The following is a 72,089-nucleotide window of genomic DNA, read 5'->3' on the forward strand; positions in this document are numbered from 1 at the left end:
TGAGTCTGGCAGATCTGGTCTTCTGGTTGGTCCATGCTGTTCGAGCGTCGTCCTCTGTGATTGGGTCTAGGAGATCTACGCTCTGTAGCTCAGGCCCTTTGTTCCGAATGTTCAGCAAAGTAGGAGATTTGGTGTGTGCGTTTAGTTATCTCTTATCTTGAGTAAGTCTGTGTGTGTGAGTGCATCTGTGGCAAGAGTCACGAGATGTTGTTGTCTATAATCAGCAATGACCCTAACACCCTGTTGGTCAGGCGTTACCTGTTTCATCAATGTCTATGCAAGGTTGGTGTCAGCATTCTGTCTCTGAGTGTGTGTGTGTGTTCAGCATCATGTGCCTCTTGTGCAATGCAGAACATGTTTTCTGCAATATATGTGCCTTCGAGTTCTTGACAAAACTTGTCTTGGAAAAAGGAATTAGTTATAGCAATATAATAGCAATATGCTATTTATAAAAATAGCATTTCTTACAAATCCCCCTCTACACGTCTCTAAAGACGTGTCATATAGGGAAAGGCGTGACATAAACTAAGTAAAAAACAAACAAAAGGGAAACTTTCTCAGAGAGAAAGTTTTGAGTCCCCCTCTTCACGTCTCCCAGACGTGATCCATTATTTATGGTACATGAAGCATAGTTGAATCAGTCTTAAAAGAAAAACAATAATGTAGAAAAGAAAAACAACACATGATAACGCATAATGCAATTTGTAAATTTTTTTAACCATTCCCCCTCTAGCATACTAATTATATGGGCAGTTAATTAAACAATGTTAGTCCCCCTCTAGTGAGTGAACACAACAATCAGAGTTGGTCTTCGAAATTGCTAACCTCCAATTGTCGTTGTTCAGGTTTGTAATCATGACAGGCCCATCCACCTTTAATATTATATAAGGGAGGATAGTCACTTTCAAAATCGTCCAGTTCCAAATCATTAGTTCCCAAAAGCGGATACAAGGCAACATCCACAAAGAACAAGTATACCCATAGAAGCCATAACTTCACCCAGAATTGTCACAACAATAGTTTTCCATTTACCAAATATGTTATCAAACCAACCGTTTATGGAGCTATCAATACCAGAGTTCTTAACCAGTTCGTTCGCCAGCGTGGTGATGGTCACTCAAGCGCTTTTGTCACGGGCCCGTCCGGTGCTATATTGTTGGAGATGAAAATACAGCACATATATCCAAACAGAACACAAACCCCGTCCTGCTCAGCCAAAAGCATATCTAAAGCTATTCTATTCTGCCATGCCATTAAGCTAGTTGCCGCTGTCTGCTCAGCTAATCCCTTTATTGCATCACGAGTGTGGGTTATAAATATTTTGCTGGTTATATTAAATATAATTTATCCAATCTAAATTTTTATTAATTGTTGACCACCAGAAAATACTTGATTCAAACCCAACTGCGATCTGATTCCTAGCTTTGAATTGTTCTGAAACCTCTCGAGGTACTCCTATCTCATCAAAGGATCCTTTCATCAAAAGATCCCGGGAGGAGGTCCTACTTTCTATGTGACAACTCACCAATCTCTGACACGTTTGATTGTTTGCTTATGTAGGTGAGTTCACAATCAGTTATCACCACATATCCATCAGATGTCAGCACGGGTCTGGTTTTTTTGGCTCCTAAAATCCTCTGGCTGCAACAAAGAGGAGAGATTAGTCATGGTCTCTTTAGGTGTGACATTCTCTGTGTGGGAGCAGGAGCTAAAAGGCCCTACCCTGTATCCTGTCTTACTAGTCCTAGAAAAACAATTAGAATCCTCTGTGACTTCAAACTGAGGCAACCCAGGTCGGGATGACTTTGTTATCGGGGGAAACAGATAGTGCAAGTTACCATAAGACTCTTTCACCTCATTCCCAGGGTGGCTTGCATGGAGGATAAACCTGACAGAGAGTCAAAGCCTGTCAAGGGGAACTGAGCAGTTGTTAACCTTGGTTTGGCTGTCCTACAGGCAAAACAGTCCTCTTTAGACATAGTTTTTTGCTGTATACTGAATCCATTCCAACCACAGGTTAAGATTTCTATACCCCGTTTCCACCTGTACTACTTCCTTCAGGTCTATAGTTTTGCACTATCTTTACCACAGCCCCGGTCTCACTACCTCCCTCAGAGAGGTTTACTCTAGAATTTCCCCTTTCCCTACGTCTAGTTGTCTCCTATGCCTTTTCAACTTGTGTTAGGTTAACTACCACTTCTGGCTGAAACAGGAGGGTCCGTGTGTGTTAGGAATATGGCCCCCACAATCAGACAGCTACCTACCGTCGGGAGACCTGTGAATCCCCACCCTTGCCCTGAGAACATGTCAGATGCCAGAGGCCAACCCATTGCTTTACCTTCTATCGAACTCACACAGGGATGATCAGACAGGGTAAGGGAATCTTCGTTATGGAGGCAACCCCCGAACCCTAGTGGTGATCGGATCTTTCTCCTAACTCTGTGTTTGTTCGTCAGGTGTAGCTGGTTTTGCCTTTTTACAGTGTGTGACATGCACCCAGATGGATCTCTCAGCTATTCTGCTGGCAAAGGCAGTACTTGGTAGGGCCCTTCCCGCCAGGCCTGGTTCAGTCTCCTGGTTAGATAGAGTGGGTCACCTTCTCCTTTAATTCACCTGTGGGGCACAAAACCTCTGACATACAGGTGTGGTTAATAAACTATCATACATGTTTTTCTGTTTTGTTTTTTAAAAGTATTTTGTCCTCTCCTTCGTATATATTTAATATTTAATCCATCCATCCCCCTTTTTGACACATGATTTGGCCATGTGTCAATATTACCACCTACCTAAACAATCACTTTGTAATATTGGTAATTCATTATCCAATTGCCATTCCTCCACTCTCTCTTCTGTTATTTTATGGTTCAAATCAAATATACTATTACCAAACTATAATCTTCTTCACAATTTGCACAGTATTACAAATTACCCTCAACTTAGTAAAATAAACTATCTTAAAGTCCCGTCTTATGCCTTTAGAATTTACTAGTGTGGATGATTAATTAACACCAGAATGTTAAAACAGAGTTCAGAGGCAATTGAAATCATTTAACGAACTGTTTAATCCCATAGTATACTAAACATTACCATTATTCTAAATATTTCATAAATGTTAGTTATCCCAAGTGTTCATTAAGTCCTCATGACATTCATTCTCATAAGAAATCATATATACCCCAAACTCAGCCAAAAGCTAAAAAACTCCATAAAATTCACTGTGTGCTCCTCTAAGACCTATCACCCTTGACCTGCTGAAAACCCTCCAAAATTGAAACAACAACCCTTTATAAACATCATACTAGGTGTGTTGTTTTTTATTTGAAAACCCCAATTAAAACCAACAACCAAACAGCCAGGTCATGATGACTCCTGATTTCTCTCTTCCCCTTCTGCCTACAGTTTCTTAACTGGTGCCCTTTCCTTGCAGTAACTACATGGTTCCTCACATTCTCTAGCAAAATGTCCCGTTTTGTCACAATTGTAACACTTCCACTCACTCCTGTCTCCACTATTACTATTTCCTTCTTGTCTGTCTTTGCTACCGTAACCTCTCTTCTCTCCTAGGTATTGACTAATAGTCTCACTGTCTCTAATTCAACATAAAACCCCATCATCCAATCAATTTTCATACCCATTACTGTCAATGCCAAATTAGGTTTCTCTGTTCCTGTTGAAGTGCTAAATCAATAGTAGCCAATTCAAACACCTCACAATTTGGATCAAAGGGTTCCTTAGTCTTCCCCCCACTAGAGTCTACTATTTCTCCCTCAAGGACTAGTCACGCCTTATCTTCCTCTTTCTCACACTCAAAGCTGGGGGATGGACTTCTCTCTCTCTCTCCTCTCTCCTGTCTGACTCAGAGAGATTCCCCCCCAATAGATTAGGTAAGGCTATCAGTGGGTACTGGCCCCCTCCTACTCTCTCTCTCTCACTGCTTATTTCTCCTTTACACACCTTATGTATCTGTTTTAAGCATGGATTCGAGTTTATCTGCGTCCAGACGTCCCTCAAAACCATACCTCTCCCTCCACCTGGTTATATAATGGAGATTTCTTCTATCCCTGGATTCCATTTTAATTACATCAAGCATTTCTCGTCCCCAGTAAATTCTGGGACCTCTTGTGAGGATTCCCCCCCCCCATGGTTGGTACTGTTAAAAATCCCTTAGCCACCTCTTCTATATTACAAGTCAATTTAACAAGTAATTCAAAATAGCTTCACACAACAACACCTCATAAGGAGTGCCCAGCAGGAGTCCAATTCCTATCAGAAAACATACATACAAACATTCAGACACTCCCAATCTCTCCCAGGGGGAAAAAGTTATCCTTCTCCCTGAGTGATTGTTGTTCCCATAAGGGTTTCTTCATTTTGTTGTCAGGATTGGTTCTCGCTGCTCAAATCAGCTCTTACTTCAGACAATGGTCTGGAAGGAGTGGGGGCTGGTGTGCAGTGTGTTAGATGGTGCCAGGGTGCTCCTGATTTACCTCTGACCTGGACTGAGTGTGAAGTAACCTCCTTCACTTCGTACGGTCCAGTCCACCTGGGTTCCAGCCACTTTCTTTTGTGGACTTTCACCCTCACCCAGTCTCCCACTTTTACCTTCAGTGGTGGCGTGTTTCTCGTCAGCTCCCCCTCTTGGGCCTTCTACACCTGAGAAGAGAGTGCTGCAGAAAATTCCGTCAATTTCATCACATAATCAGTCATTTCTATCTGTTGTACATCAAGGGAGGGCATATGACCTCCCTCCCTTGGTGGACCTTGCATTTCTCTCCCTTACATTATCTCATGAGGAGAGAGATGGGTCCCTGCCCCTGGTGATGCTCTCATAGCCATCAAAGCCAGTGGCAGGGCTTCAACCCATGTCAATTTTGTCCCTGCACAAACCTTATTCAGTTTCATAAGTTCACTATAACTTCCCATCCTCCATCACACGTTTATCCATTAAACAATTGACATTTACACATCCGACCCTATTGGTACATGGAGCGTTTGTCATTAAGTAATACACATTAATCAGTTGACATTTACACATCCGACCCTATTGGTACATGGAGCGTTTGTCATTAAGTAATACACATTTCTATCTCTCCTAGCCACACAGTTCCCCCCCGGTCTGACTCTCTGGATCCTTCTCTCGTGAACCCACTCTCCCAGCCGGCTTAAACTGTACACATAATATCACACACTTCCCGGTCTGACTCTCTTGGTCCTTCTCTAGTGAACCAACTCTCCCAGACGGCTTAATACATGTTATCACAAAGTCCCTCCCGGTCTAACTCTCTTGGTCCTTCTCTAGTGAACCAACTCTCTTAGCCGACTCTCGACTTATTAATTATTCCCACATATGTTTACTTCACTGTCTATTTTCAGTTGTCATACATGTATAAATTTAATCAATAATTCATACTCACACTCGGTAATACTGATCAGAATTTAGATAGACTATACGACAATATGCAAAGTTTGATTTAACAGGTTTTGCTTACCTTGTTTATAGTCGACTTTAGGATCAGTTTCCCGAGCTGAGTTGAATTGTTGTCCTCCCCCCGAATGATTACACCAGTCTTCCGTGAATCGTCCTTCCACCAACTCGCCCCCTCACATCCACATCAACCACTCTGGACCGTGTATCTAGACAACCATCCTCTGCTACCATTTTGTTGATAACGGGATATGGAGAAGGGAGAGTCGGTCAAGGATGGATTCAGACTAGGTGGTAAATTGTATGACAAGGCAGTTTATTCAGAGTAAAGATATCTGGTACAAGCGTGCACGGACTCGTTCTTTCAGCTCATATGGAACTTGCAGACGGAGCCCCGAAAACACAGTGCACACATGTTTTATACAGTTTAATAAAGTAGGTTGAGTCTGGCAGATCTGGTCTTCTGGTTGGTCCATGCTGTTCGAGCGTCGTCCTCTGTGATTGGGTCTAGGAGATCTACGCTCTGTAGCTCAGGCCCTTTGTTCCGAATGTTCAGCAAAGTAGGAGATTTGGTGTGTGCGTTTAGTTATCTCTTATCTTGAGTAAGTCTGTGTGTGTGAGTGCATCTGTGGCAAGAGTCACGAGATGTTGTTGTCTATAATCAGCAATGACCCTAACACCCTGTTGGTCAGGCGTTACCTGTTTCATCAATGTCTATGCAAGGTTGGTGTCAGCATTCTGTCTCTGAGTGTGTGTGTGTGTTCAGCATCATGTGCCTCTTGTGCAATGCAGAACATGTTTTCTGCAATATATGTGCCTTCGAGTTCTTGACAAAACTTGTCTTGGAAAAAGGAATTAGTTATAGCAATATAATAGCAATATGCTATTTATAAAAATAGCATTTCTTACAATAGGATAAAGTAATCCTTCTAACCCCCCCTTACCCCCCCCCCCCCCCCATTTGTAAGTCGCTCTGGATAAGAGCGTCTGCTAAATGACGTAAATGTAAATGTAATAAAATAAATGCATGTCTCTTGTCTGCCCCAGCAAGGCAGTCGGTATTCGCGTCATCACAATCCCTCATCTGATTGGTCGAGTAGGCGGGCCTTCTGACTTTGTGGCTGTGGTAACTAGTGACGACCTTTTTGCCACGGCTCCCTGGTTCATGTTTTGTTAGTTGCATCGTTGGACTTGCTCCCAAATGGATTTATCTGGTATGGATTTCATTGTTATCTGTTTTAAACATTTGGCTGAAGCAGTTGTATGTAGTTAGCTAATCAGCAACAACTACGTAACGTTAGCTGGAACGATGATGATGAAATAGTAAGCTAGCTACGTTAGTTAGCTAACCGGTGTATAATGAATCAATGTAGCTTGCAGCAAGCTAATACAATTTAAAAGCGAACTGCTGGATCTAGCTAGCCAGCAGGCCTAGTTAACTGTGTCGTTATATAGGCTAACTAGCTAGCTAACTCTTCTAATTGTATTGCACTGTGTAATGACAGCTTACCACCAATTGGTGTTTTGGTGATCTCTAGTGTTCAACTGCAAGGTTTTTAGCTTACTTGCGCGGTATTATGCATTGCACGCTTGTCAAGGTCTTGTTAGATGGCCAAGGCCTTGTAATCGTTCTCCTTATAAGTTAGCCGATCGAGGAAATTATTGAATCGCTTTTGCCAGATACTAGCTAGTGGTGGCTAAATCTTTTGTAGGAGTCGTCTTATTAGTTATTGCTGAAACATGTAGCTAGCTAACTATTTGGTGTTCACTAGCGTTACCCCATTGGTGTTTTGTTAATAACTCATCAACAGTTAACGAGGCAAGCTAACGCTAGCTAGCTACTTCTACCTGTCATGATGTTCATTATTATGATAACAAGCAACTTTGTATCGCACGCTGGACCTTGTAATTAGCTAAATGTAACAACATTATAAATACTGCTTTCACTGCTTGATACAAAGTAACAACGCCCGCAACATCAGCAGTATTGTACTTTGAGCTCCAATGTTGCTAGACTAAGCCTAGAGTAGTCTCATTGGTACCGACTCGCAACTTGTTTAGGATTTCTAGCTATACAGTTCCAACTTTACTGTACATATATATTTTTGCCTTTTTCATAGCAAAGTTATCATAGCAACTAGAATCAAAGTCGGTAATTTGTTATCCATTATTATGATCAACAAATCTTGACACTTCCTTGCTTGTGTATGCAAGGTCATGCTGTTTAAATCGATTCCCACGGGGGGTATGAAAAAAAAATATATATTTTAAAAATATATATAACATTTTTTTAAAAATAAAATAGAACGAAATAAAAAAATAAGATTAAAAAAATGATTTAAAAAAAAATAACAATAAAAAAATTAAGTAATGTATGCACTAATTGTAAGTCGCTCTGGATAATAGCGTCTGCTAAATGACGTAAATGTAATGTAAATGTTAAATTGATGTTACTTGTTGGATAGTTTTGCATTTGTATTTACTATGGATCCTCATTAGCTGCTGCCAATGCAGCAGCTACTCTTCCTGGGGTACAAATGCATTAAGGCACATCAAACAAAAGAATAAAACTATACATTACACCACTACATAGCTATAACACAAAATGTATAATACCACCATACAACAATATTAAAATGTGTGTGTGTGTCTCTCTTCACAGTTGTGTTGTTCCATAAGGTGTAGTTTTATCTGTTTTTTAAATCTGAATGTACTGCTTGCATGAGCTACTTGATGTGGAATAGAGTTACATGTAGTCATGGCTCTGTTTAGTATTGTGCATTTCCCGGAGTCTGGATTTGGACTGTGAAGAGACCCCTGGTTGCATGGGTGTCTGGGCTGTGTGCTAGTTGTTTGAACAGACTGCTCGGTGCTTTCAACATATCAATACCTCTCACAAAGACAAGTAGTGATAGGTCAATCTCTCCTCTACTTTGAGCTAGGAGAGATATACATGCATGTCATTAATGTTACCATTCTGTGTACGTTTAAGGGCCAGGCGTGCTGCTCTGTTCTGGGCCAACTGTAATTTGCCTATAGTACCAGTGAAAAGTTTGGACACACCTACTCATTCAAGGGTTTTAATTTATGTTTAACTATTTTCTACATTGTAGAATAATATTGAAGACATCAAAACTATGAAATAACACATATGGAATATGTAGTAACCAAAAAAGCGTTAAACAAATCAAAATATATTTTATATTTGAGATTCTTCAAATAGCCACCCTTTGCCTTGATGACAGCTTTGCACACTCTTGGCATTCTCTCAACCAGCTTCACCTGGAATGCTTTTCCAACAGTCTTGAAGGAGTTCCCACATATGCTGAGAACTTGTTGGCTGCTTTTCCTTCACTCTGCCGTCCGACTCATCCCAAACCATCTCAATTGGGTTGAGATCGGGCGATTGTGAAGGCCAGGTCATGTGGTGTAGCACTCCATCACAGCCTGGAGGTGTGATGGGTCATTGTCCTTTTGAAAAACAAATGTTAGTCTCACTAAGCCCAAACCAGATGGGATGACGTATCGCTGCAGAATGCTGTGGTAGCCATGCTGGTTAAGTGTGCCTTGAATTCTAAATTAATCACAGACAGTGTCACCAGCAAATGACCCCCAGACCATCACACCTCCTCCTCCATGCTTTACGGTGGGAACCACACATGCGGAGATCATCCGTTCACCCACACCGTGTCTCACAAAGCCACGGCGGTTGGAAACAAAAATCTCCAATTTGGACTCCAGACCAAATGACAAGTTTCCACCGGTCTAATGTCCATTGCTCGTGTTTCTTGGCAAAAGCATGTCTCTTCTTATTGGTGTCCTTTAGTAGTGGTTTCTTTGCAGCAATTCGACCATGAAGACCTGATTCACACTCTGAACAGTTGATGTTGAGATGTGTCGATGACTTGAACTCTGTGAACCATTTATTTGGGCTGCAATATCTGAAGCTGGTAACTCTAATGAACTTATCCTCTGCAGCAGAGGTAACTCTGGCTCTTCCATTCATGTGGTGGTCCTCATGAGAGCCAGTTTCATCATAGCGCATGATGGTTTTTGCGACTGCACTTGAATAAACTTAAAAGGTTCTTGAAATGTTCCATATTGACTGACCTTTATATCTTAAAGTAATGATGGACTGTTGTTTCTCTTTGCTTATTTGATCTGTTCTTGCCGTAATATGGACTTGGTCTTTTTACCAAATAGCCCCCCCCCCCCCACCCCACCAAAAGCATTAAGAAGGAAAGGAATTCCACAAATTAACTTTTTAAGAAGGCACACCTGTTAATTGAAATGCATTCCATGTGACTACCTCATGAAGCTGGTTGAGATAATGCCAAGAGTGTGCAAAGCTGTCATCAAGGCAAAGGGTGGCTATTTTGAAGAATCTCAAATATAAAATATATTTTGATTTGATTAACACTTTTTTTGGTTACTACATGATTTCATATGTGTTTTGATGTCTTCACTATTATTCTACAATGTAAAAATAAAGAAAAGCCCTCTCATTTTTATTTTATTTTGAATGAGTAGGTGTGTCCAAGCTTTTTACTGGTACTGTATGTCTGTCTTTGTGGCACTTGACCATATGAATGGGCGGTAGTCCAGGTGTGATAAAACTTAGGCCTGTATGACTTTTTTTGTTGATAGCAATGTGAAGAAAGCAGAGCAGTGCTTTATTACGAGACAGACCTCTCCCCGTCTTAGCTACTGTTGCATCAATATGTTTTCACCATGACAGTTTAAAAATCGAGGGGGTTACACCAAGCAGTTTAGTCCCCTCAACTTGCTCAATTTCCACATTATTCATTACAATATATAGTTGAGGTTTAGGGTTCAGTGAATGGTTTGTCCCAAATACAATGCTTTTAGTTTTTTAAATATTTAGTACTAGCTTATTACTTGCCACCCATTCTAAAACCAACTGCAACTCTCATTAGTAAAGATTGAAAAAAAGTAAGGGGCCTAGACAACTGCCCTGTGGAATGCCCGACTGTACCTTGATTATGTTGGAGAGGCTTCTATTAAAGAACACCCTCTGTGTTCTGTTAGACCGGTATCTCTTGATCCAAGATATAGTAGGGGATGTAAAGCCATACACATACGTTTTTCCAGCAGCAGATTATGATCAATAATGTCAAGCTGCACTGAAGTCTAACAAAACAGCTCCCACAAGCTTCTTATCAATTTCTTTCAGCCAATCATCAGACATTTGTGTCAGTTCTGTACATGTTGAGTGCCTCTCCCTTTAAGCATTTCTGAAAGTCAGTTGTTAATTTGTTTTACTGTGAAATGGCATTGTATTTGGTCAAACACCATTTTTACCAAAAGTTTACTAAGGGTCGGTAGCAGGCTGATTGGTCGACTGTTTGAGCCAGTAAAGGGTGCTTCGCTATTCTTGGGTAGTGGAATGACTTTTGCTTCCCTCCAGGCCTGAGAGCACACACTTTCCTGTAGGCTGAGATTGAATAGATGGTACATAGGAGAGACAATATAGTCCGCTATCATCCTCAGTAATTTTCCATCCAAGTTGTCAGACCCAGGTGGCTTGTCATTGTTTAACCCAAAAAATATTACCTCTTCCACACTCACTTTATGGAATTCAAAATTACAGTGCTTGTCTTTCATAATTTGGTCAGTTATGATTGGATATGAAGGTTCAGAGGTTTATGTTGGCATGTCATGCCTAACTTTGCTAATCTTGCCAATTAAAAAATCCTGAGGGGCCGCCCCCAGGTGGTAAGGGTAGGTAACAACGCATCTGCCACGCTGATCCTCAACACGGGGGCCCCTCAGGGGTGCGTGCTCAGTCCCCTCCTGTACTCCCTGTTCACTCATGAGAGCTTCAAGTTCCTTGGTGTCCACATCACCAACAAACTATCATGGTCCAAACACACCAAGACAGTCGTGAAGAGGGCACGACAAAGCCTATTCCCCCTCAGGAGACTGAAAAGATTTGGCATGGGTCCTCAGATCCTCAAAGTTCTACAGCTGCACCATCGAGAGCATCCTGACTGGTTGCATCACTGCCTGGTATGGCAACTGCTTGGCCTCCGACCGCAAGGCACTACAGAGGGTAGTGCGTACGGCCCAGTACATCACTTGGGCCAAGCTTCCTGCCATCCAGGACCTCTATACCAGGCGGTGTCAGAGGAAGGCCCTCAAAAATGTCAGACTCCAGCCACCCTAGTCATAGACTGTTCTCTCTGCTACCGCATGGCAACTCTACTTACATGTACAAATTACCTCGACTAACCTGTGCCCCCGCACATTGACTCTGTACCGGTACCCCCTGTATATAGCCTCTCTACTGTTATTTTACTGCTGCTCTTTAATTATTTGTTATATACAGTATCTCACAAAAGTGAGTACACCCCTCACATTTTTGTAAATATTTGAGTATATCTTTTCATGTGACAACACTGAAGAAATGACACTTTGCTACAATGTAAAGTAGTGAGTGTACAGCTTGTATAACAGTGTAAATTTGCGGTCCCCTCAAAATAACTCAACACACAGCCATTAATGTCTAAACCGCTGGCAACAAAAGTGAGTACACCCCTAAGTGAAAATGTCCAAATTGGGCCCAATTAGCCATTTTCCCTCCCCGGTGTCATGTGACTCGTTAGTGTTATAAGGTCTCAGGTGTGAATGGGGAGCAGGTGTGTTACATTTGGTGTCATCGCTCTCATACTGTTCACTGGAAGTTCAACATAGAACCTCATGACAAAGAACTCTCTGAGGATCTGAAAAAACGAATTGTTGCTCTACATAAAGATGGCCTGGGCTATAAGACGATTGCCAAGACCCTGAAACTGAGCTGCAGCATGGTGGCCAAGACCATACAGCGGTTTAACAGGACAGGTTCCACTCAGAACAGGCCTCGCCATGGTCGACCACAGAAGTTGAGTGCACGTGCTCAGCGTCATATCCAGAGGTTGTCTTTGGGAAATAGACGTATGAGTGCTGCCAGCATTGCTGCAGAGGTTGAAGGGGTGGGGGGTCAGCCTGTCAGTGCTCAGACCATACGCCGCACACTGCATCAAATTGGTCTGCATGGCTGTCGTCCCAAAAGGAAGCCTCTTCTAAAGATGATGCACAAGAAAGCCCGCAAACAGTTTGCTGAAGACAAGCAAACTAAGGACATGGATTACTGGAACCATGTCCTGTGGTCTGATGAGACCAAGATAAACTTATTTGGTTCAGATGGTGTCAAGCGTGTGTGGCGGCAACCAGGTGAGGAGTGCAAAGACAAGTGTGTCTTGCCTACAGTCAAGCATGGTGGTGGGAGTGTCATGGTCTGGGGCTGCATGAGTGCTACCGGCACTGGGAAGCTACAGTTCATTGAGGGAACCATGAATGCCAACATGTACTGTGACATACTGAAGCAGAGCATGATCCCCTCCCTTTGGAGACTGGGCGGCAGGGCAGTATTCCAACATGATAACGACCCCAAACACACCTCCAAGACGACCACTGCCTTGCTAATGAAGCTGAGGGTAAAGGTGATGGACTGGCCAAGCATGTCTCCAGAACTAAACCCTATTGAGCATCTGTGGGGCATCCTCAAATGGAAGATGGAGGAGTGCAAGGTCTCTAACATCCACCAGCTCTGTGATGTCGTCATGGAGGAGTGGAAGAGGACTCCAGTGGCAACCTGTGAAGTTCTGGTGAACTCCATGCCCAAGAGGGTTAAGGCAGTGCTGGAAAATGATGGTGGCCACACAAAATATTGACACTTTGGGCCCAATTTTGACATTTTCACTTAGGGGTGTACTCACTTTTGTTGCCAGCAGTTTAGACATTAATGGCTCTGTTGTGTTATTTTGAGGGGACAGCAAATTTACACTGTTATACAAGTTGTACACTCACAACTTTACATTGTAGCAAAGTGTAATTTCTTCAGTGTTGTCACATGAAAAGATATACTCAAATATTTACAAAAATGTGAGGGGTGTACTCACTTTTGTGAGATACTGTATAGATTTGTTTTACTTAACACTTATTTTTCTTAACTGCATTGTTGGTTAAGGGCTTGTAAGTAAGCATTTCACTGTAAAGTCTACACCTGTTGTATTCGGCGCATGTGACAAATACAATTTAATTTAATTTGAATCAGGACTAATAAAGCCAACACAATGGCCTGTTTTACAAATGTTGGGCCTACCACATGGATGGACATTCATAAAATTCCATTGTGGGCTGACATGGTAGGCTACAACCTAGTAAGCATGAGAAGATGTCTTTTGGACTTCTTTTTTGGTCCTGTCCGGTCATCGTTTTTTTGTGTTTTACAAACAGTAAAATGGGCATTCAGAAAATCTAATTTCAGGCAACACTGTATGCTACACTTCCAGTAAGGACTGACCAAAGTAATTTTTTTTGTGCAGTTCCGTCACCAATCATAGACATTTATGTATGTTTCACATTTTCTCCGTTCTGGACCAGCCTTGATTTGGTACAAACATAGACGTCTATAAATGACATACGGAAAATACCTTTTCACTTTTCATTCAGAACCCAAATTAAACCTAACTTCAACGTCTGGAAAATACATAATTTAGACGTCTTTTCAACTTCACTTACTGGGACTATTATTGTTTTTGGGGGAGTGGCATTTTTTGGTCTCCTATGGCTGCAAAAGGGTACAAACCGACCCAGGCTATAGGTCAGGCCCTATTGTGCCCTATTCGTACGGGATTAGTTCTACTGGGGGAGGTCGGGTAATGTAATTTATGTGCTTGAGCACAAAACACCACATCTGTATTTTTTTGTCCCGTCCGAATCTGCCATGTCAGTGATTTTTTTTTTACTCCAACCAGAATAACCTGCTTTTTTTTGGCAACGAAAACAATAACTGTTTCGATTAAATCTGAAGTAAGTGCTGCGCATAGGCTACATGTAGGCTATTCATATATAGCTTATCAACTGTCACAGTGAATACTTTTGTTTATATGTTTCGTGCGTGTGAATTGAATATTACCAAATGCATCAGTAAAACATATAGAGCCTATTTAATGCAACCCTTTGTTGTTAATAGATCGCAAAGCAGCAGCGTACAACTGACCTAAACATTTGGAAATGATAAGTTAACTTTCTCACCCTTAGCCTTAAAATGCACTGTTTAGCTGACATCTGAAGGCTGGGGGTCATTTAGGACGTACTGCGGATCGCTAAAATATCCTAATGATTAAGATCACACTTCCTCAATTGAAATATTACGGCGACACTATAGGAAAGATGGTTCATGTTGAAATACTGTATCTTCACGCCTGGAATAAAAACCTCCAGGCTTGCGTCATAACTGTCACTTTATTGGGAAAAAAGAAAGAATTACAGGGAAAAAACTCATCCCGTCCGAATCATCCTCTGGAATAACTGACATTCTGGAGTAATAATAATTACATAACTAACGTTTTATTGTAATACTAGTCCTGTGCAAATAGGTCTTTGGTCACGTGTATGCGATGCATACATGTGTCACGTAGAGAGCAAGGGTTGAGAGAATAGGAAATGTTTTCCTAAACAAATGAGGGATTTCGGTAACAGAACTTTTCAGTCAGAGGTGGCTGTAATTATGTTAACTTCACCAACACGGACAGCGCGATGAACACTTTGATGTTCTGTGGTGGTCGCTGCAGCAGGAAGGAGAGAGCGAGACAACGGGTGCTAGTCACAGTCACTCGCTGTGTTTTTTTTGTTTTTTTTTACACAGTCTGAGTCCGGCCCAGCACAATCAAATCTATTGCTGGTCGGACTTCCTCTAGTCATTTGTGTGTCTTAATTATTTAATCAAACCGTGTGCTTAAAGCATCAGAGAATGTAGCTCAGTGAATATAGTTGATTTTAATAAAACACATACGATGTGTCAATATCTGGAAAAAATACAGGTTTAAAAAAGGCGACCAATCGATTGGTCGACAGAACAGACAACTATTGGTCGACACATTTTTTTTTTTTGTCGGAGACAGCCCTAATTGACACTTACAGTGCATTCGGAAAGTATTTAGACACCTTGACTTTTTCCACATTTTGTTACGTTACAGCAATACTCGAAAATTAATTAACTTATTTTTTTCTGTCATCAATCTACACACAATACCCCATAATGACAAAGTTTATGAAATTGAGCTCAGGTGAATCCTGTTTTCATTGATCATCCTTGAGATGTTTCTACAACTTGATTGGAGTCCACCTGTGATAAATTCAATTGATTGGACATTATTTGGAATGGCACACACCTGTCTATATAAGGTTCCACAGTTGACTGTGCATGTCAGAGCAAAAACCAAGCCATGAGGTCAAAGGAATTGTCCATTGAGCTCCGAGACAGGATTGTGTCAAGGCACAGATCTAGAGAAGTCTACCAAAAAATGTCTGCAGAATTGAAGAACACAGTGGCCTCCATCATTCTTAAATGGAAGAAGTTTGGAACCACCAAGACTTCCTAGAGCTGGCTGCCCAGCCAAACTGAGCAATCGGGGGAGAAGGGCCTTGGTCAGGGAGATGACCAAGAACCCAATGGTCACTCTGACAGAGCTCCAGAGTTCCTCTGGGGAGATGGTTGTCCTTCTGGAAGGTTCTCCCATCTCTGCAGCACTCCACCAATCAGGCCTTTATGGTAGAGTGGCTAGACGGAAGCCACTCCTCAGTAAAAGGCACATGACAGCCCACTTGGAGTTTGCCAAAAGGCACCTAAAGGACTCTCAGACCATGTGAAACACAATTATCTGGTACGGCAAGTGGTACCGGAGAGCCAAGTCTAGGTCAAAGAGGCTTCTAAACAGCTTCTACCCCTAAGCCATAGACTCCCCACTTTTACGCTGCTGCTACTCTCTGTTTATTATCTATGCATAGTCACTTGAATAACTACCTACATGTACATATTACCTCAATTACCTCGACTAACCGGTGCCCCCGCACATTGACTCCGTACCCCCTGTATATAGCCTCGCTATTATTATTTTTACTGCTGCACTTTAATGTTTGTTACTTTTATTTCGTATTATTTTATATTGTATATATATTTTTTTTTTTTGGGGGGGGGTGTATTCTTTCTTAAAACTGCATTGTTTGTTAAGGGCTTGTAAGTAAGCATTTCACTGTAAGGTCTATACCTTTTGTATTCGGCGCATGTGACAAACACAATTTGATTTGATGAAACCGAGATTGAACTCTTTGGCCTGAATGCCAAGCGTCACGTCTGGAGGAAACCTGGCTCCATCCCTATGGTGAAGCATGGTGGTGGCAGCATCATGCTGTGGGGATGTTTTTCAGCGGCTGGGACTGGGAGACTAGTCAGGATTGAGGGAAAGATTAACAGAGCAAAGTACAGAGAGATCCTTGGTGAAAACCTGCTCCAGAGCGCTCAGGACCTCTGACTGGGGGCGAAGGTCCACCATCCAAAAGGACAATGACCCTAAGCACACAGCCAAAACAACGGAGTGGCGGCTTCGGGACAAGTCTCTGAATGTCCTTGAGTGGCCCAGCCAGAGCCCGGACTTGAACCCGTCCGAACATCTCTGGAGAGACCTGAAAGTAGCTGTGCAGCGACGCTCCCCATCCAACCTGACAGAGCTTGAGAGGATCTGCAGAGAAGAATGGAAGAAACTCCCTAAATACAGTTGTGCCAAGCTTGTAGCGTCAGACCCAAGAAGACTTGAGGCTGCAATCGCTGCCAAAGGTGCTTCAACAAAGTACTGAGTAAAGGGTCTGAATACTTATGTAAATGTGATTATTTAAGTTTTTTTTTTTTTTATACATTTGAAAAAACTTCTAAAAACCTGTTTTTGCTTTGTCATTATGGGGTATTGTGTATAGATTGAGGAGGATTATTATTATTTTTTAAATCCATTTTAGAATAAGCCTGTAAGGTAACAAAACGTGGACAAAGTCAACGGGTCTGAATACGTTCCGAATGCACTGTATGTTCTTTGCATTGAAAATAAAAAATTTTGCATGACATTTCATGGATTTACATGTAATTGAATCACATATAATATTTGTCTCAATTGGGCATATCTTTAGAGGTAACGTTCTCTTTTGGTTCTACAGCATAAACGGTTCCAGTCTTCCCCACGCCAGTCCTACTGAGAGGGGAGGATGGCACATCAACACCCCACAACAGAGCTTCCCCAGTGGACAGCAGTCCCAGATGGGGACCCTGACTCAGATTCCGACCGGGACTCTGGAGTCGGAGAGGATGCTGGCGTTCACCATGGCAATGACATTTCGCACCGGCAGGAGGGAGTTGGAGAGAGAGGCGGAGGGGAAGAGGGAGATTTCAACATCTTTGTTTCCTTTCGGGGAAACATGGATGATGAGGACTTCCAAGAGAAACTTGACCACATACTTAAAAGGATGCCTAGTATGCTTGAATTGGGTTAGTAATGGTTGGTGATGTGGTGCACCTTTCTAACAGTTTCCTACTTTTGAATGTATTATGAAAGTAGTTAGAAAATGTTGAAAGCCATCATTTCAGAGCTCTGTATTATTTCTATACTGATAATGAACAGTGATATTGAGATATTGTACTCCTTCCCCCCAACCCCCCGTCTCATCCTGTCTTTCTCCATGTCTTCCTATCCTTCTCCAGACTCAGACAGACTGCAGCCACAGCGTGTGGAGCCATGGAACAGTGTGCGCGTCACCTTTAACATTCCCCGGGACGCGGCAGAGCGCCTCAGGCTGCTGGCCCAGAACAACCAGCAGCAGCTCCGAGACCTGGGCATCCTTTCTGTACAGATAGAGGGTATGTACAGTACCCAGATAGCAGCAGCCATGGGTATGATCAAGCCCAAAATGTATGGATTATTTTATAGTAAGCATCCTGAAAAGTACTTACAGTGCATTCGGAAAGTATTCAGACCCCTTGACTTTTTCCACATTTTGTTACATTACAGCCTTATTCTAAAATTGATAAAATTATTGTTTTCTCTCATCAATCTATACACAATACCCAATAATGACAAAGTGAAAACAGGTTTTTAGAAATGTGTGCAAATGTATTAAAAATAAAAATACTGATACCTTATTTACATAAGTATTCAGACCCTTTGGTATGAGACTCAAAATTGAGCTCAGGTGCATCCTGTTTCCATTAATCATCCTTGAGATGTTTCTACAACTTCATTGGAGTCCACCTATGGTAAATTCAATTGATTTGACATGATTTGGGAAGGCACACACCTGTCTATATAAGGCCCCACAGTTGACAGTGCATGTCAGAGCAAAAACCAAGCCACGAGGTCGAAGGAATTGTCCGTAGAGCTCCGAGACAGGATTGTGTCGAGGCACCGATCTGGGGATGGGTACCAAAAAATATCTGCAGCATTGAAGGTCCACAACAACACACTGGCGTCCATCATTCTTAAATGGAAGAAGTTTGGAACCACCAAGACTCTTCCTAGAGCTGGCTGCCCAGCCAAACTGATCAATCAGGAGGAGAAGGGTCTTGGTCAGGGATGTTCTTCCTAGAGCTGGCTGCCCAGCCAAACTGAGCAATCAGGGGGAGAAGGGCCTTGGTCAGGGATGTTTTTCAGCTGGATGGAATGGGAGCAAAGTACAGAGAGATCCTTGGTGAAAACCTGCTCCAGAGTGCTCAGGACCTCAGACTGGGTCTAAGGTTCACCTTCCAACAGGACAACGACCCTAAGCACACAGCCAAGACAACGCAGGGGTGGCTTCGGGACAAGTCTCTGAATGTCCTTGAGTGGCCCAGCCAGAGCCCGGACTTGAACCCGATCAAACATCTCTGGAGAGACCTGAAAATAGCTGTGCAGCAACACTCCCCATCCAACCTGACAGAGCTTGAGAGGATCTGCAGAGAATAATGGGAGAAACTCCCCAAATACAGGTGTGCCAAGCTTGTAGCGTCATACCCAAGAAGACTTGAGGCTGTAATCGCTGCCAAAGGTGCTTCAACAAAGTACTGAGTAAAGGGTCTGAATACTTATGTAAATGTGATATTTCCGTTTTTTGCAAAAAAAAATCTAAACCTCTGTTCGCTTTGTCATTATGGGGTATTGTTTGTAGATTGATTTAAGAAAAGAAAAAAAATAATAATCCATTTTAGAATAAGGCTGTAACGTAACAAAATGTGGGAAAAGTCAAGAGGTCCGAATACTTTCCGAATGCAATGTAGATCCTGATTGTTGTTAATATTTGTTTTTGTTTGTTTCGTCCAGGTGAAGGAGCCATCAACGTGGCCATTGGGCAGAACAGAGGTCAGGAGGTCAGGGTGAACGGACCAATCGGTGCATCCGGTCAGATGAGGATGGATTTGGGATTCCCAGGACAACCAGGCACAGGTGACTTGGGGCAGGACAGTGACAAGATGAATTCTATCCATTCATTGTTCGTCTTTTAGTTGTTAAAATATAAACCAACTCCCATACCAATCTCTCGTAGGAGGCATGAGAATGAGCAACCCATCGATGGTCCCCCCTTGCCCCAGTATGTCTGGACAGGCAATGGTTCCCGGCAGCAGTGGACAGATGCACCCCAGACCCCCCTCACAGACTGGTGAGGACATACATGCTTAATAAGCAACCAGTTAACTCATTTACACGTCCAAAATATGTTTGACTTGTTTAGGGCTGTCCCGACCAAAAAAAAAGAAGAGTTGTCTGTTCTTTCGGCCAATCGATTGGTCGAAATGTTTAAACGTTTATTTTTCCATATATTGACACATCCTATGTGTTTGAATCAAATCAACTATATTCACTGAGCTTGTCTGTTTTAAGCACACGGTTTGATTAAATAATTAAGACACACAAATGACTAGAGAGAGTCCGACCCGCAATTGATTTGATTGTGCCGGGCTGTGCTCAGACTGTTTAAAAAATAAAAAAAACACAGCGAGTGACTGTGACTAGCACCCGTTGTCTCTCTCTCTCCTCCCTGCTGCAGCGACCAACACAGAACATAAACGTGTTTATCGCGCTGTCAGTGTTGCTGAAGCTACAACATACAGTGCATTCGGGAAGTATTCAGACCCCTTGACTTTTTACACATTTTGTTACGTTACGGCCTTATTCTAAAATGGATTACATTTGTTTTTTTGCTCATCAATCTACACACAATACCCCATAATGACAAAGCGAAAAGAGGTTTAGATTTTTTGCAACTTTATATAAAAAAACAACAACTGAAATATCACATTTACATAAGTATTCAGACCCTTTACTCAATACTTTGTTGAAGGACCTTTGGCAGCGATTACAGCCTCGAGTCTTCTTGGGTATTACGCTACAAACTTGGCACACCTGTATTTAGGGACTTTCTCCCATTCTTCTCTGCAGATCGTCACAAGCTCTGTCAAGTCGGATGGGGATTTCATCAAGGATCTCTCTGTACTTTGCTCCGTTCATCTTTCCCTCGATCCTGACTAGTCTTTCAGTCCCAGCGCTGAAAAACATCCCCACAATATGACGCTGCCACCACCATGCTTCACTGTAGGGATGGTGCTAGGTTTCCTCCAGATGTGACGCTTGGCATTCAGGCCAAAGAGTTCAATCTTGGTTTCATCAGACCAGACAATTTTGTTTCTCATGGTCTGAGAGTCCTTTAGGTGCCTTTTGGCAAACTCCAAGCGGGCTGTCATTTGCCTTTTACTGAGGAGTGGCTTCATTCTGGCCACTCTACCATAAAGTCCTGATTGGTGGACTGCTGCAGAGATGGTTGTCCTTGTGGAAGGTTCTCCCATCTCCACAGAGGAACTCTGGAGCACTGTCAGAGTGACCAATGGGTTCTTGGTCACCTCCCTGACCAAGGCCCTTCTCCCCAATTGCTCAGTTTGGCTGGGCGGCCAGCTCTAGGAAGAGTCTTGGTGGTTCAGAACTTCTTCCATTTAAGAATGATGGAGGCCGCTGTGTTCTTGGGGACCTTCAATGCTGCAGACATTTTTGGGTACCCTTCCCCAGTTCTGTTCCTCGACACAATCCTGTCTCAGAGCTCTACGGACAATTCCTTCGACCTCATGGCTTGGTTTTTGCTCTGACATGCACTGTCAACTGTGGGACCTTTTATATAGACAGGTGTGTGCCTTTCCAAATCATGTCAAATCAATTGAATTTACCACAGATCGACTCCAATCAAGTTGTAGAAACATCTCAAAGTTTATCGATGGAAACAGGATGCACCTGAGCTCAATTTCGAGTCTCATAGCAAAGGGTCTGAATACTTATGTAAATACGTTTTTTCTGTTTTTAATTTTAATATATTAGCAAAAATGTCTAAAGCTGTTTTTCGATTTGTCATTTAGACATTTTAGTCATTTAACAGACGCTCTTATCCAGAGCGACTTACAGTTAGTGAGTTTCATACTGGTCCCCCGTGGGAAACGAACCCACAACCCTGGCATTGCAAACGCCATGCTCTACCAACTGAGCTACACAGGACTACATTATGGGGTATTGTGTGTAGATTGAGGGGGATAAAAATAATTGTATCCATTTTAGAATAATGGAAAATGTCAAGGGGTCTGAATACTTTCCGAATGCACTGTAACTACAGCCATTACTGACTGAAAAGTTCTGTTACCGAAATCCCTAATTTGTTTAGGAAAAACATTCCCTATTCCCTCAACCCTTGCTCTCTTTACGTGACACATGTATGCAGCGCATGCACATGACCAAAGACCTATTCACACGGGACTAGTACTACTAGAGAACATTGGTTATGTAATTATTACTCCAGAATGTCAGTTGTTCCAATGGACGATTCAGACAGGAATCGTTTTTTCCAAACTGCCCCATGTAATTCTTTATTATTTTTATGAGTTGATAGTTATGACAGAAGCCTGGAGGTTTTTATTCTAGGCGTGAAGATACAGTATTTCAACATGTCTAGGTGATAGGGTCTCACTGATATCTCAAGCTTGGTTTCTAAACCACACCAAACCATCTTTCCTATAATGTCGCCATAATATTTGAATTGAGGAAGTGTGATCATAATCATTAGGATATTTTAGCGATCTGCAGTACTGTCCCCCAGCCTTCAGATGTGAGCTAAACAGTGCAATTGCACTTGAGATGTATTTTAAGGCTAAGGATGAGAACGTTAACTATCATTTTCAAACGTTTAGGTCAGTTGTATGCTGCTGCTTTGCGATCTATTAACAACAAGGGTTGCATTAAATAGGCTCAATATTTTTTACTGATGCATTTGGTAATATTCAATTCATACGCACAAAACATATAAACAAAATCATTCACTGAGTTGATAGGTTACATGTAGGCCATTCATATATAGCTTATACTTAGTTCAATTTATCTAATCAGTTATTGTTTTCTTGCGCAAACCGCAAGCAACACCAGTCAAACTCAGACATTTCTCTCAAAACACAGGGATGTTGATTCGCACGGGACTAGTATGATCAGAGGACCTTGGATTTCACCAAAAAACTGTAGGTTATTCTGGCTGGAATTGTTACTCTTTTGCCATGGAAAAATTACTGACATGGCAGATTCGGATGGGACTAAAATGACAGATGTGGTGTTTTGTGCTTTGTGTTCTTGCAAATAATTACATTACCCGACCTCCCCCAGTAAAACTAATCCCGTCAGAATAGGGCCTGGCCTATAGCATATCATAATCACATCAATAAATTGGTTATAACAAACTCAACACTGTAACATGTGACAGCAAAATAGATGCAGAGGACGTGACAAATAAACTCGAAACGGGGGAATATTTACAGGTTGCTCAGGAGGTAAAGGGAAAGTCAGATGTGTGGAATAAATGTGACTATTTATGGAAAATAAGGAGGAGGTCAAGAAAAAGGAGATTGTAAACACTAAATAAATTATAAATAATACCAGAGAGGCTGTTCTAATGAAAGAAAAAAAGTGTTATGCCTTTATTACAGCAAAGCAAAGATTAAAAACAGCCGAATTTGTGAAATTGTTTACTTGACATGTCATTGTGTGAGGCTTGGTGCTCACGGAATCAGTAGGCTAATAAACAAACACTCCAAACAGGCAACAGAAGCAGGGTCTGTCTTATTTCTGTAGATATATTGATGATTTATAAAGCCAGGCACATTTAACAGTTTGGCTATTGATTATAGACCTAATTAAGTTTGATTTTCCTCTCTCCTCACTTTTCTTAGACAATAAGGCAAGGGCTGTTTTCTCATCTCCTAATTCTGCTGCTGCCTCCGCAGCATTGTTCTCAACACTAATATGCTGGTTAACTTTGCTATAATGCACATAGCAACATGGTCTAGGAAAAGGCGCCAATTCAACAGCGCACTCATGTGTTTCAGAACTGTGGACACCGACCGCTATCCAACGGGGGAGAAAGCGCATTTGTTGTAAAATAATATTATTTGTATTAGTGTTGCACCATTTGTCTTATGTAATATAACCATATACAATTTCAGTAGCACATGTCTGAGACTGATGGACTGTGCCATCCCCACAGCCTCCACAATGGATCAGTCCACGCGAAAAAGACTGGTGTCTTGTACACCATGAGTATTATACTTTTTTTGCTACTGCTCGACTAAAGAAATCTTGGTCGACCAACAGCCTACCGACCGGTCGACTAAATGGGGTCAGCCCTAAACTTCTTCAAAGGTATTGACCGTATACGTCCCCCCCTCCTCCTTCAGATGCAATGGGCCCCATGATGTCCTTGCAGCAGCAGCTTCAGCGTCCCCAGGCTGGCCCCTACGGCCAAGGACCCATGCCCCCCCAGGCAGCTCACCACATGCAGGTATACAATCACTAATGGAGCTTAACAATAACAATGCATTATAATCACTATCAATACTACAAATGAATGCAAGGATTAAATGTATCAGGAGTGTACTGTATTTATAAAGGCTGTATTTTGAGCACAGACCATGCAGGTGGGTAGGCAGCTCAACCCAGCTGCCCTCCAGCAGCTGCAGCAACAGCAGCAGGCCCAGCAACAAGCCCAGCTCTCCCAGCTTGGTGGCCCCCGTCCCCCCTTCAACCCTTCTGGCCAGATGCCTGTACCCTCCGGCTGGAACCAGCTCCCCTCAGGGGTCCTCCAGCCCCCGCCAACCCAAGGAGGACCCATGGGCCCAGCCTGGAGGAAGGCCCCTCCCCAGGCCCAGATGACTCAACGTCCCCCCTCGCTGGCTACGGTCCAGACCCCCAGCCACCCTCCACCTCCGTACCCGTTTGGTAGCCAACAGGCTGGCCAGGTGTTTAATGCTATGGTGCAGGGGCAGCTCCAGCAACAGCAGCAGCCAGGAGCTGGTCATTTTGCGGCCCCCCAGCCTAAAGGTCCACAAGGTGGGCATGGAGGGGTGGCAGGACCCCCTAGACCTCCACCACCTCTGCCTCCTTCAGCAGGGCCTCAGGGAAACCTCACAGCCAAGTCTCCTGGGTCTTCACCTTCCCCCTTCCAGCAGGGTTCTCCAGGGACTCCTCCCATGATGGGTCAGGCCCAGCTGGGCCTGCGACCTACGACCCCACAGGGTTTCCCTCAAGGGGTGGGCTCACCGGGCAGGGCGGTACTGGGACAGCAGGGTAACATGCAGCAAGTGTTCATGGGAATGCCCCAACATGGGCAGGCTGGACCTCAGGTTCATCAAGGAGGAATGGGAGGTAAGAAATTGAACTACTGCAGATGATTACAAATTATGCATTCACTTTCACAGGTTTGTTCCATGGCCACAAAAGATCTCCTGAAGCATTGCCTTTATTAGTTAAAATTACTTATTAGTTAGTAACACAATTCATGCTTAAATCAAAGTAATATTCAGACATTTAAAGTGTAATACAGACTTACTACAATGACCATGTATGCTGGGCTGATGAAATTCCCCACGGTTGTGTTTGATCACAGGCATGCCCAATCGTCTGCCCATGGGGTTCCCTAACGTCCCAGGGAACCAGAACTTTGTCCAGGGTCAAGTGACTAGCGCCCCAGGAACCCCTGGGGGAGGAGCCAATCCCCAGCTCCAGAGCACCCAGGCAATGGCACACACAGGTACAAGACAATAGATCAGCACAGTTAAAACGATACCTTTCAGCTATATACGAGAGAAAAGGGTTAATAGCAGGGTCGTTCCATTTGATTTCAATCACTTTTTGACCGCACACCAGTAAAATGTTATTTGAATAGAAATGTTAACTTCCAATTACTACCACAAAGATGGCCACCGGTCCACCCACTGTCGAATGTCAACTTAAATGGTAATGTCTATTATCTATATTTCTATGGTTTCATATGGAAGATTGACAGTGTAAGTTAAAACAACTGATATTTTCATACAAGTCAACATTCTCTGATGTGTGGACCTCCAACCATCTTTGTGGTACCATTTGAAAGTTGAAATGTCAATGCTATTCCCATTTTAGTGCATTTATCAGCCAAAGTATGACACCCACCCTGTATTCAAGAGCATGCTCTGTCTAAACCGATGGCGGGCACAACACAGACACCTCAGATTATGTACAATGGGGTCTAAATTACAACGTATATGAAAATGGAAAACAATTGCAGTTTGCACGTTTTTAGATAGCTGATGTTAAAGTTTTTTTTAATATATATATATAAAACCTATTTTTTTCAAGAAATTATCAAATAGTTTGACAACCCTGTTTGTAAGCTTTTAAATTATATCAAACTCAACCATTGTATTTTTTTTTTTACCAGTGATGAAGACATGGATGTCTCATGGTATGGTGGGGTGTGCAAAATGAGTCAACTTTGGGCACCTCTATCTCCTGAATGTTTTGGCATTCAGGTCTAAAAAGTCACTTTCTGACCACTTCTACTATGGGCAAGTATGTATGGAAAGTTTTTAGTTAAAATCCAAAGGGGTGCGGTCAAAAAGTGATTCAAATCAAATGGACTGACCCAGCAGACAATACAGTGATTTGATTTAGGCTGTATCATGCCAACTTCAGTGTCATTCTCTTATGATCTGATTTCAGGGGCCCAGTCATCAGTCTCCAACCCCAACACCATCCAAGGTCCATCCCACTCCCAGCCCAACATCATTGGCCTCCACAGTGGCATGGACGGCCAGCCCCCAGGCACTACCTCAGGCCCCAGTATGGGCCAGCCCGGCATCCAGACCCAGATGATGGGCCTCCAGGGCCAGCCTGTGTCCTCGTCCCCCAGCCAGATGGTCCAGGGTGGGGGTCCGGGGCAAACGGTCCTCTCCAGACCCCTCAACCCCGGGCAGAGAGGAGGCATGACCCCACCCAAGCAGCTGATGCCCCAGCAGGGCCAAGGGGTGATGCACGGCCAGGTGGTTGGAGGGCAGGGGCACCAGGCGATGCTCTTACAACAGCAGCAGCAACAACAACAGCAAAACTCCATGATGGAACAGATGCAACAGATGCAAGGAAACAAACAGGCGTTTGGGGTGAAAGGTCAAGCCGGGGTCATGCCAGGTCAGATGATGCGGGGTCCGTCTCCTAACGTGCCCGGTAACATGTCTCAGTTCCAGCAAGCTCAGGTGGGCCAACAGCAGCAGCAGCAACAGATGACTCCACAGCAGCAGCATCAACAGCAGCAGCAAATGGCTCAACTCCAACAACAGCAGCAGCAGCAACACCAGCTACAACAGCAGCAACAACAACAGATGACCCAGCAGCAGCCCCAACAAGTATTTCAATACTTATTTTCCTTTTTTATTTGCACTGTGGCAATTGATGGTGGAAAACCCAATTTCCGTTCTGGGTAGCATTTAAAGGGTGTTATTTCACTTGCTCATGCCTTAATTTGTTCAGGTCCCCATGGGCGGCAACCCCAACCAGGCCATGGGTATGCACGGTCAACAGATGAGACTCCCCAGTGGTCATCCTCTGGTCCAGCAGCAGCTACAGCAGCAGCAGCTCCAACAACAACAGAAACAACAACAAGCCATGCTACAACAGCAGCAACAACAGGCCACGCAGCAACACCCACACGCTCTCGGAGAACCCAGTGGCTGCACAGGCGACATGGGCAGTGTCCAACAAATGCTCCAGGACATGCAGGGTCAGCAACAGCAGCAAGGCATGATGGGAATTGGAGGCCCCCAGCACATGCAGGTGGGCAACGGCCACTTCTCGGGTCATGGGATGAACTTCAACCCCCAGTTCGGGGGTCAAATGCCCATGAGTGGGCCGTGCGCTCAGGCAGGGGGGTTCCCAGTGAACAAGGACGTGACGCTGACCAGTCCTCTCCTGGTCAACCTGCTCCAGAGTGATATCTCGGCCAGTCAGTTTGGACCTGGGGGGAAGCAGGGGGCTGGAGGACCTGGCCAGGCCAAACCCAAGAAGAAGAAACCACCACGCAAGAAGAAGCCCAAAGTAGGGGAGGGACAGCAGCCGATGGAGGGGCTAGGGTAGATAGCTGAATTTTATTGAAATATAAAGCTATATCCTCATAAGGTAGTCGGTATTGGACATGGTTTGTCATTGAGGTATTCTTCTTCTCTTCTCCCCAGGTGTCTGGAAGTGGGTGCTGGCCTGGAGGACCCAGAGCTGCCAGGACCGAGTGGGGAACAGGGGGTGGGCATGGACCCTTCTGGACCCAAACTTTCAGACTTCACCAACAGGCCTGCAGGTATGCCATGTTCATGTTTCTTGGTTTGCTCACTCACAATGTTATATTTTAGTTAAGTGGCTTCTTATCACTCATTTTCTCTCATGTCAGGTTTCCCAGGTCAGCCTGGAGACCAAAGAGTCCTACAGCAGGTGCCCATGCAGTTCATGCAACAGCAGCAGCAGCAACAACAACAACAACAACAACAACAACAGCAACAACAAATGCAGCATATGCAACAGCTGCAACAGCAGCAGCAGCAGCAGCTGCAGCAACAGCAAATGCAGCAGCAGCAACAGCTGCAGATGCAACAGCAGATGCAGGGAATGCAGGTTCCTCCAGGACAGCAGCAGGGGGTGGCTGGAGCTCTGGGTCAGACTCAAGGCCAGCCACAGATGCACCCTCATCAGCTACAACAACAAAAGCAGCAACAACCACACCATCAGCAGCAGCAACAGCAGGTACCATCGACTGCCTGTGTGTGTGTGTCGTCAAAAGACACATTTTCCATGTTAACTATGGATTATATAGCTAATTTGTTCCCGTTGTGTTATAGCAGCAGATGCTGATGATGATGAAGATGCAGCAGGAGCAGGCTAAAAGCCGGATGCCCCTCCATCCAGGCGGGCAGCACCCCCCCAGAGGCATGGTGAACCCCGGGGAGGCCCAGAGGATGCCTGGCTCCCAGCAGGGCAACATGCCCGTCATGATCAACCTCCAGGGGCACGGAGGAGTGCCCCCCTCCCCAGACAAACCCAGAGGGATGCCCCTCATGGTCAACCCACAGGTTGAACACACTATCTGATAGATGTTTTGAAATGGAATTATATCATATTTATTGTTATTGTCTTGTAAATGTTCTATGCCTGTTGACTTTGGCAGTTTGGACAAATTAATTAATTAATTTCCCGGTGTGTGTGTGTATCATTTTTCTCTCTCTCTCTCTACTTATGTAGATGGCTGGGGCAGCCCGGCGGATGTCTCACCCCGAGGCAGGACCTGGTCCCCAGGGTACAGGGGCTGAAGAGGCCCCTGGTGGGCTCCACTCCCTGCAGGACAGACCCGGGGGCCAGGAGATGGTGATGCAGTCTGGGAACGGGGCCCAACAGATGGTGGTGAACCAGGGCCCAAACGCCCACATGATGAAGCAAGGCCTCGGCCCCTCACCAATGCCCCAGCACCCTGGAGCCAGCCCTCAACAGCAGTTGCCCCCTCAGCCCCAGCAGGGTGGCCCCATGCCAGGCCTCCACTTCCCTAACGTCGCCACCACCTCCCAGAGCTCCAGGCCGAAAACACCCAACCGGGCCAGTCCCAGGCCCTACCACCACCCTCTCACCCCTACCAACCGTCCTCCCAGCACTGAGCCCTCTGAGATCAACCTCTCCCCTGAGAGGCTGAACGCCTCCATTGCAGGCCTGTTTCCACCGAAGATCAACATCCCTCTCCCCCCCAGGCAGCCCAACCTCAGCCGGGGCTTCGACCAGCAGGGTGGGCTCAACCCCACCACTCTCAAAGCCATAGGACAGGCCCCTCCCAGCCTAACTATGCCCAGCAACAATGGAAGTGGTGGAGGTAACTCTAACAACGGTCAGCAGTCTTTCCCTACAGGCAGTGGAATGGCCACCTCAGGCCAGGGGAAACAGGACAAGCAGTCTGGAGGAGGGCAGGCTAAAAGGGCTAGTCCCAGTAACAGCCGCAGATCCAGCCCTGCCTCCGGCCGCAAAGCCACTACCCCCAGCCCGGGGAGGCAGAAGGGGGCCAAGATTGCCCTAACCTCCCCTCCTCACCAGCAACACATAGTCAACCCCCAGACAGCGCAGACCATGATGTTGAGCCCTACCCCAGTGCCTCCTAGCCCGGTCTCTATCCCACCAGCGGTTGGGGTGGGCCTGGAGGCCCATCAGATCCAGAGCCCCTTCCAGGGGTTCCAGGGTAACACAGCTGAGATGCCCAGGGAAGGGCAAGGAATGGCAGGTGTAGAGCAGCGGCAGATGCCCCAGCCTCTGAGGGAGCTCCCTGCCTCCCGGATAGCTAGCCCTCGTGTCCCAACTCCTCAGGAGGCTAAAGCTGGGCTTGAGCACACGATGGTAGCAGGGGAGAGGCAGCCTGTACAGAAAGCTCCTCAGCAGGAGTTTGTATCTGTGTATGAGGCCTCTCATGCTCTCAGGGATGCTCCTACCTCCCTCAACCAGCTGCTGGATAACGCAGCCACCCCCAGCGTGCCTGCCAGGCCCACTCGGAGTGCTCTGGCTGGGGATACTATCTGCAAGGAGAGCACAAAAGCCTCCATAGATCAAGATAACCCATCCAGTGCTTTTCAGAGCTCAGATGTGGGGGCTACTGCTGTTGCTACTGCTGCTGCTGTGAACGAGCCAGAAGCTAAACCCAAGCCCAGCTCAACCCCCAGCTCCAAACTCCCAAATCCAGCCGGTAGTCCTAACCTGCAGCCTAATGCAAGCCCTAATCTTAATGCTAATCCCAGCCCTAGCCCCAATCTAAACCCGACTGCTAGCCCCAACCTAAACTCTAACTCCAGCCCTACTCTAAACCCTACTCCTAGTCTCCGTGTCAGTGTGGGCGCTAGCCCCAACACAGCCACAGTCAGTCACAGTAGTCCCAGCCTCAACGTTTCCCCCAGCCCAAACCCTAACTCAAACCCTGCAGTTAGCCGCAAACCAATCCCCAGCCCTAAACCCCTGGCCAGTGTGTCCACAGTCCTGCAGATCCCTGCGTCCTCTGCCACCATCTCCCCCAACAAGATAACCGTGTTTGTCACCTCCAACCCTATCAGTTCCACCTCCACCACCCAGGCACCCCCAGCCGTCGTCTCCACTATGGTGGCCATGCCCAATAAGAACATCAGACCCCAGCAGCTCAGCCATCAGACCACTGCCCCCCGGCCCCAATTCATTACCACGCCTGTGTTTATTAATACCGGTACCCCAATCTTCCAGGTCCCCTCTGCGTCTGTGGCCCCCAACACCACAATGGTGTCCCAGCCGATCACCATGGAAGGACCCATACAGGTGTCCACCACTAATATCCAGCTCACCACTGCTCCAACCCAGGCCCAAGCCCCAGTCACAGGCTCTGCCTGGACCCAGGCTTCTGTGGTCAGTGTGGCCAGCACCCAGCCTGCCCGAACGCTTGGTGAGCAGGTCCAGATGGCCACTAGACAGGCTTCCCCTGTCCCTGTTAGTAACCTGCCTCCTCCCCAGCAGCAAAGCCCTAGCACTCCCAAGCCAGAGACCCCTGGTGAGGCGCCCCCCGGCCAGAAATCTAGCCCGCCAGTTGGGCAGCCGTCCGGCCGTCCCAGCCCCTATCCCAAAGCCTCTGCGTCTGCCATGTCTTCCTTCCAGCAGCCCTTAGGGTCCCCTCCTCCATGCTCCCCGTCCCCGGCTGCCCAGGGCAAGCCTGTCCAGGCTCCTGGCTCTGCACCATTGAGTAGTCCACCAGATTCCCAGCAGGTTTCTAAGGAACGGCCAGCCCAGCCTTTAGGGGGGGTTTCCCAGCTCCAGACAGGTCTGAACGCTGGGGATATGCCCCCTCATACTTCCCCTGCATCTCTCACCCAGACTGAGGCCACGGTGTCTGGAGCACAGACTCAGACTGCTTCTGCTGCTGCTCCGAAAGTCACCACTCGTCCTCCTCCCGTATCAGCTCCAACTCCTGTCCGTGCTCAACCTGCTGCACCAACCCAATCCCCTGTTTCTGCCCCAGCCTCTACCCCCACCACCCCTCCTCCAGTCTTAGTCCCTGTCAACACCCCAATCCCTACTACTGCCCCTGTTCCTACCACTGCTACGTTTCTCCCTGATCCGGCTCCTCCTTCAGCCCCAGTCCCGGTACCAAATCTCTCCCAATCTACCTCTCCTGTTGCTGCCACCCCTGGACCCTCCAACCCCCCCAGGGACTCCTCAGCCATATCCTCCCCAGCGGCCCCTACCCCTACTGGGGCTCAGCCTGTCCCCACAGCCATGGAGGCTCCCAGCCAGCCAGCCCCACCAGAGGCCCCAGCACCTGCGGCGAATACCCAGATCACCCCAGGTACTAATCAATCAATCAATCAATGATTGAGTAACTTATTCCTCACATGTCGACCTTTCAGTGATAATAATAACCTCCACCATGTCCTTCCTCCCAGTGTCAGTCCAACCTGAACCGCTACAGCAAGTGGAGCCTGCAGCTACCGAAAAGACTGGTAAGTACTGTCACACTAACTGATCTATAAGAAAATGGTGGATGCTCCGGACCCTTTATGTAATGACATGATATGGCTTCTTGGTAACAGAGCACAAATGGAACATCCCATAACATATACAAAGATTGCGGTATATGATGAGGGCACCATAAAATGTAACTACTACAGCACAGAAGGACAAGTTACACTACAAAAGTATGTGGACACCTGCTCGTCGAACATCTCATTCCAAAATCATGGGCATTAATAAGGAGTTGCTGCTTTGCTGCTATAACAGCCGCCACTCGTCTTGGAAGGCTTTCCACTAAGATGTTCGATGGGGTTGAGGTCAGGGCTCTGTGCAGGCCAGTCAAGTTCTTCCACACTGATCTCGAGAAACCATTTCAATATGGACCTCGCTTTGTGCACAGGGGCATTGTCATGCTGAAACAGGAAAGGGCCTTCCACAAACTGTTGCCACAAAGTTGGAAGCACAGAATAGTCTAGAATGTCATTGTATGCTGTAACGTAAAAATGTCCCTTCACTGGAACAAAAGGGCCTAGCCCGAACCATGAAAAATAGCCCCAGACCAATATTCCTCCTCCAACAAACTTTACAGTTGCCACTTTGCATTGGGGCAGGTAGCGTTCTCCTAGCATCTGCCAAACCCAGATACGTCCGTTGGACTTCCAGATGGTGAAGCGTGATTCATCACTCCAGAGAACGTGTTTCCACTGCTCCAGAGTCCAATGGTGGCGAGCTTTACACCACTCCAGCTGATGCTTGGCATTGCGCATGGTGATCTTAGGCTTGTGTGCAGCTGCTCGGCCATGGACACCCATTTCATGCTGCTCCCAACTAACAATAATTTTGCTGACGTTGCTTCCAGAGGCAGTTTGGAACTCGGTAGTGAGTGTTGCAACCGAGGACAGGCGATTTGTACGCGCTTCAGCACTCGCCGGTCCCGTTCTGTGAGCTTGTGTGGCCTACCACTTCGCGGCTGAGCTGTTTTTACTCCTAGACGTTTCCACTTCACAATAGCAGCACTTACAGTTGACCGGGGCAGCTCTAGCAGGGCAGACATTTGAAGAACTGACTTGTTGGAAAGGTGGCATCCTATAACAGTGGCACGTTGAAAGTCACTGAGCTCTTCAGTAAGGCCAATGTTTGTCTATGGAGATTGCATGGCTGTGTGCTCGATTTTATACACCTGTCAGCAACGGGTGTGGCTTAAATAGCCGAATCCACTCATTTGAAGGGGTGTCCACATACTTTTGTATATATAGTGTATTAAGTAATGTTATAGTCTGGGACCAAATCTGAAAATGCTTTTGCTATAATATACTTGTACAGCTCTGGGACCATGCTTTAAATGATGCACTGTATGCTGTGAACATAACATGCTGCTTGCTGTGATATTTAGTAACTTTTTTGTTTGTATTTTTTCCTTCTACAGCAGAAGAAGTTGCCACTGTAACCGAGCAAGGGTGAGGTTCTCAAGACATATTTCAAACTTAACAAAATGTCAGTATGAAATAAATACTTGTCATGCCAGGGGTGATTGGGTTATTCCATTGCCTGTAAAGGTTATCATCAGTATTCTCTAAGTCTTTGTTAGTAGTTTGCCTTGTCTACAGTAAGTGCCATGTTTGTAAACAGAAATGCTTAGACATTTGTAACAACTGAAATTCAGGGAGTTAATTTGGTTGGCAAGGGCAGGGGGGTTACATGAGGAAAATCAATGAGCCATGTGGTACACTACATGACCAAAAGTATGTGGACACCTGCTCGTCGAAGATCTCATTACAAAATCATGGGCATTAATATGGAGTTGGTCCCCCCCCCCCTTTGCTGCTATAACAGCCTCAACTCTTCTGGGAAGGCTTTCCACTAGATGTTGGAACTTTGCTGCAGTGACTTGCTTCCATTCAGCCACGAGCATTAGTGAGGTCGGGCACTGATGTTGGGCGATTAGGCCTGGCTCGCAGTCGGCATTCAAATTCATCCCAAAGGTGTTCGATGGGGTTGAGGTCAGGGCTCTGTGCAGGCCAGTCAAGTTCTTCCACACAGATCTCGACAAACCATTTCTGTATGGACCTCACTATGTGCACGGGGGCATTGCCATGCTGAAACAGGAAAGGGCCTTCCTCAAACTGTTGCCACAAAGTTGGAAGCACAGAATAGTCTAGGATGTCATTGTATGCTGTAGTGTTAAGATTTCCCTTCACTGGAACTAAGGGGCCTAGCCCGAACCATGAAAAACCGCTCCAGACCATTATTCCTCCCCCACCAAACTGTATACTTGGCACTATGCATTGGGGCAGGTAGCGTTCTCCTGGCATCTGCCAAACCCAGATTCATCCGTTGGACTGCCAGATGGTGAAGCGTGATTCACCACTACAGAGAACGCGTTTCCACTGCTCCGAAGTCCAATGGCGGCAAGCTTTGCACCACTCCAGCCGACGCTTGGCATTGCGCATGGTGATCTTAGGCTTGTGTGCGGCTGCTCGGGCCATGGAAACCCATTTCATGAAGCTCCCGATGAACAGCTCTTGTGCTGACGTTGCTAGTGAGTTTTGCAAGTGAGGACAGACGATTTTTAGGCGCTATGCGCTTCAGCACTCGGAGGTCCCATTCTGTGAGCTTGTGTGGCCTACCACTTTGCGGCTGAGCCGTTGTTGCTCCTAGACATTTCCACTTCACAATATTTGCACTTACAGTTGACCGGGCAGCTCTAGCAGGGCAGAAATTTGACGAACTGACTTGTTGGAAAGGTGGTATCCTATGACGGTGCCACGTTGAAAGTCATTGAGCTCTTCAGTAAGGCCATTCTACTGCCAATGTTTGTCTATGGAGATTGCATGGCTGTATGCTCGATTTTATACACCTGTCAGCAACGGTTTGGCTGAAATGGCAGAATCCACTCATTTGAAGGGGTGTCCTCACACTTTTGTGTATATATAGTGTATGTATGCTTAGCATGCAAGCTATATCCAAATGTCAAAAGACGACAAGTACTACCACTACATAAGAACTTGGCTGTACTAATTGAGTATGAATATGGCCATGTCTGATGATGATTGTTTTCTTCTGGGGATGATTATTATCACTAAGAGTATGTTGGGGGACTAAAACCATGTTTGTTCAGCTTCATCACAGTTTAGTTTACCGCTGTTTTTCCACTTCTATCACAGATGGGCAAAGAAAAGAAAGACGCCCGTCAACTTAGTCTCAAGGTATGTATTTACACGTGAGCGCTGCCAGGACGCACGCAGCAGCCCTGTCGTGTCCACCATTTTGTTATCTATCGGATACCGTTTACGGTGAAGACGGACAGTATCTGTGGTAGACGAGGAAAAACAGCCCAATCCGAAGCGGTTTTCCCAACTCAGAGGAATACCGGAGCGATATTCCAGCTTTTACTGGGTAGCTACTGTATTTACTCCTTTTATCTTTGTAAATGACCTCTCCTGCTTTTCTTTTCTATCTCCCCTGTTGTCTGTGGCTCTGTTTTCTGTCGGGCATCTATCAGGGCTGCCGTGGAGAAGCCGAAGGGTCCTAGCAGACGGAGCTCGCGGGCCGACAAGGAGGTGGAGGAGGAGACTGTGGCAGACAGCATGCAGAGGAAGAGACCGGCCAGGCCTGGAGCCAGTGCCGCTGCTAAAGGTACACACACACACACACTTCCCGCTGATTTAGGGCACAAACTCGCTGACATAACATACTCTTACATATAGCTTACGTTTTTATTTGAAAGATATTCGTCTCATCAAACATGTCTCTCGCTCTCGCTCTCTGTCTCTGTGTGTGTCCTTTCAGAAACAGGTGCCAGTCCTACCCAGGCTAAGAGAAGGAAGTCTAAATGACCACAGTAGTGAAACCCTTGAACTGAACTGTAAATGTATTTTTGTCTGTCAATCATTCGATTAGCTTTTTTTCTCCAGGATTATGAATTTTTGATGGTGAAAATGTACAGATAATTATTTGAAAAATAATTGTTTATGTTTTGTCCCTGCTATCATGTGAGGTTGTAGCTAGGATGCGTTTGTGTGTGTTTAATTAATCATGTGAAGACTGATAATAAAACTTCCCTCAATTGTATAATTATGTTGTAAAACTGAATAAATTTTCTACTACTTATTTGTCCTGTGATGAAGTGGTTTAATGTGTTGGACCTCCAAAGTTGTACTGTGAAATTCTGTAAAAGTTCACACTTAAATGGCTGCATGAATTGTTTCATATACCGTTTTTAATATGGTTAAATGCTGTCACCTTTGCATTGCAGGCTGACAATTGAGTATTTACTGTCATTCAGAAGGTAACCCTATTTCTCATCGGTTTCCATGTTTCTAACGTGATCTTACCAGAAATCAGTGAACTGTTGTAGGGAAGAACCATGTAGGACAGAAGGCAACATTATTTTAATTGATTTCAGCATGGCAGTTGCCAGAAAACCGGACCCAGTGCGCAATGATTCCAGTCTATCCAGACTACTCCGTCAACCTCATATTCTTACCTTGGGCATCTTGTGTCTATGCTTTACAAGCAAATTGACAATGAGTGGAGATCATGGTCAGAGAGACTCGCAGGTAGCGTTATTATCATAGGTTATTATGTTTTGATATTTAGTAGGCTAGAAAGTTATTTGCATTGTGACAATTTGTTTGGTTGACTATATAATGATAAAATGGCATTGTTAATGTGTTTGCAATGATACAATCGATATGTAAATAAAGTTTCATTAGTTGTCATTCCAGAAGCAACTTTATTTCAAATACACTAGGGATCGCTGGGCTTCGTGTAGAATTTCTTATTTCCCTGTCTGTTGAATCTTGACATTCCCCTTTCTACCGGTATACATAAAATATTTGTATTGATTTTGTACATTTTGCAGGTCAATTCTGGGCCTCGAGCCAATGGTAAGTTGTCTTTGATGTAGATAAAATATGTATCATGGTTTTGCTTGTGTTCCACTTTTTTATCTTCATCTACTGTTAGTTTTGAACAGAAATGGCGACCCAGAGAGTAAGTCTCTTCTCCCCCACTCTTGCGGTTATTGTTCAAAAAGAGGCCCTCAGAATTACCATTTCGATCTGAGGGGAAATTCTGGTAGGGCGTTACAGTGTTTCTCAAAACGGCTATTGATTGCTTATGTTGTGGTGCAACTAGGGCTGTTACAGTGATTCACGAGTCATGACATCAGTCAAATTCCACGTGACCGTTTAGTCACGGTAATTAGGCTTCTCCAAGCTCTGATGCTGCTGATGGTCATTAGTAGCCTACCAAACTTAATAACTGCCTGGTAGTCAGCACTCTATTGTCCTAAATCACTCTGACGTCAATGCAAATGTTATCGAAAATCTAATCAAACACTTCATAAGTGCTCATGTAATGCAACATTTCTATAGGCTATGCAATTGCTTGTAAAAAAACAGTTGGTGGCCTATATTAAAAAGAGGATGATCCCATCAGCTTTCTATAGGCAAGGCCTTCTATATTTATTTGTCAAGTTTCCTAATATTAAGCACATTGCTTTGCTTTACAACAGGAGTATAGCCTACCTGGCTGGCATGAAAATGTACCATGGGAAAAAAGTGTCCTCCATTCGCTATTTAATTGCATAGTCCTCCATTTGCTATTTAAGTGCATTACATATTTTATTTCCCATGCCCCTGTTCCGAGACAGGTGCATGATAATGGTCCATTCTAAATCAAAAATAATATCACATATATTATTTAGTATATGTAAAGACAACATTAAATTAAGAATAGTCTGAAGGGTGACAATATTAGGCTATCATTTGTGAATGATGTATTATCGCTTGTGAATGATGCCCAACTTGTGCATTAAAGCATGAAACAGCGCATACCTTTTTTGTGTGACTTTTTCAAATCAGTCGCACACCTCATGTAGCCTAGCCCATAGGCCTATATGTTTTGATAAGGTTTGTATCACAACTAAAGTGTCCAAATAACTTATAAAAATTAAGCAAATTAATCATCTTTATAACCGGTGTAGAGCCTAACTGGCATACATAGGCTGCGCATGAGTTTCAAGTTTGGGGAAGATAATCTTCACCATAAAAATGCACCTTTATAATAAAGCATTACATGCATAACCGCATTTGCCGTCACTTTCGAGAACAATTGATTGCATTTTGGAACATTCGTCCTTATAGCCTACTGCCGTGTGCACATTGCTGCGCTTATAATATGAAAAAATAGCTTAATATTTTATAAAAATTTTAAGCTAAACGATCAGCCTCATTGCTTTAAAGTTTTTTTTGATGTGAGTGGTTGTATTCATTTGGGATCAATCGCATCCCACAACTATCCCAGAGTATCTTTGGAATATTTATTTATTGCACAGAAGGACAAGTTGACGAAAAGATTATGTCAACTTTGTACTATTGGCGATAGTAGACTGACATAGGCTAGTGCTTTTACTGTTCGTTAGGCCTACTCATCTTGTTGGCTGACGAAAAGTAGGCTAAATGTGGATAATTCTAACATCTTCAATATGCGCCGCGGAATTTGATAAGAGACGATTTGTCTGTCTTCGTTCACTTGAAGCCTACTTCTTAGCTGAAATGCCTGTGAGAACGACCCGATCATGTGACGGGAATTGGCTACATCTAAGAGAATCATGTGAGTGAGAGGTGTTAAGGAGCTTTGGCCGCAAAATGGCATGGATTTTTTAGGGGGCATTACAGCCACACAAGGGGGATGGCGCCGGTAAATTTGAGGCCTGGTAAGAATATTATCAACTGCTTGTCAAATTGTGAATGAGAGACTGATGAAGTCTGTGCAGCTTGCGACTTTTTTCAAATAATTGTTGGAGTCCCATCATGCAGCCTTAGAATGTATTAAACATCAAAACGTATCACAACTAAAGTTGCATAAATACAGTTGAAGTCAGAAGTTTACATACACCTTAGCTAAATACATTTAAACCCAGTTTTTCACAATTCCTGACATTTAATCCTAGTAAAAAGTCCCTGTCTTAGGTAAGTTAGGATCCCCACTTTATTTTAAGAATGTTAAATGTCAGAATAATAGTAGAGAGAATGATTTATTTCAGCTTTTATTTCTTTCATCACATTCCCAGTGGGTCAGAAGTTTACATACACTCAAATTACTATTTGGTAGCATTGCCTTTATATTGTTTAACTTGGGTCAAACGTTTCAGGTAGCCTTCCACAAGCTTCCCACAATCAGTTGGTTGAATTTTGGCCCATTCCTCCTGACAGAGCTGGTGTAGCTGAGTCAGGTTTGTAGGCCTCCTTGCTCGCACACGCTTTTTCAGTTCTGCCCACAAATGTTCTATAGGATTGAGGTCAGGGCTTTGTGATGGCCACTCCAATACCTTGACTTTGTTGTCCATAAGCCATTTTGCCACAACTTTGGAAGTATGCTTGGGGTCATTGTTCATTTGGTAGACTCATTTGCGACCAAGCTTTAACTTCCTGACTGATGTCTTGAGATGTTGCTTCAATATATCCACATCATTTTCCTTCCTCATGATGCCATCTATTTTGTGAAGTGCACCAGTCCCTCCTGCAGCAAAGCACACCCACAGCATGATGTTGCCACCCCCGTGCTTCATGGTTGGGATGGTGTTCTTCGGCTTGCAAGTAACCCCCTGTTTCCTCCAAACATAACGATGGTCATTATGACCAAACAGTTCTATTTTTGTTTCATCAGACCAGAGGACATTTCTCAAAAAAGTACAATCTTTGTCCCAATGTGCAATTTCAAACCGTAGTCTGGCTTTTTATGGCGGTTTTGGAGCAGTGGCTTCTTCCTTGCTGAGCGGCCTTTCAGGTTATGGCGATATTGGACTTGTTTTACTGTGGATATAGATGCTTTTGTACCTGTTTCCTCCAGCATCTTCACAAGGTCCTTTGCTGTTGTTCTGGGATTGATTTGCACTTTTCGCACCAAAGTATGTTCATCTCTAGGAGACAGAACGCGTCTCCTTCCTGAGCGGTATGATAGCTGCGTGGTCCCATGGTGTTTATACTTGCATACTATTGTTTGTACAGATGAACGTGGTACCTTCAGGCGTTTGGAAATTGCTCCCAAGGATGAACTTATTTCTTTTGATTTTCCCATGATGTCAAGCAAAGAGGCACTGAGTTTGAAGGTAGGCCTTGAAATACATCCACAGGTACACCTCCAATTGACTCAAATGATGTCAATTAGCCTATCAGAAGCTTCTAAAACCATGACATCATTTTCTGGAATTTTCTAAGCTGTTTAAAGCACAGTCAACTTAGTGTATGTAAACTTCTGACCCACTGGAATTGTGATACAGTGAATTATAAATGAAATAATCTGTCTGTAAACAATTGTTGGAAAAATTACTTGTGTCATGCACAAAGTAGATGTCCTAGCCGACTTGCCTAAACTAGAGTTTGTTAACAAGAAAGTTGTGGAGTGGTCTAAAAACAAGTTTTAATGACTCTAGCCTAAGTGTGTGTAAACTTCCGACTTCAACTGTAACTCTAAATTAACCATATACAGTGCCTTGCAAAAGTATTCATCCCCCTTGGCGTTTTTCCTATTTTGTTGCATTACAACCTGTAATTTAAATTGATTTTTTGCGGGTTTGTATCTTTTGATTTACACAACATACCTACCACTTTGAAGGTGCAAAATATATATTTATTGTGAAACAAACAAGAAATAAGACAAAAAAAAAACAGAAAACTTGAGTCCAAGGTCAATACTTTGTAGAGCCACCTTTTGCAGCAATTACAGCTGCAAGTCTCTTGGAGTATGTCTCTAAGCTTGGCACATCTAGCCACTGGGATTTTTGCCCATTGTTCAAAGCAAAACTGCTCCAGCTCCTTCAAGTTACAAACGTTTGAATGGTCAGTCACATATTTTTTTCAAACAGGTCTCCAAAAGAAACTTTTGCTGAAGGCCAAGAAGCGAGGGAATGAGACCTTGTGTCCTTGGATACGCTCCCTCACGAACCACATGTATTAGTGTGCAGCAAGGTGTAATGGAGACCCTGAGGATAATTAAGTGGAGCGAACCATGCACTCTGACTTGTTTTTCATGTTCACAGTAATGCACTGTCATTCTCACCCCTAACTCTGATCCATATGCACTGGTCCAGGAGACACCTAGTAATTGTACTGGTGCATGTCCTGATGATATCTAAAAGAAAATGTATGTTGTCTTTGAAGGAGCTGAAGCGCATCTGGGCCTCCATTCTCAAGCACATCTGTGACGTACATAGCTGGACAGAGGGGGAGGAAGTCCACTGTCAACACCCTGACCTGTCCAATGTTGACCGTAGCAAGAACAAGTGGCTGTAAATGGACTCAGTTGTGTTTGAAGTCCTCTCTGCAATTGTGTTGGACAAACGTTTGACAACTGATCTCTCACAAAAGGCCAGATTCAAACATACAGGTTAGTAGTCATCAATAACAGCGTTGGGTTTTTAAACACTGAACAAAAATATAAACGCAACATGTAAAGTGTTGGTCCCATGTTTCGTAAGCTGAAATGAAAGATCCCAGAAATGTTCCATATGCAAAAAAAGCTTATTTCTCAAAAATGTTGTCCCCAAATCTGTTTACATCCCTGTTAATGAGCATTTTAGGGGCGGGGTGCTGAGGAGTATTTCCATTCCATCTGAAATAAAGGCCTTTGTGGGGGAAAATTAATTCTGATTGTCTGAGCCTGGCTGCCAAGTGGGTGGGCCTATGCCCTCCCAGGCCCACCCATGGCTATGCCCCTGCCCAGTCATGTGAAATTCAAAGATTAGGGCATAATGAATTTATTTCAATTGACTGATATGAACTTTAACTCAGCAACATCTTTGAAATTGTTGCATGTTGCGTTTTAGATTTTTGTTAAGTATATTTTCAATCAGAAAAGCCAAAATACACTACATGACCAAAAGTATGTGGATACCTGCTCGTCGAACATCTCATTCCAAAGTCATGGGCATTAATATTTGAGTTGGTCCCCTCTTTGCTGCTATAACAGCCTCCATTCTTCTAGGACGGCTTTCTACTAGATGTTGGAATACTGCTGTGGGGACTTGCTTCCATTCAGCCACGAGCCTTAGTGAGGTCGGGCACTGATGTTGGGCGATTAGACCTGGCTTGCAGTCGACGTTCCAATTCATCCCAAAGGTGTTATATGTGGTTGAGGTCAGGGCTCTGTGCAGGCCAGTCAAGTTCTTCCACAACGATCTCGACAAATCATTTCTGGATGGACCTCGCTTTGTGCAAACTTTACAGTTGACACTATGCATTGGGGCAGGTAGCGTTCTCCTGGCATCCGCCTAACCCAGATTCGTCCGTCAGACTGCCAGATTGTGAAGCGTGATTCATCACTCCAGAGAACGTGTTTCCACTGCTCTGGAGTCCAATGGCGGCGAGCTTTACACCATTCCAGCCGACGCTTGGCATTGCACATGGTGATCTTAGGCTTGTGTGCGGCTGCTAAGCCATGGAAACCCATTTCATGAAGCTCCCAACGAACAGTTATTGTGCTGACATTGCTTCCAGTGGCAGTATGGAACTCGGTAGTGAGTGTTGCAAACAAGGACAGATTATTCTTACACGCTACGCACTTCAGCACTCGCCGGTCCCGTTCTGTGATCTTGTTGGCCTACCATTTGGTGGATGAGCCCTTGTTGCTCCTAGACATTCAAACTTTACAATAACAGCACTCACAGTTGACAGGGGAAGCTCTAGCAGGGCAGAAATGTTATGAACTGACTTGTTGGAAAGGTGTCTTTAGAAACACACAAGGCATTCCACAGTGGTGTCCTGAAGTACACCCCAAAGCGGCAGACACGTTTATATCCTGGAGCATAATGAGAATGTGCGACGCAAACAAGCCAGGACATCCAAAGGGAAAACAAAATCACTAATACACTAAACTGTCTACAAGCCTAGTGGTCCTCAAACTTTTCACACCCTTGCAGTCCGTTCTTGGCATGCCATATACAGTCTATTCACTCTATTGATGGCAGTGCTTGCCTACTCAACACAACAATACAAGTCTCCCACAAACTTTTCACACCTTTGATAACAGCCCATCTCAATGCTCCATCATTGACTCTGAGTGTAACAAAACACAGATCAGTCTACTGTACTTTTGTTTTTGTTTCTTGTATGGTTACACATCCTCATGATCAGTCTTCTTGTCTTACACATCATCATGATCATTCCTGCTGTCAGCGTGCTAACTGCACACTCCCTCAAAACTTGAGACATCTGTGGCATTGTGTTGTGCACATTTTAGAGTGCTTTTTATTGTCCCCAGCACAAGGTGCACCTGCGTAATGATCATGCTGTTTAATCAGCTTCTTGATATGCCACACCTGTCAGGTGGATGGATTATCTTGGCAAAGGAGAAATGTTCACTAACAGAGATGTAAACAAAATGGTGCACAACATTTGAGAGAAATAAGCTTTTTGTGCATATGGAACATTTCTGGGATCTTTTATTTCAGCTCATGCAACATGGGACCAATACTTTACATGTTGCATTTATATTTTTGTTCAGCATTTTTAAAACTATCTACAGTGGGGGAAAAAGTATTTAGTCAGCCACCAATTGTGCAAGTTCTCCCACTTAAAAAGATGAGAGAGGCCTGTAATTTTCATCATAGGTACACGTCAACTATGACAGACAAATTGAGGGAAAAAAATCCAGAAAATCACATTGTAGGATTTTTTATGAATTTATTTGCAAATTATGGTGGAAAATAATTATTTGGTCACCAACAAACAAGCAAGATTTCTGGCTCTCACAGACCTGTAACTTCTTCTTTAAGAGGCTCCTCTGTCCTCCACTCGTTACCTGTATTAATGGCACCTGTTTGAACTTGTTTTCAGTATAAAAGACACCTGTCCACAACCTCAAACAGTCACACTCCAAACTCCACTATGGCCAAGACCAAAGAGCTGTCAAAGGACACCAGAAACAAAATTGTAGACCTGCACCAGGCTGGGAAGACTGAATCTGCAATAGGTAAGCAGCTTGGTTTGAAGAAATCAACTGTGGGAGCAATTATTAGGAAATGGAAGACATACAAGACCACTGATAATCTCCCTCGATCTGGGGCTCCACGCAAGATCTCACCCCGTGGGGTCAAAATGATCACAAGAACGGTGAGCAAAAATCCCAGAACCACACGGGGGGACCTAGTGAATGACCTGCAGAGAGCTGGGACCAAAGTAACAAAGCCTACCATCAGTAACACACTACGCCGCCAGGGACTCAAATCCTGCAGTGCCAGACGTGTCGCCCTGCTTAAGCCAGTACATGTCCAGGCCCGTCTGAAGTTTGCTAGAGTGCATTTGGATGATCCAGAAGAGGATTGGGAGAATGTCATATGGTCAGATGAAACCAAAATAGAACTTTTTGGTAAAAACTCAACTCGTCGTGTTTGGAGGACAAAGAATGCTGAGTTGCATCCAAAGAACACCATACCTACTGTGAAGCATGGGGGTGGAAACATCATGCTTTGGGGCTGTTTTTCTGCAAAGGGACCAGGTCGACTGATCCGTGTAAAGGAAAGAATGAATGGGGCCATGTATCCATCAGCAAGGGCATTGAAGATGAAACGTGGCTGGGTCTTTCAGCATGACAATGATCCCAAACACACCGCCCGGGCAACGAAGGAGTGGCTTCGTAAGAAGCATTTCAAGGTCCTGGAGTGGCCTAGCCAGTCTCCAGATCTCAACCCCATAGAAAATCTTTGGAGGGAGTTGAAAGTCTGTGTTGCCCAGCGACAGCCCCAAAACATCACTGCTCTAGAGGAGATCTGCATGGAGGAATGGGCCAAAATACTGGCAACAGTGTGTGAAAACTTTGTGAAGACTTACAGAAAACATTTGACCTCTGTCATTGCCAACAAAGGGTATATAACAAAGTATTGAGAAACTTTTATTATTGACCAAATACTTATTTTCCACCATAATTTGCAAATAAATTCATTAAAAATCCTACAATGTGATTTTCTGGATTTTTTTTCCTCATTTTGTCTGTCATAGTTGACGTGTACCTATGATGAAAATGACAGGCCTCTCTCATATTTTTAAGTGGGAGAACTTGCACAATTGGTGGCTGACTAAATACTTTTTTTCCCCACTGTACATTGGTCAGTCTAAAATTAATATTTAATTATTTCATGGAAATAAATGTATTTCCTGTTACCAAGTCATTTACGGTTTCTATGCCTTTAGTTTTCCATGTGGTCTAATTTCTCGGTGAATTCTGAAAAGCTATCCAAGGATTGTTCCATAAGCTTGTGTTTTTAGGAAGTGATTTTGGTTCTTGTAGAATACGTTTCATTTTCTTCCATATTGTTATAGTGTTCTTAACAATTAAGTTGTTAATGTTGTTAGCTTTATTCTTTGAAAATAGACACGTAAAAAAGATTCTGGGGATAAGCATGCACATCTTCAATTGTACCTCTTTAGTGTACTTAAAAAGTAAAAACCTTGGGTAGCGAAATTGATACAATTCCATGTCTGGAAGGTTAAAACCACGCTCAGACTTTGGAAGATATAAAACGTTCCTTTTTATTCTCTGAATTTTATTTGCCAATTTGTCTGTTATGACCAAGTATACTTTTTTATAGAATATCTTCGGTGGGTTAATAGGTGTTACCGAAAATAATTACAAACACTTTGGCAGCCATGCCATTCTAAAGAGGTTTATTCTACCTGTAAGATTTATGGGAAGACAATTCCATTTAATAGATCTGCTTTCATATTGTTGAGTAATGGAATAAAGTTATCTTTATATATTTGTTGTTTGTCGTCACTTATTAAGCATCCTAAGTATTTAATACTTTTTGTGGTCCACTTAAAGAATTTGCTGTAGATCATGAGTTATTCTCTTTCTTTTTCCTATTGCCATTATTTCATTTTTTTCCACGTACATTTTATATCCTGAGATTTGAGTATTCTGAAAATATTTTTAGCAAATGGGGCGTTGAGTTTTCAATATTGGTCAGGTAGATCAGGAGATCATCTGCAAATAAGTTTTGTTTATATTCATGTTTACCAATACTGATACCTGTTACGTCTGGGTCCTGTCTAGGGCTGTGGCGGTACCGTTAATTAACATAAACACATTTAGCATCTCCTGGCTTCCACACATAGCCTACAAGCCACTGATGCATTTTTTAAAAGTCTCAGAAATCCATGTAATATACCCTACACCTTCACAATAAATCCATTATTAATTTTAGACAGGTCTAAAGAAGCATGATATGAAGAAAATGTAGTCTATTTCAGAAGAACAGAATAGCATACTCTGAGTTGTCCTTATGTTAGGTCCTGATATGGCTATGCCAAATGGCTGTGGGCTACACTAGTTCATTTAGCAGACAAGATTTGCTTAGAATTCTGTGGCATTATTTTATAGTATGAAAAATACAATTGAACAAAGCTGAATAAAATAGAAAGGATATTTTCTCCAAATGATTTGAGGGAGTGCGCACATGCGGCTATTCTGTGTTGAGCAGATAACAAAGAAATAGGTATTCCTATATGCTTAATTTAGAGTTATTAATGTAACTTTAGTTGGGCTATATGTTTAGATTTTTAATACATTGTAAGGCTGCATGATGCGACTATAATGATGATTTGAAAGTTGCTTGATAGGCATGAGCTCTGCTTAGTTTTTTGCGCAGGCTGTACACACTACGTCAGTCACTCATTCACAATTTGACAAGCACTAGATAATGCCTAGAATTTCACGGTGGCATCCCCTTTGTGTGGCGTAATGCACCCTAAAGAATCCATGCCTTTTGTGGCCAGTGGCCGTTGTGCCCTTCTCCCTGAGTCCTGCGCGCTCCGAATCACCTCTCATTCACATGGCTCTCCATCATGTGATCGGGTCTTTCTCACAGTCTACAAGTGAAGACAGAGACATCGGGGACGCAATTGCGTGCTTCCTTATCCAATTCTGAGGTGCATATTGAAGATATTGGAAGAACTGTCCACATTTACTTTTCATCAGCCAACAAGATGAGTAGGCTTAATGAACAGCAAAAGCACTAGCCTATGTCAATCTACTATCCCCCATAGTACAAAAGTCGACCTATTCTATTCTGTGCAAAAAATACATATTCCAAACAGTCTGGGACAGTTGTGGGATGCGATAGATCCCAAATTAACACTTTTTTTCGCAATGTGGCTGACGCAACAGATCAGAACGTTTAGCTTAAAATGTTGATAAACCATTAGGCTATTTCTTCACATTATAGGTGCAGCAATGCGCACATGGTAGTAGACTGTAGGCGGCAATGTTCCATTAGCAGAAAACAACATTATCAAAAGTGACCGCAAATGCAATTATGCATGTAATGCTTTATTATAAAGGCACATTTTTATGGTGAAAATTATCTTCCCCAAATTGAAACTCACGCGCTGCTTATGTATGCCAGTTAGGCTCTAAACCCCTTGTAAAGCAAATTAATGTGCTGAATTTTAAGAAGATATTTTGCCACTTTAGTTGCAATACAAACCTTATCAAAACATGATTTGAAAAAGTCATTGTTTCTTATGCTGGGCATCATTCACAGGTGATTATATATCATCCACAAATGATAGGCTAATATTGTCACCCATCAGACTATTCTTGATTTAATCTTGTCTCTAAATAATACAGTGGGGGAAAAAAGTATTTAGTCAGCCACCAATTGTGCAAGTTCTCCCACTTAAAAAGATGAGAGAGGCCTGTCATTTTCATCATAGGTACACGTCAACTATGACAGACAAAATGAGAAAAAAATCCAGAAAATCACATTGTAGGATTTTTTATGAATTTATTTGCAAATTATGGTGGAAAATAAGTATTTGGTCAATAACAAAAGTTTCTCAATACTTTGTTATATACCCTTTGTTGGCAATGACACAGGTGAAACGTTTTCTGTAAGTCTTCACAAGGTTTTCACACACTGTTGCTGGTATTTTGGCCCATTCCTCCATGCAGATCTCCTCTAGAGCAGTGATGTATTGGGGCTGTCGCTGGGCAACACAGATTTTCAACTCCCTCCAAAGATTTTCTATGGGGTTGAGATCTGGAGACTGGCTAGGCCACTCCAGGACCTTGAAATGCCACTCCTTCTTTGCCCGGGCGGTGTGTTTGGGATCATTGTCATGCTGAAAGACCCAGCCGCGTTTCATCTTTAATGCCCTTGCTGATGGAAGGAGGTTTTCACTCAAAATCTCACGATACATGGCCCCATTCATTCTTTCCTTTACACAGATCAGTCGTCCTGGTCCCTTTGCAGAAAAACAGCCCCAAAGCATGATGTTTCCACCCCCATGCTTCACAGTAGGTATGGTGTTCTTTGGATGCAACTCAGCATTCTTTGTCCTCCAAACACGACGAGTTGAGTTTTGAACAAAAAGTTATATTTTGGTGTCATCTGACCATATGACATTTTCCCAATCCTCTTCTGGATCATCCAAATGCACTCTAGCAAACTTCAGACAGGCCTGGACATGTACTGGCTTAAGCAGGGGGACATGTCTGGCACTGCAGGATTTGAGTCCCTGGCGGCGTAGTGTGTTACTGATGGTAGGCTTTGTTACTTTGGTCCCAGCTCACTGCAGGTCATTCACTAGGTCCCCCCGTGTGGTTCTGGGATTTTGTGATCATTTTGACCCCACGGGGTGAGATCTTGCGTGGAGCCCCAGATCGAGGGAGATTATCAGTGGTCTTGTATGTCTTCCATTTCCTAATAATTGACTAAACGATCACGTGGAATTTGAATGCCTTCATGACTTGTGACCGCCGTTGTGGCGGTAATACGGTCACTGCAAAAGCCCTAGTCTGTCTAATTATTTCTACAAGCTGTTCAATTGCCAGTGCAAACAGGAGAGGGGAGAGGGGACATCCCTGTCTTGTGCCCCTTTCTAAAGCAATTTCATCAGATAATGTATTATTTGTGTATATTTTAGCTTTAGAACATTTATACAATATTTTTATTAAATTAATTATTTCAGCTGGAAAGTTGAAGGCTTCCAAAGTTTTGAATAGAAAAGCCCATTCAAGACGGTCAAAAGCCTTTTCGGCATCAACAGCCTTTTGATAAATCTTTATCTTGCTTTTTTTGTGTATTGTATTAAACTGAAACATGTTCTTGAATTTGTTTGTCTATTTTTAATAAACCCTGCTTGATATGTATCAAGTCTGGTAAGACTTTTTCCAGTCTATTGCTTATAAGCTTTGTTATTATTTTGTTGTCACTATTTATTTAACTTATGGGTCTATAATCAGCAGGGGACTCTCCATATTTTCTGGTTTTAATATAACTGAAATAACCGTTTGATACATAGAACTAGGAAGTACTGAATTGAGTGACGTGTTGTCATTTGTGTAAATAGGGGTGCTATAGCTCAACTGGTAGAGCACGGCGCTTGTAACGCCAAGGTAGTGGGTTCGATCCCCGGGACCACCCATACACAAAAATGTATGCACGCATGACTGTAAGTCGCTTTGGATAAAAGCGTCTGCTAAATGGCATATTATATTTATTATATTTATATATTATATATTATACTTTGTCCCAAAATGTTGAATAGAATTCTATTGGAAATCCATCCATTCCTGGTGCCTTTCTCCGTGCGAATGTTTTAACAGTATCTAATATTTCCTCTTGGGTGGTCTCTGCTTTTAGTGATAATTTTTTGTCTGCTGATAATTGCGTCAGAGTTGTTGAGTCTAAGAAGGCTATAGGATCCGTCCAACTGTTGTATAATTCTGATTTAAATACATTTTCATATTGATCACTATTCGTCATGTTTCTTTTATTGTTATTTATATTTAATTTGTTTATTTTATTTTATATATAATTATATATTTTTGTTTTTACCCCATATTTCTCCCCAATTTCGATCATGTCTCATTGCTGCAACTCCCCAACGGGCTCAAATAAAATCAAATCAAATGTTATTTGCCACATGCGCCAAATACAACAGGTGTAGACCTTACAGTGAAATGCTTTCTTACAAGCCCTTAATCAACAATGCAGTTTTAAGAAAATAAAAAAATGTGTTAAGTAAAAAATAGATAAGTAAAAAATAAAAATAGCAAATAATTAAAGAGCAGCAGTAAAATAAAATAACAGTAGGGAGGCTATATACAGGGGTACCAGTACAAAGTCAATGTGCGGAGGCACCGGTTAGTCGAGGTAATTGAGGTAATATGTACATGTGGGTAGAGTTAAAGTGACTGTGCATAGATAATAAACAGAGTAGCAGCAGCGTAAAAGAGGGTGTTGGGGGGACAATGCAAATAGTCCGGGTAGCCATGATTAGCTGTTCAGGAGTCTTATGGTTTGGGGGTAGAAGCTGTTAAGAAGCCTTTTGGACCTAGACTTGGCACTCCGGTACCGCTTGCTGTCCGGTAGCAGAGAGAACAGTCTCTGACTAGGGTGGCTGGAGTCTTTTTTTAGGGCTTTCCTCTGACACCACCTGGAATAGAGGTTATGGATGGCAGGAAGCTTGGCCCCATTGATGTACTGGGCCGTACACACTACCCTCTGTAGTGCCTTGCGGTCGGAGGCCAAGCAGTTGCCATACCAGGCGGTGATGAAACCAGTCAGGATGCTCTCGATGGTGCAGCTGTAGAACTTCTTGAGGATCTAAGGACCCCACGCCAAATATTTTCAGTCTCCTGAGGGGGAATAGGCTTTGTCGTGCCCTCTTCATGACTGCCTTGGTGTGTTTGGACCATGAAAGTTTGTTGGTGATGTGGACACCAAGGAACTTGAGGATCTCAACCTGTTCCACTATAGCCCCGTCGATGAGAATTGCGGCGTGCTCAGCCCTCTTTTATTTCCTGTAGTCCACAATCATCTCCTTTGTCTTGATCACTTTGAGGGAGAGGTTGTTATCCTGGCACCACATGGCCAGGTCTCTGACCTCTTCCCTATAGGATGTCTCATCGCTGTCGGTGATCAGGCCTACCACTGTTGTGTCGTCGGCAAACTTAATGATGGTGTTGGAGTCGTGCCTGGCCATGCAGTCAACTGTAGCTTAGTTGGTAGAGCATGGCGCTTGCAACGCCAGGGTTGTGGGTTCGATTCCCACAGGGGGCCAGTATGAAAAATGTATGCACTCACTAACTGTAAGTCGCTCTGGATAAGAGCGTCTGCTAAAATGACTAAAATGTAAAATGAGTACAGGAGGGGACTGACCACGCAGCCCTGAGGGGCCCCCGTGTTGAGGACCAGCATGGCAGATGTGTTGTTACCTACCCTTACCACCTGGGGGTGGCCTGTCAGGAAGTCCAGGATCCAGTTGCAGAGGGAGGTGTTTAGTCCCAGGGTCCTTAGCTTAGTAATGAGCTTTGAGGGCACTATGGGGTTGAACGCTGAGCTGTAGTCAATAAATAGCATTCTGATGTAGGTATTCCTCTTGTCCAGGTGGGAAAGGGCAGTGTGGAGTGCAATAGAGATTGCATCATCTGTGGATCTGTTGGGGCAGTATGCAAATTGGAGTGGGTCTAGGGTTTCTGAGCTACCCGTGTAGCTCAGTTGGTAGAGCATGGCGTTTGCAACGCCAGGGATGTGGGTTTGTTTCCCATGGGGGACCAGAAAGAGAAAATAAATAATGTATGCACTCACTAACTATAAGTCGCTCTGGATAAGAGCGTCTGCTAAATGACTAAAATGTAAAAATTTAATAATGGTGTTGATGTGAGCCATGACCAGCCTTTCAAAGCACTTCATGGCTACAGACGTGAGTGCTACGGGTCGGTAGTCATTTAGGCAGTTTACCTTAGTGTTCTTGGGCACAGGGACTATGGTGGTCTGCTTGAAACATGTTTGTATTACAGACTCAGTCAGGGACATATTGAAAATGTCAGTGAAGACTCTTGCCAGTTGGTCAGCGCATGCTCGGCGTACACGTCCTGGTAATCCGTCTTGCCCTGCAGCCTTGTGAATGTTGACCTGCTTAAAAGTTTTACTCACATCGGCTACGGAGAGCGTGATCACATAGTCATCCGGAACAGCTGATTATTTCATGCATGCTTCAGTGTTGCTTGCCTCGAAGCGAGCATAGAAGTTATTTAGCTCGTCTGGTAGGCTTGTGTCACTGGGCAGCTCGCGGCTGTGCTTCCCTTTGTAGTCTGTAATAGTTTGCAAGCCCTGCCACTTCCGACGAGCGTCGGAGCCGGTGTAGTACGATTCAATCTTAGTCCTGTATTGACTCTTTGCCTGTTTGATGGTTCGTCGGAGGGCATAGCGGGAATTCTTATTAGAGTCCGCTCCTTGAAAGCGGCAGCTCTACCCTTTAGCTCAGTGCGGATGTTTCCTGTAATCCATGGCTTCTGGTTGGGATATGTACGTACATTCACTGTGGGAACGACGCCATCAATGCACTTATTGATGAAGCCAGTGACTTATGTGGTGTACTCCTCAATGCTATCGGAAGAATCCCAGAACATATTCCAGTCTCTGGTAGCTAAACAGTCATGTAGCTTAGCATCATTTGGTCAGATTTGGTCAGTGATCTTGACTCAGAAAAGATTGGTGACCACTTCTGTACAGAATATGCATCCTGTTTGCAATAAGGCATTAAAGTAAAACTGCAAAAAATGTGGCAAAGAAATTAACTTTACAGTGATTCTTCCTTTCAAAGTTTTGAGTTTATGCTGTGACCGTTTGTGGTAGATTGTGGTAAAATGCGTCATTTTGTCATCGCACCACACTATCACAAGGGGGAGTTAGAACGCTGATCTATCGGTAGTCTAAACTGTGGCACAAATTGACTATCTTTTCGTAAATTAATGGAGGTGTGAATGTTTGAGTCCGAGAGTCTCTCTTCTCTGGCACTAGAGTCCTGCATCAGGCAAAAACATTTTTTTGCTGGTGGTGGTCCTGGAGTTGAGAGAGAACTTGGGTAAATACAATGGCACAATTACACTTGACATGTGGACTGACAACACATCACTGAGTACCACATATTTTCAAGCAGGGTGGTGGCTGCATCATGTTATGGGTATGCTTGTCATCGGCAAGGACTAGCGAGTTTTTTAGGATGATTAGAAGAAACGGAACAGAGCTAAGCACAGACCAAATTCCTAGAGGAAAACCTGGTTTCGTCTGCTTTCCAACTGACACTGGGAGACAAATTCACCTTTCAGCAGGACAACAACCTAAAACACAAAGCCAAATTTACACTGGAGTTGCTTACCAAGATGGCATCGAATGTTTCTGAGTGGCCTGGTTACAGTTTTGACTTAAATCAGCTTGAGAATCTATGGCAAGACTTAAATGGCTGTCTAGCAATGATCAACAACCACGGGACAGAGCTTGAAGAATTAAAGATAAATAATGTGCAAATATTGTACAATCCATGTGTGTAAAGCTCTTAGAGTATTACCCAGAAAAACTCACAGCTGTAATCGCTGCCAAAGGTGATTCTAACATTTATTGACTCAGGGGTGTGAATAATTATGTAAATTCGATATTTCTGTATTTCATTTTCAATACATTTGCAAAAAATTCTAAAAACATGTTTTCATTGACATTATGGGTATTGTGTGTAGAAATAAATTATATTGAATCCATTTTGAATTCAGGCTGTAATGCAACAAAATGTGGAATAAATCAAGGGGTATGAATACTTTCTGAAAGCACTGTTTTATCATTGCACTGTGATACAAAAACAAGCATTGGTATGTTTTAGGACCATGCGGAAGTCTAAGTGTGGTTTGAAGGTTTCAACCGGCTGGATTTAGGACTGCGCTGACACCACCCTTACTGAATAAAACAGGCTTCTGGCAAACAGTTGTGGAAATTTGCGACAAATTTGCAGATAGCTAATATTTTCATACTCAGTATGAATATGCAAATTAGATCTGGGTTTTGGTTACTATGTGTTAACAGCATTGAAATGTATTTACATAAACCAAATCACATAACTTTAAATGAACTTACTTCTCAGAGAAGAAAACGAAAACATGTAGTAAATATACTAAATGTATTCAATGTCTTAACAGATACAAATAAATCCAATACAACTTGAAATCATCAGCATGGTAATGAAGAAAAGAGCAAAGACTGGATATTTCCCAAATCAATTGTTTATTTAATCTTTCTATGTACAGTGGGGAAAAAAGTATTTAGTCAGCCACCAATTGTGCAAGTTCTCCCACTTAAAAGATGAGAGAGGCCTGTAATTTTCATCATAGGTACACGTCAACTATGACAGACAAATAGAGATTTTTTTTCTCCAGAAAATCACATTGTAGGATTTTTTATGAATTTATTTGCAAATTATGGTGGAAAATAAGTATTTGGTCACCTACAAACAAGCAAGATTTCTGGCTCTCACAGACCTGTAACTTCTTCTTTAAGAGGCTCCTCTGTCCTCCACTCGTTACCTGTATTAATGGCACCTGTTTGAACTTGTTATCAGTATAAAAGACACCTGTCCACAACCTCAAACAGTCACACTCCAAACTCCACTATGGCCAAGACCAAAGAGCTGTCAAAGGACACCAGAAACAAAATTGTAGACCTGCACCAGGCTGGGAAGACTGAATCTGCAATAGGTAAGCAGCTTGGTTTGAAGAAATCAACTGTGGGAGCAATTATTAGGAAATGGAAAACATACAAGACCACTGATAATCTCCCTCGATCTGGTGCTCCACGCAAGATCTCACCCCGTGGGGTCAAAATGATCACAAGAACGGTGAGCAAAAATCCCAGAATCACACGGGGGGACCTAGTGAATGACCTGCAGAGAGCTGGGACCAAAGTAACAAAGCCTACCATCAGTAACACACTACGCTGCCAGGGACTCAAATCCTGCAGTGCCAGACGTGTCCAGGCCCGTCTGAAGTTTGCTAGAGTGCATTTGGATGATCCAGAAGATGATTGGGAGAATGTCATATGGTCAGATGAAACCAAAATAGAACTTTTTGGTAAAAACTCAACTTGTCGTGTTTGGAGGACAAAGAATGCTGAGTTGCATCCAAAGAACACCATACCTACTGTGAAGCATGGGGGTGGAAACATCATGCTTTGGGGCTGTTTTTCTGCAAAGTGACCAGGACGACTGATCCGTGTAAAGGAAAGAATGAAAGGGGCCATGTATCGTGAGATTTTGAGTGAAAACCTCCTTCCATCAGCAAGGGCATTGAAGATGAAACGTGGCTGTGTCTTTCAGCATGACAATGATCCCAAACACACCGCCCGGGCAACGAAGGTGTGGCTTCGTAAGAAGCATTTCAAGGTCCTGGAGTGGCCTAGCCAGTCTCCAGATCTCAAACCCATAGAAAATCTTTGGAGGGAGTTGAAAGTCCATGTTGCCCAGCGACAGCCCCAAAACATCAGTGCTCTAGAGGAGATATGCATGGAGGAATGGGCCAAAATACCAGCAACAGTGTGTGAAAATCTTGTGAAGACTTACAGAAAACGTTTGACCTGTGTCATTGCCAACAAAGGGTATATAACAAAGTATTGAGAAACTTTTGTTATTGACCAAATACTTATTTTCCACCATAATTTGCAAATAAATTCATTAAAAATCCTACAATGTGATTTTCTGGATTTTTTTTCTCATTTTGTCTGTCATAGTTGTCGTGTACCTATGATGAAAATTACAGGCCTCTCTCATCTTTTTAAGTGGGAGAACTTGCACAATAGGTGGCTGACTAAATACTTTTTTCCCCCCACTGTAGTTACAACATTTACATGAGATTATTGTGAGCACTGTGGGGATGTTGACCTTAGGATGTTTAAAGGGGCAACTACATAATTATTTACATGAACCAAGTGATAACTGAGCAATAGATTTCAACCAATGGAAGATTAAAATATAATTAACAAAATGTTAATAATTAAAACAAAAACTATATCAAACCCAGTTCAGAACTATTGTCTTTTTGAGTGAACTTTGGAGATAGCGGCCCTGTGGAAGGAAGTCCGTCGTCCAAAGCTTGTTGAATGCATGCACTGAAACAATCAGAAAACACAAAACATGCGTGTAGTTACATTTAAAAGGTTTTTAAAAAGTATGGTCCACAGATCTAATTGAATCTGAACATTATTTTAACTGGAACAGAATATGGAAAAATATGACCTTGGCATTCCATAATCCGAACCATCAATTTATAAATTTTAAGTTTGTTAACAGACTGTATTTGACACCAAGGAAATGTTTTACGATAAAATGAGCCCCAACTCCAACTGCTCTTACCAAAAAAACAGGCTTCTGGCAAACAGTTGTGGCAAACCTTCGGCCAATTTGTTGCAAATTTGCGGCAAGCTCATATTTTCACATGTAAATTAGTTTTGTGGCAAATATTTGCGGTACATTGGCGGCAAGCTCATATTTTTTCATGCAAGTTAGTTTTTTAGTAAACTGTTGCGTTAAATTTGCAGCAACTTGTGAACTTTTGGCTTACAATTTTAGGAAACTTGTGGCGAACATTCTGTTTGCTGTAAATTCAGTATGAATATGCAAATTAGATCAGGTTTTTGGTTACTGTCTGTTATCATTGAAATGTTGGATCTACATAAACCAAATCACATAACTTTCAATGAACTTACTTCTCAGAGAAAAAAAAACTAAAACATTAAATGAAGTAAATATACTAAACATGTATTCAATGTCTTAACAGATCAAAAATAATTTCAAGACAGCTTGAAATCATCAGCATGGTAATGAGGAAAATAGTAAAGACTGGATATTTCACAAAGTAAATTATTTAATATTTTGATGAAACTACTACATTTACATGAGAGAAATGTGAACACTATGGGGATGCTAGCCCCCCTACCTCTACGGAAGCACAGTTCCCGCTCAGCCCAGTCAAAGCTATTCGCTGCTCTGGCACCCCAATGGTGGAACAAGCTCCCCCACGACAGCGGAGTCACTGACCACCTTCCGGAGACACTTGAAACCCTACCTCTTTAAGGAATACCTGGAATAGTATAAAAGTAATCCTATTTTTTAAATAGCACATTGAAATAAAGCCCTATTGTCTGTTATTTCATAAGATAATAATCAACCTATCATATGAAATCTTAAAATTGATTTATATTATTTCATGAACCAAACAGTCCAAACATCAGACAAATGCCTCAGCTGAACTTGATGTGCACACTCAATGCATTCAACCGAAATGTGTCTTTTAACCCAACCCCTCTGAATCAGAGAGACACTCATGGCTCATCCATCCATTTATTTTTAATTAACAGAAACACAAACACATGTACTTTCTCCTGTCACTTCTCACACTACATACAAGAGCAGATACTTATCCACTATTGTTCAGTGGAAAAAATACATGCTTCTAACTGTCTTACTGCGGGGGTTCTGTTCCTGGCAACTGATACACTGTGGTATGAAGGAAAGTTGATATCAAATGCATAATAGGACTTGAAGCACACATCCAGTGCCCCAAGCAATGTCCCTTGCTCCAATGCCTGTCTACTAATGACCGTAAACACCTGTGAGCATTCCCCAAGAGCCAACATAAATGGGTAGGGTCTGGTCACCTCCGCCTGGCGCAGGTACTCAACCATGTTGGTCCCAACCTGTTAGATATAAATCATTAGATTTTAGAATATGAGGACTTGTGCAAAGCATGGCGGCACACTGACAACGCCATCACACACAATATATTTTGTTTACTATATAGCCATTTACAGTACATCAATATAAACACCCAATCCCTGTTTGATGCCTCCATCTTCCATTAATTTGAGGCTGAGGCACATAGGTTCATTTACACAACAATGTATTGGAGTGTGCAGTTAACTGATTTTGGAATGCTGTTCCTTTCATTCAAGGTTTACAAATGCTTTCATCTAATAGCCCCATCAATCTCCCTATCCAATTTTTAAACTTACAGGAAGGCTGCAAGTCAATTAAGGACTTTCTGGTCTCTTTGAAGGTGGGTCGGAATGTCTTCCTGATAATCTTGTAGGTGTTGGGAGGACCACTGGCAGAAGTCTTAAAGCAATGTCACCTTGTGTATCTGGAGAGAAGAATGTCTAATGAATAACTTTATTGTTTCAGGCTTAACATTTATGAGCATCTCAGGCACCACCAGCAGGGTCATTTCAAACTATACCTACACTTCAAAGAGAACATCTTGGGCCTGCTTCTCTGCTGGCGAAGCAACTTTTTTTGTCCTTGAAGACCACAAACCAGTGAGTTTCCCCGAGCAGTCCGGGTTTAAAATGGAGAAGTCCTGAGAAATCTGTAGTAAAGTAGACAAACAATTACTTTTCCATTGCAGTTAATCATTAGTCTGGCTAACACCTAACTCTTGAAGTCCTCCTGACCTCAGTCTGGAAAGGCTCTTTGATGTTGTCGGCACAAAGCATCAATAATGAAGGGGGTTGTGCTTTTACTGGTAGGCTCTACTCAAACACCTGAATGCATACCCACACATCAGCCAGGCTAGTTAATCACAGCAAACAGAATCAAATTCAAGTATAATATTTTTGTAAACAATTTATCCCACCATGCCTGGAGTATCCAGTAGACACGGATACTCTCAGACTATCTTAACTGTCTTGGCCCCATTCTGTCTGGTCCTCTGAACCCTCTGGATCGCAGTCTATTTCACGTACTCCACAACTTGGTTCGCCGGCCAGATGTTCTTCAGCCACTCTGTCATCTGGGCTGCCCTCTCACATTTGACTCTGTTGTGAGCACAAATAATGGAATTAATTATACATTTCTTTTAACAATCCGTTTTCAAAATACACACATCTTTAAACATGTACATGGCAAGACACGGCTACTGCTACTGTGTCGGTTGGTGTGTCCACAGTCCTATGTATTCACACATGTTTCCCAAGGACCTCCCCTCGTGTTTACAGAATACTCTCTGCGTGTGCGTCTTTCATGTTCTTCTTTAACTTCCGGCTATAGTCGAGTCGTCCAAAAGCAAGAGTGTTTCCTGGTCTATCTCATCCGCTGCGAAAGAAAAAGGGGGTACCTTGTCATTTGCACAACTGAATGCATTCAACCGAAATGTCTTCTCAGTTTGATTGAAGGCCTCAATCTGCATTTTTGCCTTGTAACTGATTGCTTCTAGAACGAGAGAAGGAACAACATGATCAAGATGAGCTAACTACTACTAGTTTAAAACAAATAATGAATGTATGGGCTACATTTGAGAATACATGCATTTGCTTACCTCACAAATATATATTTCGAGTGTGTTGATGCATCCTCCTCCCAGCCTCTTCAACACCACGGGTAGGGGAAGGGTATCTATCTGCAAAAGTGAAGTTTTGCTTTGATGTCAAATCAACTCATATTTTTGCTCCCTTAGCTGTTGTGCTAACTAACATGCTACTGAACCGTGACACTAGCATATTGACATGCATATTGGTATTAAGACAGCAACATATGCACGTAACAATGCAAGAGTTTAGGCAAATTATTTGTTAGCTAGCTACCTATCATATTAATTGTGCAAAACGTTAGCTAGCTGAGCGCTAGCCAGTCAGTGGCGCTGACAGATTGAAACTGGTATCAACAAAATGTGTTTCACTCTATCCCATAAAACATGACATTGCTAACTAGGCATCATTTAGTTAATAAGATGTTTATGTTTAGTAGGAAGTTTAATTAATAAGTTAGACACTCACCGGATGACTTTGGTAGGTAGCTAGATAGATAGGTTTCCATTTTCCAACAGATGTTTCTAATCCCCCTGATTGGTCATCAGTGGTTACTGTAGCTCAGCTGGTAGAGCACGGCGCTTGTAACGCCAAGGTAGTGGGTTCGATCCCCGGGACCACCCATACACAAAAAATGTATGCACGCATGACTGTAAGTCGCTTTGGATAAAAGTGTCTGCTAAATGGCATATTATTATTGTTGCCACAGGTTTGCCACAGATTCAAATTTAGTCTTGAGAGAATTGTCTGCCAGAAAAAATCCTTTGAAGAATTGTTTGCCACTAGTGGCAATAAATATTATTGTTGCCAAAGTTTTGCCGCAGATTCATTATTAGAGGCAAACACTTGCAAACTTCTGCCAACATTTTGTGGCACATTATTTAGTTTGCAGCAAATTTGCCACAAACTTGCGGGACGTTTGCTGCAACAAATTCGTTTTTGTAAGGGCACAGAGTGGGCGGACAGGCTGTGTGAAGGCAAAGCTTCTGAAATGCTGGCTGGACCGGCACGGGAGAGTTGAACAGAGGCAGCTGCTGTCAGTGTGTATGTGTTGCGCTCTTTCTCAGATTTGTAAAAGCAAGCAGAGCAGAAACTGGCTACTCTTGAGTTGACTGATGTAGCTGGCAAGGTAACTGCTGTTTAACTTAACAGAAAAAAAAGTAAATTAGTGTTTATTCCCAGTGCTGAGCTAGTAGTGTAGCTAACTGACATGTAAGGTTAGCTAATGGTTCATCCCCTCTCGACTGAGGTGAATGAATAAGCTAGCTAGTAGCTACCACAGCCAGTTGAGCTATCTGTCAGATAAAGGGAAAGGGGTATACCTAGTCAGTTGTACAACTGAATGCATTCAACTGAAATGTGTCTTCCGCATTTAACCCAACCCCTCTGAATCAGAGAGGTGCGGAGGGCTGCCTTAATCGACATCCACATCTAGTAATCATAGCCACCTAATATCACCATCCAACAGCTGTTGTTTGTATGGAAATGTTTTGAATGAGTAGATGTGTCCAAACTTTTGACTGGTACTGTATATATAATCTTTGTAAATTATATCATAAGTAGCACTGGTGGAGTTATTTCACATATGCAGCTAACAAAAATATATGGAAATGTCTGCTCCACCCAAAATTACAACCAACTAATTGCAGCATTACCGCAAAAATCGAAGAGGCAGGTGGAAGGGGGAAAAAGTAAGGAACTTGTCTGTCGGCCCTGCATGAAAGACCAAAATTGGTTAAATAAAATTATGATGAATAAAAAAGTGTACCAGTTTCATTTACGGACCAAAAAATTTACAGCTGTGCCATATAGATTGCAAAATAGTTGGGAAGATATTTTCGATGTACCGATAGTTTTGATGTCTTCACTATTATTCTACAATGTAAAAAATTGTAAAAAGAAAGAAAAACCCTTGAATGAGTAGATGTGTCCAAACTTTTGACTCTTTTTTTAATCAATTAGTATATTTGAGTTTAACCATAATATTTATTGTATTATTTGTTCTGTCTTATCTGGTGGATTAAACTGAAATATCAACCAACTTTCTATGGCTTAAAAATAGCAATATTTTGGAGATTTCATTTTCAATAACCGAAAGTGAGAGAATGTAATCTGGAAAAAGGCCATTCTTTAACATGGTGTGAGACATTCTTACTAATCTGCTATAGAACCAGTTCGGAATTAAGTATAACTTTTGTATGACTGAAGCCTTTAGTGAGAGGTCTAATGCTTTAATATTTAATCATTTCTGCCCTTCAAATTCATATTAATTATATAAATAGGCCCATTTAATTTTGTCTGGCTTAGCGTTCCAAATAAAATTGAGTATCAGGAGTTAATCAGGATGATTTTTCCACAAATAGACAGGTATTTTATTTTCCATGGTAGCAAAATCTTATCTATTTTTGCTAACTTTCTATTAAAAATAAGTTATCATCCAATAGTCTGATTACATTTCCAATATCCTCGCCCATGTGGAAATTCTGTAAGAGTAATGTATATGCCAATTATTTAATGGTCTTACCACATTCTGTCCCCATCAACACTTTTTTTTACTTTTGGTGCCAGCGAGAATGACATAAGAAAGTAGTCAAGATGACTAACTTGATTGAGCCTCCTCCATGTATATCTCACTAGGTCAGGATATTTAAGCCTCCATATATCCACTAGTTCCAATATATCCATGATATTCCTGATTTCTGTAAGTGCATGAGGGTGATAGTTTGTAGTGTGATTTCCTTTACGGTCCATTGAGGTATTTATAACCATATTATAATCTCCCACCATAATAATAGAGTCTTGCATTGTTTGTAGCCTTGATATATTATTACATATATTTTTAAAGCAGCGTGGATCATCATTATTTGGACCGTATAGATTAATGAGCCAAATCTGTTTATGGTCCAATAACATATTTAAAATAATCCATCTACCTTGCGGATCTGTTTGGACAATTTGCACATTCGGATCAAAATTATTGTTAATTAATATAATCACCCCTTTTGAGTTTCTTTGCCCATAAAAATAATAATTTAAAAAATCTAAAATTGTTGAATGAGTTTCCTGTAAACAATAGATATTATATTCCTTCTTTTTTAGCCAGGTAAATACTGATCATCTTTTAATATCTGCTAAGCCATTACAATTATAACTGGCTATACTTATTTCACCATTTACCATAATGAGATACATTACATCATACTAGTCCCCTGTAGCTCAGTTGGTAGAGAATGGCGCTTGCAACGCCAGGGTTGTGGGTTCGTTTCCCACGGGGGGCAGTATGAAAATGTATGCACTCACTAAACTGTAAGTCACTCTGGATAAGAGCGTCTGCTAAATTACTAAAGAAAAAAAATATATATAGTTTCAATTCTATTTATCATAATATATGTTTGTAAACGTACCATAAAAAAGTACCATAATGGCCTCCCAAGTGGTGCAGTGCTTGAGGCGTCACTACAGACCCGGGTTCTCCTGAGTGGCGCAGTGGTCTAAGGCAGTGCTAACTGTGCCACTAGAGATCCTGGTTCGAATCCAGGCTCTGTCGCAGCCGGCCGCGACCGGGAGACTCATGGGCGGCGCACAATTGGCCCAGCGTCGTCCAGGGTAGGGGAGGGAATGGCCGGCAGGGATGTAGCTCAGTTGATAGAGCATGGCGTTTGCAATGCCAGGGTTGTGGGTTTGATTCCCACGGGGGGCAAGTATAAAAAAATAAAAAAAATATGTATTCACTAACTGTAAGTCGCTCTGGATAAGAGCGTCTGCTAAATGACTAAAATGTAAATGTAAAATGGGTTCGATCACAGGCTGTGTCACAACCGGCCGTGACCGGGAGTCCCATAGTGCACTGCACAATTGGCCCAGAGTCGTCTGGGTTAGGGAAGGGTTTGGCCAGGGGACCTTTACTTGGCTCATTGCACTCTAGCGACTCCTTGTGGCGGGCCGGGCAGCTGCAGGCTGACTTTGAACGACTTGACGTTCGCCTCTCCCGACCCCGTTGGGGAGTTGCAGAGATGAGACAAGATCATAATTGAAATTGGGGGTAAAAAAATAATACCATAATGATTGAGTGTCCATATAGCTGTACCGTGATATTTGTACTGCCTCTAAGTAAACCTCCAATTGTACTCCACTATTCCATCCCTGAGCCCAACTGAAGAAAATACTTGATGTGCGAATGCATATACAGTTGTAGTTGTTTGCATGCAAGAATGGGGAGATTTGATGAACCAATGTCAAGTACTATCTGAGATACAGATACACCCCCTTTCCCTGAAACACAGCCTCTCTGTGCAGTCATATTATTGATTACAATATTTTACGTTATGAAGCTTACCGTAGTTACCCAGAGCAGTTGAGCCAGTCACGTGTTTGTTTGTAAATAGCACAGCGGGAGAAAGTGTGAGCTGGTGAGTACAGTTGTGTATTTGCTAAGTAAGTGGCTGAATTAACAAGGAGATGGGGCATCATATAGTGTTAGCTTTCTGCTTACAAGCATGCTTCAAAGCTTTGTTCATTTGCACAATGTCTCATTCACATTCTCTTGTAAATGTCCAAACTTGGTAGATACTACCTGTATTTCTACAACTTTCTGAGCTGGATTGCCTGTCTTCGCATTTAGTTTATTTTTGTTTACATTCATTTGCATATTTAGCTAGCAGTCTCTATGGAAATCTGCTAGTACATGTGCTCATTTTCTTAGCATTCTACCAGATGAGCTAAATGCCTTCTGTGCTCGCTTCAAGGCAAGTAACACTGAACCATGCATTAAAGCCCTGCTGTTCCGGACGAATGTGTGATCACGCTCTCTGTAGCCGATGTGAGTAAGAACTTTAAACAGGTTAACATTCACAAGGCCGCAGGGCCAGACGGATTACCAGGACGCGTATTCAGAGCATGCGCTGACCAGCTGGCAAGTGTCTTCACTGACACTTTCAACCTCTCCCTGACCCAGTCTGTAATACAGGTACCTACATTTTTCAAGCAGAACACCATAGTCCCTGTGCCCAAGAATGCCAAGGTAACCTGTCTAAATGACTTTCGCCCCATAGCACTCACATATGTAGCCATGAAATGCTTTGAAAGGCTGGTCATGGCTCACTTCAACACGATCATCCCAGACACCCTGGACCCACTCCAATTCGCATACCACCCCAACAGATCCACAGATGACGCAATCTCTATTGCACTCCACACTGCCCTTTCCCATTTGGACAAAAGGAACACCTATGTGAGAATGCTGTTCATTGACTACAGCTCAGTGTTCAACACCATAGTGCCCTCCAAGCTCATCACTAAGCTAAGGACCCTGGGACTGAACACCTCCCATTGCAAGTTGATCCTAGACTTCCTGACGGGCCACCCCCAGGTGGTGAGGGTAGATAGCAACACATCTGCCACGTTGACCCGGATCAAGTTCCTCAGTGTCCACATCACTAAGGATAAATCACGGTCCACACACACACACACACACACACACCAGCACAATCGTGAAGAGGGCACGACAACGCCTCTTCCCCCTCAGGAGGCTGAAAGGATTTCGCATGGGCCCTCGGACCCTCAAAAAGTTTTACAGCTGCACCATTGAGTTAGAGTTTATTTTGATCCATTAAGCACATTTTGACTGGCTGTACCACTTGGTATGGCAACTGCTTGGCATCCGACCGCAAGGCGCATCAGACCGTGGGTACAGCCCAGTACGTCACTGGGGCCGAGCTTCCTGCCATCCAGGACCTCTGTACAAGGCGGTGTCAGAGAAAGCCCCAATTTGTTTTCCACCCAAGTCATACACTGTCCTCTCTGCTACCGCACCTTAAGCGGTACCGATGCACCATAACCGGACCATGAACAGCTAAAAAGTTAACCAAATAGCTACCCGGACTATCTGCATTTACGTTTTTGCACTAACTTTTTTGTCTCATCACATACGCTGCTGCTACTGTTTATTATCTGTCACTTTATTCCTATTTACAGTGCCTTCAGAAAGTATTCATACCCCTTGACTTATTCCAAATGTTGTTTTTACAGCCTGATTCAAATTGGATTAAATATATATTTTTTACCCATCTACACACCTTACTGCATAATGACAAAGTGAAAACATGTTTTTATAAATATTTGGCTGTTGATTGTGACCTGTGGAATGTTGTCCCACTCCTCTTCAATGGCTGTGCGAAGTGTATGGATATTGGCGGGAACTGGAACACGCTGTCGTCCACAACAATGGGCCTCAGGATCTTGTCATGGTATCTCTGTCCGTTCAAATTGCCATCAATAAAATGAAATTGTGTTCGTTGTCCGTAGCTTATGCCTGCCCATACAATAACTGCACCGCCACCATGGGGCACTCTGTTCACAACGTTGATATCAGCAAACTGCTCGCCCACACGACGCCATACATGTTGTCTGCCATCTGCCCGGTACAGTTGAAACCAGGATTAATCTGTGAAGAGCACACTTCTCCAGCATGGCAGTGGCCATCGAAGGTTAGCATTTGCCCACTGAAGTCGGTTACGACGCCAACATTATTTGGTTGTGCAAACCCACAGTTTCTTCAGCTTTCCGGTTGGCTTGTCTCAGACGATCCCGCAGATGAAGAAGCCGGATGTGAAGGTCCTGGGCTGGCTTGGTTACACGTGATCTGCAGTTGTGAGGCCGGTTGGACGTACTGCCAAATTCTCTAAAACGACGTTGGAGGAGGCTTATGGTAGAGAAATTAACATTAAATTCTCTGGCAACAGCTCTGGTGAATATTCCTGCAGTCAGCATGCCAATTGCACGTTCCCTCAAAACTTGAGACATCTGTAACAAAACTGTACATTTTAGAGTGGCCTTTTATTGTGCACCTGTGTAATGATCATGCTGTTTAATCAGCTATGTGATATGCCACACCTGTCAGGTGGATGGATTATCTTGGCAAAGCAGAAATGCTCACTAACAGGGATGTAAACACATTTGTGCACAACATTTGAGAGAAATATGCTTTGTGTGCATATGGAAAATGTCTGGGGTCTTTTATTTCAGCTCATGAAACATGGGACCAACATTTATATTTTTATTTGGTATATCTACCTTGATTACCTCGTACCCCTGCACATCGACTCAGTGCGGGTACCCCATGTATATACAGTGCCTTCATTTAGCAGACGCTCTTATACAGAGCGACTTACAGTTAGTGAGTGCATACATTTTTCAATACTTCAGAAAGTATTCATACACCTTGACTTTTTCCACATTTTGTTGAGATACAGCCTGATTACATTTATATTTTGTGACACTGGCCTACACACAATACCCCATATTGTGGAATTATTATGTTTTTAGACATTTTCAGAAATTAATAAAAAATCTAAAAATCAAAGTATTCAAACCCTAGGCATGCTGCAAGGAGGCATGAGGACTGCAGTTGTGGCCAGGGCAATACATTGCAATGTTCGTACTGTGAGACGCCTAAGACAGCGCTACAGGGAGACAGGACAGACAGCTGATAGTCCTCACAGTGGCAGACCACATGTAACAACACATGCACAGGATCGGTACATCCGAACATCACACCTGCAGGACAGTTACAGGATGGCAACAACAACTGCCCGAGTTACACCAGGAACGCACAAGCCCTCCATCAGTGTTCAGACTGTCCGCAATAGGCGGAGAGAGGCTGGACTGAAGGCTTGGAGGCCTGTTGTATAGCAGGTCCTCACCAGACATCACCGGCAACAACGTCGCCTATGGGCACAAACCCACCATCGCTGGACCAGACAGGACTGGCAAAAAGTGCTCTTCACTGACGAGTCACAGTTTTGTCTCACCAGGGGTGATGGTCGGGTTCGCGTTTATTGTCGAAGGAATGAGCGTTTTACCGAGGCCTGTTCTCTGGAGCGGGATCTATTTGGAGGTGGAGGGTCCATCATGGTCTGGGGCGGTGTGTCACAGCATCATCGGACTGAGCTTGTTGTCAATGCAGGCAATCTCAACGCTATGCGTTACAGGGAAGACGTCCTCCTCCCTCATGTGGTACCCTTCCTGCAGGCTCATCCTGACATGACCTTCCAGCATGACAATGCCACCAGCCATACTGCTCATTCTGTGCATGATTTCCTGAAAGACAGGAATGTGGTCCTCTGTAGCTCAGCTGGTAGAGCACGGCGCTTGTAACGCCAGGGTAGTGGGTTCGATCCCCGGGACCACCCATACACAAAAAAAATGTATGCACGCATGACTGTAAGTCGCTTTGGATAAAAGCGTCTGCTAAATGGCATATCATATCATCATGTCAGTGTTCTGCCATGGCCAGCGAAGAGCCCGGATCTCAATCCCATTGAGCACGTCTGGGACCTGTTGGATCGGAGGGTGAGGGCTAGGGCCATTCCCCCCAGTAATGGCCGGGAACTTGCAGGTGTCTTGGTGGAAGAATGGGGTAACATCTCATAGCAAGAACTGGCAAATCTGGTGCAGTCCATGAGGAGGAGATGCACTGCAGTACTTAATGCAGCTGGTGGCCACACCAGATACTGACTGTTACTTTTGATTTTGACCCCTCCTTTGTTCAGGGACACATTATTCAATTTCTCTTAGTCACGTCTGTGGAACTTGTTCAGCTTATGTCTCAGCTGTTGAATCTTGTTATGTTCATACAAATATTTACAAGTTAAGTTTGCTGAAAATAAACGCAGTTGACAGTGAGAGGACGTTTCTTTTTTTTGATAAGTTTATATAGCAATCAAAGAAAAAATCTAAATAATCTTTCAACTGAATAATATGCAACCATTCAAACAACTGCATTAGCATGAGTAGACATTTTTTATTTCACTTACCAGTCTAAAGTGGCATCCTCTCCTTCCAAAAACTATATTCACTAAGTCCTCATGTACTGGTTCTGTGACACTTTCCCGGTCGATTTCTGCTATAATCTCGTCCAAATCTGTATAACAGAACTTTGATTTAGCTTTTCCAGTATTAGTAGCCATATTGTACTTTCAAAATTTGCAGAAAACTTTGTTTACTAAATCGAGCTGTGCGTAACACGATGTACCACTTCTTTGTTTAGATTTCAAATGGACACTAAACAGCGTTGTGCGCATGCTGAATAGACAGGCTTTTCCTCAGACAAAGGACATCTCATACTCCTGTAAAGTCCAGCTCATTGGCTATCTAGCTAGCTATGTTTCAAAACGATAGGTGGTCATTGGATCAAGATACAATCAATCAAGTGAACACTGCCCGCCTCATCAGCGCGTTATGATGTCGTGTCTTCGTGGCAAAACTTATTTCTGAATCGGATATACCTAATGTAGGATGATGAAGGAAAAGCTGGTTACCTTCTGGAGTGTCTAAGGAATAAATAGGAACCTAACTTGACTGGCTGAAACAAGGTTTAGCGTTTGATTGTCACAGATATCTTTCTTTGCAAGTTGAACGAGTGGGAATACAACATTGATCGTGCATACAACATCGATCGTGTTAGGATATAAAAATTGATTTTATCAAACAAAACTACGCTATATTTTATCTCTGGGACCCTCAGGATGACAAATCAGAGCAAGATTACTGAATGTAAGTACATTATTTACCTTCAGATGTGAATGTATCAAACCTGTCGCTGTGAAAAAAGTGTTTAGTTGTTGTGCACTATCCTCAAACAATAGCATGGTATTTTTTATCTGTAATACCTACTGTAAATTGAACACTGCAGTTAGATTAACAATAATTTAAGCTTTCTGCCCATATAAGACATGTATATGTCCGTGAGAATGTGCTTTTGTTTACAACATCATTGTAGTCACATTATCCGTATTGAGCAACAACTGTCCCGATTTCGGGACACCCATCCAGTTGAGGTTAAGTCTTGAAATGTGATGGAGATGACTACAGCGTTTCCGTTATGGAACATCAAATAATACTCAAGGTGCACTTTCAAGATGTTAGAGAGCTATCCAACCACATGTGTGCCTCTGTGTGTGCACGTCATGTGCGGGTGCGCTGCGAGTTGGGCGGGAAGGGTGAAACCACATATCCTGAGGCCACATTTATTGAAGTTGTGGATTTTAACAAAGCAAATTTGAGGAAAACGCTACCAAAGTCCTATCAACACATTGCCTGTAGTACTCGCACTACAAAAACCCTCGACCACTGTTACTCTCTCTTCCGGGATGGCTACAAGGCCCGCCGCCGCTCTCCCTTCGGCAACTCTGATCACGACTCCATTCTGCCTCTCCCTTCCTATAGGCAGAAACTGAAACAGGAAGTACACATGCTAAGGTCTATACAACGCTGGTCTGACCAATCAGAATCCATTCTTCAAGATTGTTTTGATCACGCGCACTGGGATATGCTCCGGGTTGCCTCTGAAAATAACATTGACGTATACACGGACACAGTAACTGAAATCATCAGGAGGTGTATAGGGGATGTTGTTCCCAATCTGACTATTCAAATCTACTCAAACCAAAAACTGTGGATAGATGGCAGCATTCGTGCAATACTGAAAGCGCAAACCACCACATGTAACCACGGCACGGTGACTGGTAATATGTTTGAATACAAACAGTGTAATTATTCCCTCCGTAGCGCAATCAAACAGGCAAAACGTCAGTACAAAGACAAATTGGAGTCGCAATTCAATGGCTCAGACACAAGACGTATGTGGCAGGGTCTACAGACAATCATGGATTACAAAGGGAAAAACAGACACGTCACGGACACTGACGTCTTGCTCCCGGACAAGCTAAACACCTTCTTCGCCCGCTTTGAGGTTAACACAGTGCCAACACAGTGCCACCGACGCGGTCCGCTCCCAAGGACTGTGGGCTCTAGTTCTCCGTGGCTGACGTGAGTTAGACATTTAATCGTGTTAACCCTCGCAAGGCTACCGGTCCAGACGGTATCCCTAGCCGCATCCTTAGAGCATGCACAGACCAGCTGGCTGGAGTGTTTACGGACATATTAAATCTCTTCCTATCCCAATCTGCTGTCCCCACTTGCTTCAAGATGTCCACCATTGTTCCTGTACCCAAGAAAGCAAAGGTAACTGAACTAAATGACTATCGCCCCGTAGCACTCACTTCTGTCATCATGAAGTGCTTTGAGAGGCTAGTTAAGGATCATATCACCTCCACCTTCCCTGATACCCTAGATCCACCTCAATTTGCATTCCACCCTAATAGATCCACAGATTATGCAATCTCCATTGCACCTCACACTGCCCTATCCCATATGGACAAGAGGAATACCTATGTAAAAATGCTGTTCATTGACTATAGCTCAGCCTTCAACACTATTGTACACTCCAAGCTCATCATTAAGTTCGGGCCCTGGGTCTGAACCCGGCCCTGTGCAACAGGGTCCTGGACGTCCTGACGGGCCGCCCCCAGGTGGTGAAGGTAGGAAACAACACCTCCACTACGCTGATCCTCAACACAGGGGCTCCACAAGGGTGCGTGCTCAGCCCCCTCCTGTACTCCCTGTTCACCTATGACTGCGTGGCCACGCACACCTCCAAATCAATCATCAACTTTGCCGATGACACAACAGTAGTAGGCCTGATTACCAACAATGACGAGACAGTCTACAGGGAGGAGGTGAGGGCCCTGGCGGAGTGTTGCCAGGAAAATGACCTCTCCCTCAACGTCAAAAAAAAAAATCAAATGAAATCAGCCAAGACTTCAGAAAAACAATTGTAGACCTCCAGGAGTCTGGTTCATCCTTGGGAGCAATTTCCAAACGCCTGAAGGTACCACGTTTAGCTATCTAGTCCTAAGGAGGACTCCGGTACACAGCAGTTGGGGGCAGCGTAGTGTGCTGGCTAGCTAGCTAGCAACCTAGCAAGTACACAGTGTCGTTAGCACATAGTGTCGCTCCTGCCTGCTGTGTACCGGATCTAGTTGTAGGCGGGGTCGACACCACTAGACAGTGTCCTTCGCCTGTCGGGCACGGTTATCTTCGGTACACAGCAGGTGGGAGGCAACACTGTGTGTTAGCTAGCTAACTAGCAGGTAGCACACGGAGTTGCTAACTAGCAGGAGGCGGGGTCAACCGCCTGTCAGGCACTGTTTTCCCTCAGTTCTCTTAATCATGGTGAGGGCAGGCAGGAGCGAAGGACACTGTCTACTGGTGTTGCCCCCACCTCCTGCTGGGGGGGGGGGGGGGGGCGTTCATGCAGGAACCAATGGCGTGCTCGAGGGGGGGCGTTCATGCAGGAACCAATGAGATGCTTGATGGGGGGGGGGGCGTTCCTGCAGGAATACCCACATGCAGGAACGCCCTGAATTACGGGCTGCAGTTGCACACTATTGAGTCGGGCCGTTGCCAGAGAAGAGAGAGGAGAGAGCAAGGTAGCCTATACAATTCGATAGTCAACAACACTACCTAGAACTGGGATGAGAAACCAAACCTTTGCAACACCGACTGCCCTCCTTTTACCGAAGCTATTTTGCTTAACTCGGTGATTAGGCTACACAACGTTCCTGCAGATTTTTGGGTTCTAAAACCATTATTTGGTCAACAGTAATGTGCATTAACCTGCTTCCTGCAATTAAAGTATCTGCCGTGTCCCTGTTTCGCTGCTGGCTCCCACTCCCGCTCCTCCCACCTTTGCACACAGAGTGAACGGTGAGATGCATTCTGATAAGCACAAGCATACTGACAGTTGAGCAACATTTCAAAATGTGATTGCGGGAAAAAGCTTTTTTAAAACAACTACTGTTACTGTTGTTAAAAAAAGCGGAGAGTCTCAGCTTTATGTGAGGATAACAATTATTTCTCAACTGTCAATATAGAAGAAATAACACCACTTTACAAACAGAGTATG

General features: G+C 43.5%; 1 protein-coding gene across 3 annotated transcripts; it reads left to right on the forward strand.

Annotated features, from left to right (window-relative positions):
* The first annotated feature begins 6,542 nt into the window (after window positions 1-6,542).
* LOC311147990 (nuclear receptor coactivator 6-like) lies at window positions 6,543-36,875 on the forward strand. Of its 3 annotated transcripts, XM_084184860.1 has the most exons (19): window positions 6,543-6,639; window positions 17,477-17,804; window positions 18,018-18,173; window positions 19,609-19,731; window positions 19,832-19,945; window positions 24,039-24,142; window positions 24,270-25,005; window positions 25,247-25,390; window positions 26,341-27,020; window positions 27,145-27,743; window positions 27,846-27,964; window positions 28,055-28,404; window positions 28,500-28,730; window positions 28,900-31,990; window positions 32,088-32,144; window positions 33,581-33,611; window positions 35,319-35,360; window positions 35,657-35,790; window positions 35,944-36,875. In XM_084184860.1, exons 2-19 carry the CDS (start codon window positions 17,525-17,527, stop codon window positions 35,988-35,990), a joined length of 7,038 nt encoding a protein of 2,345 aa, XP_084040986.1. In that variant the 5' UTR covers window positions 6,543-6,639; window positions 17,477-17,524; the 3' UTR covers window positions 35,991-36,875. The 3 variants fall into 3 exon arrangements, with proteins under 3 accessions (XP_084040986.1, XP_084040987.1, XP_084040988.1); XM_084184861.1 differs by lacking the exon at window positions 35,319-35,360; XM_084184862.1 differs by lacking the exons at window positions 6,543-6,639; window positions 17,477-17,804; window positions 18,018-18,173; window positions 19,609-19,731; window positions 19,832-19,945 and having other exon boundaries at window positions 24,113-24,142; window positions 24,252-25,005.
* The last annotated feature ends 35,214 nt before the right edge of the window (window positions 36,876-72,089 follow it).

This window comes from Coregonus lavaretus (assembly GCF_964263955.1).
Source record: "Coregonus lavaretus genome assembly, chromosome: 20".
Lineage (NCBI taxonomy): Eukaryota > Metazoa > Chordata > Actinopteri > Salmoniformes > Salmonidae > Coregonus > Coregonus lavaretus.

What these genes read in the sequence shown, in the direction of transcription:
- LOC311147990 (XM_084184860.1), top strand. Translation starts at nt 17,525, where the DNA reads ATGGCACATCAACACCCCACAACAGAGCTTCCCCAGTGGACAGCAGTC. An exon ending in AGGCAGCTCACCACATGCAG is followed by an intron (nt 24,143 to 24,269) that starts GTATACAATCAC and finishes TTTTGAGCACAG; the next exon opens with ACCATGCAGGTGGGTAGGCA. An exon ending in GAATACCCAGATCACCCCAG is followed by an intron (nt 31,991 to 32,087) that starts GTACTAATCAAT and finishes CCTTCCTCCCAG; the next exon opens with TGTCAGTCCAACCTGAACCG.